This window comes from Pseudonaja textilis, chromosome 5, assembly GCF_049901715.1.
Source record: "Pseudonaja textilis isolate UNSWEBS1 chromosome 5, rPseTex1.2, whole genome shotgun sequence".
Taxonomy (NCBI): Eukaryota; Metazoa; Chordata; class Lepidosauria; order Squamata; family Elapidae; genus Pseudonaja; species Pseudonaja textilis.
The window spans coordinates 34,532,808-34,604,896 of NC_141994.1; the positions used below are offsets into that span (position 1 = coordinate 34,532,808).

At 38.1% G+C, this 72,089-nt stretch overlaps 2 protein-coding genes across 9 annotated transcripts; both read right to left on the reverse strand.

The window, feature by feature from the left end:
- Nucleotides 1-1,943: 1,943 nt before the first annotated feature.
- On the reverse strand, nucleotides 1,944-4,897 carry PHLDA1 (pleckstrin homology like domain family A member 1). 3 transcript variants are annotated; one of them, XR_015743824.1, is made up of 3 exons: nucleotides 4,129-4,897; nucleotides 3,825-3,924; nucleotides 1,944-2,561 (listed from the first exon to the last, which is right to left on the reverse strand). XR_015743824.1 is itself a non-coding variant. In XM_026699349.2 (2 exons), the coding sequence occupies exon 1, from the start codon at nucleotides 4,617-4,619 to the stop codon at nucleotides 4,146-4,148; it is 474 nt and encodes a 157-aa protein (XP_026555134.1). In that variant the 5' UTR covers nucleotides 4,620-4,896; the 3' UTR covers nucleotides 1,944-2,561; nucleotides 4,129-4,145. The 3 variants fall into 3 exon arrangements, 1 of the variants encoding a protein (XP_026555134.1); XR_015743825.1 differs by having other exon boundaries at nucleotides 3,777-3,924; XM_026699349.2 differs by lacking the exon at nucleotides 3,825-3,924 and having other exon boundaries at nucleotides 4,129-4,896.
- Nucleotides 4,898-10,653: 5,756 nt separating this feature from the next.
- NAP1L1 (nucleosome assembly protein 1 like 1) lies at nucleotides 10,654-51,406 on the reverse strand. 6 transcript variants are annotated; one of them, XM_026699338.2, is made up of 15 exons: nucleotides 51,178-51,406; nucleotides 36,712-36,748; nucleotides 34,165-34,253; nucleotides 29,706-29,808; nucleotides 23,621-23,762; nucleotides 23,370-23,450; nucleotides 22,751-22,876; nucleotides 21,977-22,048; nucleotides 20,736-20,875; nucleotides 17,461-17,606; nucleotides 16,488-16,507; nucleotides 13,320-13,442; nucleotides 11,900-11,932; nucleotides 11,711-11,761; nucleotides 10,654-11,352 (listed from the first exon to the last, which is right to left on the reverse strand). In XM_026699338.2, the coding sequence occupies exons 2-15, from the start codon at nucleotides 36,726-36,728 to the stop codon at nucleotides 11,317-11,319; spliced, it is 1,179 nt and encodes a 392-aa protein (XP_026555123.1). In that variant the 5' UTR covers nucleotides 36,729-36,748; nucleotides 51,178-51,406; the 3' UTR covers nucleotides 10,654-11,316. The 6 variants fall into 6 exon arrangements, with proteins under 6 accessions (XP_026555123.1, XP_026555114.1, XP_087790598.1 ...); XM_026699329.2 differs by having other exon boundaries at nucleotides 22,751-22,879; nucleotides 51,178-51,392; XM_087934472.1 differs by lacking the exon at nucleotides 51,178-51,406 and adding an exon at nucleotides 50,743-51,070 and having other exon boundaries at nucleotides 22,751-22,879.
- Between the last annotated feature and the right edge of the window lie 20,683 nt (nucleotides 51,407-72,089).

Below are 72,089 nucleotides of genomic sequence, written 5' to 3' on the forward strand. Positions count from 1 at the left end.
GTACTTTTGAACAAAATTGATAATGAAGTATCCTATGTTGGAGGAGATAAAGGAAGCTATTTTATGTACTTTATTCTTAGAATCCCGTAAGATTGAAAAAAAGCAAAGAAGTACCTCAAAAAACAGGAAACAGGATGTCTCGCTTAATGACCATCACTTTGTCAGACAGCAACTGTAATGGGCAGTCTCTGTTATGGCTGTAAGTCAAAGACTAACTCTATTTTAGATATACAGAAACAGATACACACACAGGCCTACAAAATGATGATAAATTCTTCTCAGTCCCTTAATTACTTTTTAAGTTCAGCTGCACCTTTTATCTCAGGTGCCATGATTATAAAATAACTAAGTAGTAATTTCTACTACACTCAATTGAAAGATATCACCTAGACTAGATTCCAATTAAGAAAACTAAGGATAATTTTTCTTACTACTGTGGCCATTTCAGTCTGAAAAATAAAACACTGCAGATTTGCGGAGCATTATGTGATATGTTGTTATCACTTCAGTAGATATCCCCATTATCAAATATGACTTGATATAGAGTTTTTCCTCTGGACTGTAATAAACTAAGAAGTTGGAGATAAACTCTTATTTTTGTATACTTAAATATTGAAGTGCAAGTGCTTAAACCAATCACAATACACTCAATATATATTTAATACTTTAGTCCAAAACCTTCTAAAACATACTCAGGGATGGAAAAGATATTCTTTCATTGATAAGACAGAAGGAAGCCAGAAATACTATTGTCCTTCCCATCTATGTTAATTTCAAATCTTAAATATAAGTATTGAAATATCTACTTATGATAGCCCGCTTGTCATAATTTGGTCACATTTTCCCCAAATATAAGATTGCACCTATCAGAATGACTATAGTTGCAATTCTTATACCTGGTATTTTTGTACAAGTGAGCTTTTTGAATTGCCCATTAGCTACATTCTCAACTGGAGAAGTGTAGAAGCTAATACTTTGTCATTTCTGTAGGGCTAGAGTAAGAACTGAAACTTTATAGAGACCTTCCATAGTTTATCAGGATAAGAATGTATAGAACTGCACACAAATGTTTAATATTTCAATATTTAGACACCGTGCTGTGTCTAATTTGACTTTAAGTAGATCATATAGAATTTTATTTCATGAAAAACAAAATAGATCTGGAAGATTACACATCCTTCAAAACAGAACATCCAGATTGAAAAGCATAGCATATATTACTTTAGTAATTAGTAATTAGGAAATATTATATTGTAAATGAATAGCTCAAGGGCTTTGATTCTTAAAAGGGTTTTAGAACTCTTCTGTTATATTAAGATTCCAAATATCCCAGGACAACCAGAATATTCAATTAAGCTGACAAAAATAAATGTAACATAGTTTAAATATTCAATTGGACATTATTATGTATGGGTTTATTTAAATATCTGTTCAAAGAAAAATAATTTTGATTATAAGTGGTATGAAAAATATTGCGTAAGACATGACCCCTCCAAAAAATGATAGGAAATATTGGTAAAATTATCTAATTAAGTACTTTAAGAAATTATATATAAAACAATGTGATAAGGAGTTTGCAAACAGAAAAACATAAATCAAGTAAAACCACAGTAAGAAATATTATAGGCTAGGGACAAATTTAAATGAAGAAGTGCAATGAGTTGTCTTTAGTATGCTTCTTCCAACAAATTTCATATAAAAAAGAACATAACTTTTTAATAATATTATTCTGGTAAGTCACTCAATTATGATTTTCTGCTTGTGAAGTAAGGATATGAAAACTGGTATAACTCAGGGGTGTGTCACATGCTGGCCACGCCCACACCCGGTTTAATGAAGAGGAAAAAGTCCCAATATGTCAGTGACGACAAGTTTGACACTCCTGGTATAACTGATTACTACTGATTACAATGTAAAATACCACAAGTTAGATGACTGTTGAATAAACAAAACAATCCAGAACTTTAATTCAAAGCCACTGCTTTCTTTGGAGTGGGTTATTCTCATTATTTAGAATATTAGTACAATGCTTCAATATAGCAAGATACATTTCATACATTCATTTCATAACAGCCTTCCACGTTTTGAGATGAAAACTGTTGCAAAGCAGTATGTAAAAGCTATATGAAAAGTTTGTATCTTGGTAAATTCTTCATCATTCTGTTTTCTTCTTGCTTCAGTTTCTTCCTCCCTCTACAGCAGCATATACAATTCACCAAAGCAAGTATTTTCTACACTCATTATCACTTGGATGATCTACATTCAGAAGTAACCTGAAAACTTAATATCCCCACTAATAAATATACATACAAATAAAATGTAGTGGAATTTTAAAACTGACAGTGCGAGATATGTCTTTTGAGGTCAAATATGCCTTTCCTAAGTTTAAGCAGTAGCCCAAACCCAGAACAGCTGAAGTACTTCTCTAAAGCAACCACAGATGATGTCAAAACTGGACAAAATCCAGGGGCTGAACTGATGCTCTTGTACTCGTCCTCCTCTACTTGGCCAGCCTTTGATCACTGTTCCTCTTACTTCCAGAAGCGCCTCTTGAATTTGATCTATAACAACACACACAAAATATGATCTGAGTAACACAGCAGCATTCTGTGCTTGCAAATTACAAACAAACCTATTGCTTGTTCTTTTAAATGCAATACTGCTGACGAAATGAAAAGTTTCTCCTTCACAATATTTTCAAAAAAAAAAGAGCATGTTAGCAAACATCTTGCAACAAATTGCATAAGTCGTCTTAAACTTTAGTTAAGACTCTCACTGCTCTCAACACATCCCTATTACAATACTGTAAAGCACACAATCACCAACTGGTTTGGGTCTCATTGCTGGGAAGTCACAGATGATTACGTGCCAGTCACCAGAAAACTCTAATTTACAGAGAACATATTCGTAATTGCTGCTTTACATGAACAGGTTGCCATCCCAGATGAGAGACCATTCATGTAACATACTGAATTAATTAATCTCTCATTCTTTCTACTCATTTTTCAACCCTAAGGTTTCGGGGGGAATTATTTGTAGGTGAAAAAAAAATCCAAGTAAAGATTTGGTATTGTATGAAGCAGGGGAGAGGGGAATCAAGGAATCACAAACAGGACCCCTCTCTTTCCTTACCCCAGTGCCTGAATTCAACAGTATCCATAGTACATACAGACCATAATGGAGCCTGCCAATCATAGCTATAAATCATAAATTGGATCACCCTCTGACTGACCTGATTTTGCTACCTTTTTTGAAGTGGTTAACAGAACACCATGGTTACAAAGCAAACATTGTGGTCATTAAGTGAATCCATTGTTTGCTATGGAACACTTTTGCCAAAAACTGAAAATGCTGTTTTTCAGCATGAACATCACAAACCATGGTCACATGACCGCAAGACACAGCAAATGGCCATAAATGTAGGCCAGTTGCCAAGCACCATGTGACTATGTGGAGAGGGGGGAACCAATGGAACTTTGGAACCAGGTTGTAAATACCATTTGGGTGCTTTGGCGTAACTTTGACTGGTTGTTAAACACCAGGTTATAAGTCAAGGACTACCTGTATACTGCAAGAGGATCACAAGAAGCTGATTAAGAATTGAATTATTCAGTTTAGTTTTAAACACAAGAATCTGCAAAAGACAGTTATCCAATTTTCCAGCAAATGCAGTCCTTGTAACTCCTTACTTTTTGCAGGATACCAAACCAGGGCTTGTAGGAAAAGATATAAAGTCCATGCAGGGCCATTTTCCCCCCACGTGCTCTTATTATTACCCCACATGCCTCTGCATATGTACGGAGTATATGTAAGAAAGCTCCTACACGTGAAGATCAGGGACAAAATGGTCTCGGGTGAGTGGAGTCTCTCCTTCCCCAGGTGTCGGTCGGAAAAGCAGCAGCTGCACAGCAAAGGTGGGCGCTCCTGCGGAACAAAAGAGGCTTCGAGCTGCTGCCGCGCTTCGCTTGTTTGTTTTGTGAGAAGCTCCCCTCCGAGGGAGCGGGGAGAGCTGGAAGGGGGAGAGGCGGGGTGGGGGAGAGAAGCTCCCCCACCCCAGCGCCCTTAAGTGGCCGAGGCCAAGTGCGGCGACTGCGGGCACAAGGCGGGAAGCGGGCAAAGCGAGTATACCTGTCGGGGCGGCCCGTCTAAGCGGAGTTGGAGGCGCTCCGGAGGCGGGGTCCGAGCTGCTGGACGAGGAGGTGTTGCTGCTTCTGCCGGGTCGACCTGACCGCCAGGATGGCCTGCCGGTTTTTGTACTGCACGAGTTGCAGCGTGATCTCGGCGTTCCAGCCTTGATCCTGCGGGCACCGAAAGTCGATCTCCTTCCCCTCGGCCATCACTACCGTGAAATACATGTACTTGCCCTTCCGTTCCACGCAGTCCACCGTCTTCATGGTGGAGAAGGGCAACTGCTTGATCTTGGCGGCGGCCACCGCCCTCTCTCCGTTGGCAGGAGAAGAAGTCGCCGCCGCCACCGCCGGCGGCTCCTGCTTGGGCGGGATAAGCAGAAGCCCTTCCTCGGTGAGGATGCAACGCTTCTTCTTCCAGAGCTGCAGCAAGCCGTCGCTGCGTTTCTCCAGCACGCCCTCTTTCACCGGCTTGCCGCCGCTCTCCAGCATCCTCCCGCCGCCGCCGCCGCCGCCGCCAAAAACTTCCGAAAGGAGTGAAAAGAAAACGCGCTCCTGACAAGCGGCGCACAGATGAGCGGGATTTCCCGGGACGCGCCGGAAAGGCTTCGCCTTCTGCCGAACGACGGCCAGCGTTAGCCGCGCGGCTTCTGGTCCCGCCGCCGGTCTTTCCTCAGAACCGCTGGAGGAAGCGCCTTCCGTCCCCCTCCTGTTGTTTTTGAAAGCGGCTTTCTCATCTCAGCGGCACAAGGTTTTGGGGAGGGGGGGCGGGGCGAAGGAAAGGCGGGGCGGGGCCTGCCGAGGAGGTTGGCCGAGGAAAGCCCGGCCGTTTCGTCCCCGCCTACCCGGCTCGTGGCTCCTTTCTCCTTTCTCCTTCTGCCCTCGGAAGGAGGTTCCCAGTCTCAACAGCGCCAAAGAACAAAGCCTTCCTCCGGTGGAAGCCGTGCCGTTCTCACTCCTGGAACTCAGGAGGCCCCTCCGGCCAACTTGAGGCTGGAGAAAGGCCACTTTTGAGCTATCACTGACAGCGGCAGGGTGGCGTCTTCAGGGATGCCTGAACCCAACACGGAAAACCTTCTTCCCCGTTTATTGGTTTGTGTTTGTGTTGTAATTATGAGAAGTGCCTAATGTGATAAAAACAAACCCAATCCTTGCCTGCTACTTGGATGTCATTCATACGAGCTAAAAAGCATCCACTATATAGGATTCAAAACCTAAAATGAACATTTACTTCCATTTCTATTATAGACTAACAGCCAAGTTATTTCACACTTGGTAATAAATTATAGCATACACACAGCAGTGCTATGCAGCATACACATAAGTTATTTAAGGGGAAAGAGACTTTACTCATTATTGTTTAGAAGTCTACAATTGCAAAATGCTCATCACTGCTACCTTTGATGCTAAAACAATTCCCATTGCTGATGAAATAGACAATCTTCCTAGTTCTATAAATATGCAATATACTTATTTTGTATTTATTTTGCCTGAACATCAAAATAAAGTCCTGAGAAACAAAACTGTATGTACCTCAGTAGGATAAGATTACATTTCAGAATGCTGATGTAAGAATCTCCAGGCTTTAAAATTTCCCTACTTGTTTCCTCACTCTCAGTAATGCCATCTTCCCCTGAAAATGGGCCCATTTTATTCACTGATGGGTTATTCGGAAAAAACTAATTAGTGTAGATTAAAAATGCCATAGCTGAGCAGCCATATTCTAGAGGACATGTATAATAAGGTCATATTAGTAGTACTTAATCTGGATGAATTATCTAGTCATTTCGCAACCTAAACAAGCTCAGAACCAGAGTATAAACCTCTTCTTTCTCTTTCCAATTACTAATTCAATATCTAAAACTTTCCTCTTATGCCAAGTATATGAAATATTTTGAGAAGAATTTTTGGAAACAGAACCTATGAAGTTACCCTTTGCCAACATCTGTTCTATAGTTGTAACAATAGCCCATGATTGAAATAGGAAAATATCCTCCTCAAATCATTTCTGCCATCTAGTTGGCCCATTACTTCAAAATTGTCTTTTAATAAAGACCTACAGTAGCTGGACACAAATCATTCATTTGCTCTGTACTACATAGAAAATAAAGATTATTAACCAATGAAATTCTTCATGGAAAAAATAGGCTTTTAACAGATTTCTAAAAACTAAAGATTCTAGAAAGAAGTGGTAGCTAAGCAGAAAAGCTGCTAAAAGAGAAATGCGGATCACAGTACTGTAATTGAGTGCATAATTCAGAGAATTTTTTTAAAATGAAGAAATATTGAGGATAAGAAATCAGTATAGTTTGAAATAGAAATCACGTGCTCCAAGTAACATGATTATTTTATAGCAGCAGAATCCAGGACAATTATAATGCTGGGTTCAGGCGGATTTTCACAGAAAAAGCCCAGAAATGGTTAAAGACATGAGATTACTGGAATTTATTTGTGAGTTTCTGCAAAATAAAGGGCTATATTTTGGCTTTGTTAACTACAGGGAGAAAAGGGAAGGGAAGAAATAAAAGATAACACATTGCTACTTACATATGGATGGAGGCATCTGAGTATTTGCTGTTTTTACCTATCATTTAACTACATAAATAGCACAGCTGAGATTTCCAAACAAATCTTGAACCCAATTCTTGTGTCTTGAAACTCTTGTGTAAATATATTTATTTAAAAATATTTTATGGTGTGTGTGAGAGAGAGAGGGGGTGGAGGGGAAGGAAACCATAAGAACATTGCTTGTTTTTATGGGAAGCTCCTAGATTTAAAAATATAGATACCCAAGCCTGCAAACAGAATTGGGTACACTTATCCAAATTTCCTTACAGATCTTATCTTTTATTATGGCATATATTTGAAAGCCTTTGGTTATTCATTTTTAATAACCTTTTTGGAAATATAAAAAAGCTTTGACTTATTTGACTTATGCTCGCTCTTAGTTCCATTTTACCATTTACTATTTTCTTGAATTTATGTGCCTATTCTTTCTGCACGCAGTCTGTCCTCTTTCCCCATGTAACTTTTTGTGTTTTGGCTTCCCATTGTGTTTTGGCTTCCCATTAAAATCAGAAACCATTATAAACCATCAAGGTCAGCAACAACAGATTTCAATAATGTGGCTAACTTGGGGTATATGTTCCATCCTGCATCTCAATATTGGGCCAATGTAAAATTCTGTTTCATGACTTCCCATTCCCGTGCTTCAACAGGCTGGAAACAGTATTAAGAATTCTTGTGGAGGTAGACAACCTTGTTTGCATCGGTTTGCGACCACATTCATTGCATACCAAAAGATCCCTGGTCTCCTCAGAGATGCTACCAGATGTTTACAAACAAATATCAAATGCTGAACTGACAATCTGGAAAACTAGATTCAAATTCACTTCCATCATGGAAATTCATTAAATGACTTGGGCCAAGACCCTATCTAGGATAACAGGATTGCAATTATTTGAGTGGAGTAGAATGAGGCAGAATGAAAAATGCCCCTAAAATTTTTATCACTTCAGAAAGCAGACCCATCTAACATTCAGAGAACTCTATTTCCATTATGTGAAGAAATGGAAAGCTGCTACTTCAGATAAATTATGTGCACAAAGTCTATGCCTGCAGTTTTATTTGTAAGATCATTAATAGTTTTGACTAATATACATGGAACAGTATTATTTTTACCAGCTTTTCAACACTACTGTATCAAGATAGTTTAATAAGACAGTGTAGAACATGTACGCCTCCTAGTGTCAAGCTTAACTGCACGCACATTTCTGATTTGCTTAATAAGATATACTGTGTTTTAATCATGCAACTAAACCATGCAAAAATTTCTTAGCAATTTTTCCTTGAACAAATAATCATTTAAGAAAACACAACCATTTAAGAAAACTTTCAATATTCTAGTCAATCTTAAATGGAATTTTAGGGTCATTTTACTTCTTCATACTCCCACAAAAAGACAAAACTGTAACTCAAGCCATTCAAATATGACATTTCAAGCTATTTAAAATATTTGAAATATTACATGATAACCAAAGGGCATAAAATCAAACTGAAAAGTGAATTACTCCCCCACCCCCGAGGTCTGGGGTGGCATCTCAGCTCTCAGATATGGCATCTTGAAACCACTTGCATACTACTGCATGGAAAACTTTATTATATTTGTATTTCAATCAATGCCTTTGGGAATGCAAGCTGAGATGATTAATACACAGTACAATGTTAAACATGACACTTCTATGAATCTGAGTGTTTATGCATAGTTAAAAAATGAATAGAGATGCAAAATTCCTATCAGTACTCCATGACACCTTGGCAGAATTATCAGCTTCCAAGCATTACTACAGGTTGCTAAATGTTCCCATTATTGCTGTCAGAATTTCTATTTACTACTTTTCTTTGCAAAAATGGTCTGACTCAAAAATATTCTTTGGGCCCCTTGCATTTATTGCTTAAAGTTCCTCAGATTTTCAACAATATTTTAATTTGGTGACTATGTCAGCCATTCAAAGCTTTTCTCTCCCTTCTGTATTTCAGTTGATTTGAAGGCTATGTTTCAGATCACTGCCTCACTGAAATATCCATTCTTTTTCAGCTTCTCTTTGATCAACAGCAGCTAGATCTTCTCATGCAAATATAGCAGTTCCAAGTGTTTTGTCAGATTCTGAGATGGTAATTGGGCAGTGTTGTTATTACTTACATTGGTAATTGAGAGTGGAACATTTGAATTTACAGAAAAACACAAGGTTGGTCAATCTTCTGTTCCCTTGAATGTGCAATGATTTGACTATGCTGAACAGAGCTATTATGCTTAGAAAACTTAAAGCTCCACTGCAGGGCGCCCAGAGCACATTTCATTTAAAAAAAAAAAAAAGACAAGCACATCTATCACAAACACACATTTTCAAGTTTATTGCCAAAGATAAAAAAGGTTGCTATTTTTTTTTATCATTCCTCCCATACATGTCAGAATGGGAAGACATTTGTTTCCTCAATAACCTTAACTGTTCCACAGATGTATTAATAAAACGTATCACATCGTAGGATCCCATTATCTGAACCTGGATCTTTTTTTAAGGCTTATGGTTTCCATAATTTCTTCCACAAGCCACGCTAACAGTTTCTAGGTGATTTCTATCAATGGCATTGCAATCAGAAGTACAAAATGGGATTTTAAAACTTCCAGAGCACTAAAATGTCACATAACTGGATGATCAGTACTTGGGTAGGATACCAATAACAGACCCAGATCCTAAGAAACTGAAAACAAAAAATCCCAAAAGATTATAAAAGTCCCTGAGAAAGGCAAGTCATAATTACTGACAATTTAGTGTTTTGACATGGAAATTCTAATTTACTGTACTTTGTTTCAACACTGTTGTAACGAAAGTCTTGTTTTTCTTACAATGTTGCCATCATTACTAAGATTTACTTTCATCAGTAACAATCTTCCTACAAAACAACCAGCTATAAGTCAAATTTGGGCCATACAGATCATCAGAGAAATAAAAATTAGTACTTTTTTTTCTATCAGATTGGGTAGATTGTGAAATTGAGTGTGTGTTTTAATAACTAATCAGATATTATTTTATGAGGAATGGCTTACCTAACCAATGCTTCTCCAGAAGCAAAGGTCCTTTCCAAATCTGTTTACATTCAAAACAGATACAGGGCAGCTAAGCTTTCTGCAGCCAGGAGCTTCATGTACATTTTATTATTTTTTAACTGAATGCCATGAATTTCAGCAATGTAAATCCTAGGTTTCTATTAGATACAAAGATACTGTCACGGAACATAATCATTGTATTTTCTGTAACAGCTCATTCTATTGTACATTACCATCAAGTTTTACAAATCATTTCAAATCCTGCCTGCCTTCAACTCTGTCATTTGAGTGCTGATTGGGGTCTAGAGAAATGTGGTTCGACTAAAGATTAGTTGTTATTTACGTCAAACAGCCAAGTACAGATCATTCTTTTTAGGAAGAAAATGGTTATCATTTGTTTCACAAATGACACATTTTTAAAATTAGAAGATCTAAAAGAACAAATTATCTTAAGAAATCAAGTTGCTTCTACATATCACTCAAGAATTAGGTTAATGTGATGCATCATTAGATTTTTCCAGCTAACATGACAATATTGATTGGAAACTGGCAGCAGCAGTTTGACATACCTAGATATAATCAGATTGCAGAAAGCAACTTTAAGGTGATGTACTGCTAGACTAATTTTTAATAGCCTAAGGCAACATATAGCTGCGAGCAATTATGAGAATGGTTGAGGGAATTCTCCACTCTTGCTATGATGAGGCATAGGTGCCAAGTGACTGAAGCAAGCTACAATATTGTCCAAACACATTTATGCAAAATGTAAGGCCTACTGAAATGAATCCATGCAGAAATACAGCATTTGACACGTTCCAGTGTTTTGAATCTATATGTAAGGACTGCTTCCAACAGTAAATGTTTCCCACAACATTGGTTGCGTATAAGGTTTTAAAATGTATGCACAAGTACAACTAGTTTCTGAAAATACTAGGTTTATTCACATCCCAGTGATAAACAACCTTAATATGATGTTTCTAGAGATTTTCTGTAGGTCACCATCACAAAATACAAAAACCTAGAGCATAAACAAGCAGACAATTATGAACATTCAATGTGGTCTTGATGGAAATTAACAGTTTATATGGAAGTTATGAAATTTGAAAATGTATGTCATTTCCTAATTAGTACAAGTCACTGCTATTTCTATGACGAAGTAATGAAGGCACAGCCAGTGCAAGCAGACTTAAACCCATTTAAACTACTGGGCCAAAAAATACTTTGGTTGGTTCTCTGGGAAAGGATCTTTTCTAAACAAATAGTGGTCTCCGTCAAGAGTTCTGATATCTTCACAGCTGCAGTCTAATAGCTACATGACAACAGACTTCACTAGAACCAAACTATATATAGCAATGAATTAACAATTCATGCTTTAGGATTTACTGCATTCTACATATTGGCAGAAAAGTACTATTAAAATGCTAGGTACAAGGAACCTACATTTTAAACTGGTTCTGTCAGTTTGTTTTAACAAAATGTTTACTTAATTCTACCAAGATACAAAACATAAGGCTGTAAGTAACTAATAGTTGTATTTAGGCTATTACAGTGCAGATAATCCTCAAGGCCACATACACAGTTTCACTGCTGCTTGCATTCTGCTGGATTTTGATCCTTCTGTTGAAGAAAGAAAAAGATAGGTCGGTGTTCAAACAGGTCTACTACAGGAATTTAAAGATTACAGGCAATAACTCTAAATGCAATAAGCAATAGCACTTAAGATTTGTAGACCACTTCACAATGCTTTACAACCCTCTCTAAGTAGTTTACAGAGTCAGCATATTGGCCCCAACAATCTGGGTCCTCATTTTACCAACCTCGGAAGGATGGAACACCGAGTCAACCTTGAGCCTGGTGGGAATCAAACTTTTGGCAGCTGACAGTCAGCAGAAGGAGCCTGCAATACACTCTAACCACTGTACCATTATGGCTCATTACTCAATACTACTCAGTAAGGTATAAACTGATCACATACCTTTGGGTCATAATCTGGATCATTTTCTTCATCTGCTTCTTCCTCCCCTTCCTAAAATACATGTATAGTATATAAGTATATTTGGCCATGTACAGCAAGACTAAAATTCCCCTCAGTTACTTTTTTTTATAACTTTAAATTGCCAAAATCAATTAATTTAATGTTTATGAAATCCACAATAATGCCTACCTCATCATCAGCTTCCTCACCTTCTTCATCATACTAGAAAGTGAAAAAAGATCAATCATAAATGCATGAGCTCCAATAAGCTGCCTATCATTATTTTTAAGTAGATTTAAAGCCTTGAAAATAAACAGTTCAAATATACAATTTAAGTTAAAACCAATGAAATGTCCTATTTTCCACATAAGCAAAATTAGCATATCTTTCATTCAGAGGGATATTGTTATTCTGAGGAAATTTCTAGTGGCTTTTGAAGTTTTTGAAGTGGCATCATAACTATTAAACAGTATAGCCCTCTTAAAACAGCACAATGTTCTTTAAGATCTCTGCTCCAAATATTTCTCCACTGTGATTCTTCAATTAGAATTGCTGCTTGTTTTAGTAGAAGTCTGTCAACGGTCCTTTTTAATGGCTGGTTAAAGTTTAGGGTATCTATCTTCATGCCAACAGGCTTGGTATCTGTCATACTGAAGAACAATTTTAAATCCTCTCAGGAAAAGGCACTGGTCATTCAAAATCCATTTTTATATTGTCATATGGTGTACGTCAGATTAAAATCTAAGCATTTCACAAATGGAACAACCTACTGCACTATGGTTTGCTTCACACGTGAAGTCAAAATCAACCAAGGGCTTGAATTTATAAAAATAGAAGTCATGCTGTGCTTCACAAGACAAAATAGCAATAACCATACACCAGCAACAATATATACAAAGCAAAAGCTCTGAGTTATCTACCTAATGGGGCTTAGATATGTCAATATTTTTCGGAGATCTCAAAATTATTTAATTGTTAATTGTCAAGTGGTCTATTTGGTTTCCATATTTATGATTAATGATACCTAAGCACCTTTGATCCCAAAAATCACTATTAAACTCTATAACAGAATACAAGTATCAAGAATGTTTGGTATACCTCAAGGTGTGCGAAATTCTGTACTGAAAGTGGGAAGCAAGTTTCATCCTGTTGTAAGATGTAGTTTTGAATTATTGGCTAAAATTAATTTAAATTGGAGCACTTTAGCTTCTATGATTCTTCAAAATGGTTTCATATCCTACTAGTCTTATGGAGTAACTGAAATTTCAGTTTTGAGGCTTATCATCACAATACTCGACAGCACACTAAGTTCAACAAAACTCAGATAAAGGCAAAATAGTGAATATTTAACACTGATCTTCAGAAATATTTTTGCTTTAATTCAAATGCATATAGTTGCAATTTTGTCACTAAATTCTCCTATTATCGGTCCTTAATTTCATTTGCTTCTATTTGCTTCTTTCCTATGTCCTGCGTACCACTGTTCAGCCTAAAAGGGAATAGTATGGTGAGTATGTATGTATGCATATTTACTTACAGGCCAACCTAGCTTTAACTCAATTTAATATTAGAATAATTTTGATGTAACTGAAATTAAAGCACAACTTACATCATCGTCATCATCTTCAATGGCTTCTCCTGTAAAATACAATACTGATCGTGGAACTATGCGCTCTCGTAGAAAATGGCCAATTTCAAAATCAGCTGCAAGAATTGCTTCAGCATCATCATCCTGCATGGGTAGATTAATAAATATAGTGCCATTATCTGCATTTACGAAATGCAAGAACAATTTCATTCAACATCTTTAGTGTTATCAACATATCCCTTCCCAATCTTGGCAACTTTAAGATGTGTCGATTGCAACTCCCAGAATTCTCCAATAGGAATTCCAGTCGAAGACTTCTGGAAATTTAAGTTCATACTTCTTAAAAGTTACAAAGGTTGAAAAATACTGGTCTAGACACTACATTGTATAATTATTTTTTAAAAATATTTATCAAATTTGATTTTGGATTCACCTGGCAGTTAATTTGCAGTAGTCTACAAAGTGTGTTAATTAAAATTTGTATTAATAAATAATGATAAAACATTAGTCAAATCCTTACAAATATTACTCTAACATGAAATTTATAGCAAAAGAGAAATGTGAGGTAATAAGTTTTATAAGTTTTCAAATTGTATATAAAAATGTTTAGAGTGGGTGAAAATTTTATATAAATGGAAGGAAATTTCAGAGTATTAAAGCCACCACAAAGAACACTTGGTTGTAGCTGATTTCACTCAGATCTCCTTAGCAGCAGCATCAGTTGATAAAAATAGATTAATTCTTACTAAAAAATAACCCTGCAATATTGCATGAATTCATAGAAGATGATTTTGATTGTATTGTTACAGTACTTTTTCCTTAAGTTATACTTTTATATTATCTTTTGGATTCTCTCACATATATATCTATAAGTTTTAACTCTTAAGTGGATAATGTGTTGCCTGCACTGGCTCCTTTCATACATACTGTCAGCTATGGAATCCTTAGTCATCGCTGCCACATAGCTTGAGAAAGTGGGAGGGGGTGATTTAATTCAGTAGCTCTTAGTAGAAAAAATAGAATTATTTTGATAGTTCAAGGTCAAAGAGTGTGGCACAGAAAGAATTGGAACTTACTTTGGGATTGCTTCATGTGATGTGATGATGAGTAAAAAGGGATGGTTTGTAAGTTGGGACATTGTGGGAAGTCCAGGAAACTTATAGTTTCTGAATTCCACAGATGTGCCAGGTGCTATTCTAATAAAAGTACTTTTGATTTTTTTTTTTTAAAAAAATCAAATTGACAATGAATGAGGGACTGGCTTGGAAAGGGACTAAACTTTATGTATCCGCAAATCCAAAACTAATGGTACTAAAGCGTAGCCACAACTCGTGGTGAGGGGAATACTTCAGTTTCTTAAAAACCCTACATTTAGTCAGAAGAGAGTTCTGGTGGCCAAAAATGAAACCTGATGTCGAGGACTATGTGAAAAGCTGCTCAATTTGTGCCACAATGAAACACAGAACTGGGAAAGCCCCTGGCCTCCTCCAACAAGTAGCTGAACCAACACAGCCGTGGGAAGAAATCGCAATGGATTTTATCGTAGAATTAGCTGAGCGTGGAGGGAATACAATCATTTGGACTGTTATTGATTTATTCTCTAAGCAAGCCCACTTTACAGTCTGTAAAGGACTTCCATCTGCAAAAAAGCTTGCAAAACCGTTTGTGAAGCATATCTATAGGCTACATGGAGTACCTTGTAGAATAATCTCAGACAGAGGGGTACAGTTTACCGCTAAGTTCTGGAGGGAGTTTTTAAGATCTATTGGGTCATCCCAAGGATTATCCCCAGTGTTCCATCCGGAATGCAACGGAACAGCAGAGAGAGTGAACGCCATGGTGGAACAATACATTAGATACTATGTAAATTATCAACAAGAAAACTGGGCAGAGTTATTACCATTTACAGACGTTGCTTATAATAATGCAGTACATAGCAGCACAGGGTTGACTTCATTCCAAATCAACACTGGCATGGAATTTGTCCCTAAGCCAGAATTACCTAGAGAACCCCCCACATCCATGTCTGTAACAGAATGGATGAATTCATTAAAAAAGGGTTGGAAGGATACGAAAAAAGCTTTGATTGAAGCTGCTAAGGATTACAAAAAGCAGGTGGACAAACACAGATCACTCCAACCACCATTTAAAGTAGGAGACAAAGTATATTTGTCAACAAAATATCTTAGATTGAAAATTCCTAGTAAGAAGTTGGGCCCTAAATTCTTAGGTCCATTCCCAATATCAAAAGTAATCAATCCAGTCACAGTCCAATTAAGTCTTCCCCAGTTATTGGGAAAAATACACCCAGTGTTCCATGGTAATTAAAACCAGCTGTTACATCAATGATAAGACCAATACCAATCGCTCTCCCTAAACCTTTAATTATACAGGGTGAGTCACATTATGACATCAAGAAAATCCTTGATCCTAGATTACACCGAGGATGATTGCAATACTTGGTAATGTGGAAGGGTTACCCTGTATCGGATGCTACTTGGGTTAAAAATTGAGATGTACATGCAGATAGGTTGGTTAACCAATTCCAGGAGGAATTCCCCAACCGAAGGGTCCTCTTGGAGCGGGGAAAGGGAGTTAAAGACATCGCAGTAACCCTGGTTGTGTTTTGTTTCTTATTTTTTTATAGGTGGTGAACTTCTCAAGGGGGGATGCCTGTCAGCTATGGAATCCTTATTCATTGCTGCCACATAGCTTGAGAAAGTGAGAGGGAGGTGATATTGAGTAGCTCTTAGAAGAAAAAATAGAATTCTTTTGACAGTTCAAGGTCAAAGAGAGTGGCGCAGAAAGAATTGGAACTTACTTTAGGATTGGTTCATGTGATGAGTAAAAAGGGGATGGTTTGTAGGTTGGGACATTGTAAGAAGTCAGAGAAACTTTTAGTTTCAGAATTCCACAGATGTGCCAGGTGCTATTCTAATAAAAGTACTTTTGAGATTATGCTTGTCTTGGAGTTACTGACCAGATGTTCCCTGGAACGCTGACACATACAATATGGCCAATGCTGTCTACATGTACTTACATAAATGGCAAGTATCCATTTACTGCCTGGATCCTTCACATGAACAATTAAATCTGTTTTTAGGACCATTTAATCTTGTTGTATTATTGGTGTGAAAAAAAATTAAAAGTTATATTTTCATTCAAAAAGAAAATCACAGTGAAACTTACCAAATCCCCACTTTCAGGAACTGAAATGAAAAAAAAGATGTAACATTATATATTTAAGAAAGCTACATTATTTAACTGCAGTAACTACCTGAAGCGCCCACTTTTTGTTTCCATGTAACAAGGTAAAAGATGTCCCAAACCATTGTTCAATTGCCATTATATAAAATATAATGTAAGCTAATTGGCTAAAGTTAGACAAAATGGAGGCACTGTTAATTTATGGGTATTAGAATACAGAGAAGTCTATTTCTGCACTCCTATTTAAAAACCAAGCACAGACAAAGAATATTTAAGTTTTGGTCTCAAATGTCTCCATTTCATGGGGATATCATTTGCATCACTTTCAGTATGTTTCTGTAAGCAGCATCTCATGATCATCTAGAAAATCTTAAAATGGTTTGGAATGAAATGCTTGAAATCCTGCTTTCCCACATAAACAGTTCCACCTTTTCAGTTATCCTTAAAGTTTTGTTCCATGATATTTGCTTTCAGAATGGTTTAAGCACAAGTCAAAAACTTCTCAAATAGATTATAGGATATTTATTTCTAGAAAGTCTTTTAAGTGTCAAAACCACCCACCAAAAACATTCTTGATTTACTAGAGGTTTTTTTTTCCATTTGGAACATTAGAGGAATTTTTCTATATCTATATATTGAATATAATATAATATAATATAATATAATATAATATAATATAATATAATATAATATAATATAATATAATATAATATAATATAATATAATATAATATAATAAATATAATATAATATAATATAATATAATATAATATAACATAACATATATATATATTTGTTTTCAAAGCTGAATACCATGCATGTGTGTGTGTGTGTGTGTGTGTGTGTGTGTGTGTGTAGTATTCAGCTTTGTTCGTAAGTACCCGCAAAAACTTAAGAAAACAAATAATGTTATATATATATATAAAAATAAAAATAAAAATAAAAGTTAAGTTTACCTTCTGGAGGACTGAAAAAGTTGAAGAAGGAATCATTGGAAACTGTTTTTGTCACTGTTCTAACTGTTCCACGGCCCTTGTGCTTTTGTTTCTTCTTTATAGTTTTCAAAGTAACATTCTTCCCCTTTTTCCAGTCTATTTGGCACCTATGGGAAAACGGTTATGAAACTAAGCACATACCTACATGTTCACTTTAACCATTATAGTGCTGGCACATAGTTATCACATAACCAATCACACAGCTAAACTGGATCCTGAATATATGAGTAATTCAACTGTATGAACAACAAAGATAATTTAGATTTCTCAGAACGTTAATTCTTTAATACTAAGGAATGAATAGTACAGTACATATTACTTTTTCTGCACACAACATAAATAGGTTTTCTCCTTCTGAAAATTTTACATATATACTAAACAATTCAGAATTCTGCAATGTATTCAATCTGCCATAAAATTAAGATGAAAACACAGATTTATACATTCCTTTATACATTTCCCATTTATTATTGCAAAATGAAAAATATACCATCCCAATCCAAAATAGATATTTGAATCCCAATGAAACTATGGCATTCAGGTAATCTGGCAAGTGGTGCTGGAAAGTTCAGCATCTAAGACAATTTAAATGGTTGCTTTAAATATATTGCACTGAACTTTATCCACTGACCCCCAAGGCAGCACAATGAAATATAAACACTTTAGCCTAGCATATCTAATAGAAAGCTAGGTTAGGAAAGGTTAGTCTAGGTATTCATCAGGGATAAACAATCATGATAATGAAATTAGAAAAGATGCTATGAGAAAACATCTCCCATTATTCTTATAAATTTAAGCGAATGTAACTGCTAGGGAAAAAAACTAAAGCAAGATTCACAGTTCTAGATGCACAGTAACCTGAAAGCATGTTTCATATTCTGGGAATGTTAATTGTATTAATTATGTAAGAATTTAGCATGCAATGTTATAATACAGAAAATGTAAGTGTCCTATTTGTTAACATTGCTATTTCCAATACTAGGAGTGCTAGGCACAGAATATGTTTATTTTATTTACAGCAAAAAGCCTATTCGTGTGCCCACTTAAAGACAACCTACTGTACTGACGTCTGTACATTTATTTTATAACATTACAGGTGAAACTCGAAAAATAGGAATATCGTGCAAAAGTTCATTTATTTCAGTAATGCAATTTAAAAAGTGAAACTAATATATGATATAGATTCATTACACACAAAGCAAGATAGTTCAAGCCATGATTTGTCGTAATTGAGATGATTATGGCTTATAGCTCATGAAAACCCCAAATCCACAATCTCAGAAAATTAGAACTGACTTTATACCCTCCCCCAAGTAGCACATAACCCTGTAATTACACCCACGCACCTCCGCCCCATGCCTAAACGCTCTAGTCAACCCCTCCTTCTGCCCTCTAGCTTCACATTAAAGAGATATATGAAATCTGTTTCCAGAACCGCCTGCAGCAGCCGGTGCAGTTGCAAATCATTGCCCCTTCCACCAGCTGACTACAGGGCAGAACACAGTGGCCGAACATGGAGCCAAAACACCGCCGCCCCTCACACAGCAAGACCCCGTCAGGAAGAGGAAACGCAGCGGCCATATGTGCAGCGAAACCACAGCCGCCACTCCACACAGCAGGACGCCGGCAGAAAGGAAAAGAGCCGGAACGGAGTGCCGTGGAAACAGAGCACCAAGCCATCGAGATGTTGTCGGGACGGGAACCTGGACCCAACAATTACACTTCACTCTAAACAACTATGGTTTCTACTTTTAATGGTTGAAATCTCCTGGTCTTAGAAAGTTTAATTATAATCCATTTGCTGATGTAGGTATTATTTGCTATCAATTGATCCTTTATGAAGCAATGGCTGCTTCAATTTCAGATGATTCTGGTGCTCTTTTAGCAGACATCTTTTTAGTGCTGCTTACAGCTTTGCATTTGGTACTCTGGTTTCTCTTGTTGTCAGCTGTTATTTGCTTAGTGCACGGTTCCTCTTTTTGCTTGGTGTTATCAGCTCCTTGTTCTATACTTTTTGCTTTTATGGGTAGTCCTTGACTTACAACTTTAACTGAGTCCAGAACTAAGATGGTAAGTTATGCCAGTGGTTAAAAGGGTCATCATGTAACCATGACAGATTTTTCATTTATTTTGGGGGTGGGGGGTGGGGATGGTTAAGCAAATAGTATTGTCATTCAAAAAATATTGTGGTAATTAAATGAATGTCATGGTCATTAAGTATGCCCAGTGGGTGTTTTTTCTGGAAACTGGAAGTTAGCTCCTGTTTCTGGCAAAACCATAAATTGTGATCAAGTCATTAAGCAACCAGTTTTAAGTTGAGGACTACTTGTATGTAAAATTGCAACCTTTGATCTGAGTTTAGCTTATATCCTTTGAACACTCACATGGTTTCTGGCTAAGATAACAGTTATGGGTGATCGATAGAAACAATGGTAAATTAATTTCAACATCATTATTTTAATTTTTCTTCTCTTCTTGTTCTCATCACCCATGCAAAGCAGAGAGATTGGGAAAGAAGGTAATACAAGAGAGTAAGCAAGCACACAACGGGGAATACACTGAGTTGGTTGTGCAGTGAGCTTCTGGTTGCCAGCACATTGTTTTCATTGTGTATTCCCTATTGTGTGTCTGCTTACTTTCTTGGAATTCCTTCCTCTCCAATCTATCTGCAAAGATGAGGGGAAAGAAAAACAATAAGGCAGTCATAGTACAATGTGTACTGATTATAATAGCAATTATGTGACTGAGAAACAGCATAAATGTACCTTTAAACAGTCATTGAATGAGGCAATTAGTAAACGGGAACTATAATTAATTTACAGTAGTCCTTGGCTTGACAGCAATCGGGTTTTACATTTTAAGCCAGGTGGTCATAAAACATAATGTCACATGACTATGTCAGTGAAGGCAGTTCTGGCAGGCCTGGTTGCCATTGTTAAGTGAGGACCACAACTTTCTAGTGGCTTCCCCACCGACTCTGTGGAAAACCAGCAAGGAATGTTGGAAATCGCAATGACATAACCTCAGCTCAACATCATTAACAGCAATCTGGGCATCAAGAACCCAGATCACAATCAAGTGACTATGGACACTGCAAAGGCTGGAGCTACAAGAACCTGTTCAACCCTATCACAATTTTGAAGTCACTGAATAAATGACCCAAGGACTGCCTGTATTTATTTAAACACTTTGAGGACATTGGTTCTTGACCACTTATTATACAAAATTACACTTACCCTGTGCAGCCCATAATTTCTGGTCCATCGAAGGAGAAAGGATCAGAATCATCAGGTTCTGACCTCATTCTGTATGTTTTTGTTACTACTTCATTTGTGAAAAATTCATTAGGTTCAAAGTGGAATTCTAAAGTAAAAGTCTTTGAAAAAGTACAAATATAAGTATACATAATTATAATCTGACTCACAAAGCAAAACTCCATTACATTCTCTATTAATTTTATTCTTTTATCTAAGGGATCAATAATTCTGCCTTTGACGTTATCAGTTCTTAATGCTGTTGAACTGTAATTTCAATGAATCCGAGCAAATATAACCAAGAGCCATATATTAAGGGAGACTGACAACTTTTATATTATTTTGTATAATATACTGCATTTCTTTAAGAAACAAAGTCCATTCTCCTCTCCATTTCTCCAAACGCTACAACAGGCTGAAAATTATGCCTGAATATGAATTCTGTATCTATTAAAGAACTAGTTGTCCCTGTGTGTTACCTCAAAAGAAATACTAGTATTTTATATGCCATTAACTCATTCCTTTTAGAGAACTTGCTCTGAAAAATTCCCCACAGTGTAACTTCAATAGAACTCTCATCAAAATAAATTATCTGTATATGCTTAACTAGGCAGTGAACTTATAAATTCTTTAAAATTTTCCTTTTCAGGCATCCTTATGGGCTGAAGATTAAAAAGTTTCAGAATTAGGGAACCTTGGTAAAAACAGTCCTTTGCTTTAAACGGATATAATGCTAATCATAATTAATGGGCTGGTCATTAGAGATAGCCATTTCTGATTACTTAACACTTTAGTTTAGGTGTTAGTTTTTACTATTATGAAATATCAAATTGTTACACATATCTTCAGTGTTTAATTTTGCTATGAAGCCACACAGGCCATGTGCAATCTATTGTGACTGAAGAAACACATATTCTCTATAACAGCACCTACCCTCTGGAAATGAGTTCCTCCCCAAGATGCAAATGGCCCCAGCTTGTTAGTATTTTGGAGGGCTGTAAAGACTTGGTTCTTCACCCAATCTTGCTGGCAAGGATTAATGTGTTCTCCTAGAAGGTGTGGCATGTTTCTTTTTCATTCCTGTCTCTTTCTTTTCTTCTTTTTAATATTTTTACTTAGGAGCCACCCAAAGTCATTGGGAGTCGATTAGCATACAGATTTAATAATAATCTACAGAGAATATTTTAGCTGCCTTATTATTATTTTTAACAATACAAGCTTACCATGGGTTCTCCAGCTTCTGAAAACTTCACTTTAATATCTTTTAAATGTTTCAGGATGGGCTCATCATGTTCCTATACATGTAAAGTAAAATTGCAATACATTAGGCAATGCTTTTTACACTTTTAATGCAATTACAAAGTAGGAAATAATATAATACAAAAGAGGAAAATCAAGAGCAGATTACATTTAACAAACAATTTTACTGTTAGTTTCTTTTAAAAAAATATTAAGTTTTCAAATTTTAAAAACATAAAATAAAACTTTATACATTGTTATCAACATCAAGACATTTTGCATCTCCTCACATTTTTCAGTATATGTATTTACTTATTCCTTTACCATTACATCTTACTCTTGCTATAAATCAATATCTTTTATCCTTACATATCAATCTTCTCCATGGTATATTTACATATTTACATATTCCCTCATTCTTTTCCTAATTGCCATTTTCTTTTCTTTTGATTTCTAAACCACTCATTTTACTGTTAGTTTCATAAGTACTAATATATATTTACCATGGAACATTTTCATAGATCAAAAACACTTGTGCAGAAATAAAGAATTTATCATATACTTAGTGCTATATTTCTACCAAACATGAGACTTTCAATCTGAAGAATCCCAGAAAGGATTAATGATGGAACATTACACAAAATAAAACTACAGAAATATTTTAATAATGTCTATGCTACCTAGTTCTGAATAAGATATTCTAATTCTTAAAATTTAGTTTGATCAACATTTCAAATAATTAAGTTTTATTCTCTTACCTGAACCATATCACTGAGTAAATCAACATTCTTGAATACTGTCAGCCAAAATTCAGGAATTCCTTTAGGATCATCTTTTTCTTGATCTTTTTTCTCCTCTTCAAGCTTGGCCTTCTCTTTCATTTCCTCCTTGTTAAAATTAATAAGTTAATCTTTCTAATATTTGAGTGCTAAATACTTATCAAATTTAGTGGTATACAGCCAGCTACAAATATTGGGTGAACATTGTTTTACTTATTTAAAATATTTATATACTGTTTCCCATTAAGAAAAATCTCAAAGCAGTTTACAAAGTATATTTACATACCGGACAAGGAGCTACAATGTCCTTACTTTTAGGCTACATGATTTTCTACAGCTCTTGAAACTAATTTTGCTATCAGATGTAATTTTCAATTGGTTTTAATCTAATCTAATTCACTTCTCTCCTATTAGTTTCAATGGGAGGGAATTTGAACAAGGAAGTGAACAATATCAAAAGAAACAAAAAACATTCTTCCATCCCTTCTGGTTCATAATACAAACACAAAAAGGCTTTAGACTACCTTCCTACTAGCAACCCATGAAATAAGGCAGGACTGTCCTTTAAATCTACTTCCAATAAAACACAGGTACTCACTGAAATTTCTTCTTCTGCGTCTGTTTTCCACTCACATTCTTCTTCAGTAGGTTCATAAACAGCATTGATTATTTCACTTCTCTGGAAGATCAAACCATCATTCTTTCAGATTACCATGTTAATATGACTCAATACTTTTATAAGGTGGTAAAGCACAGTTCGTTTTGGAAATAAAAACTGCAAAATTAGAAAACCTACATGAATTTCAGGTCACTTTCAAGATTGTATAGTAGTAAAAGCATACAGATTACCTTGTCAAATAAGGGCTGATAAAGGGTAGCATATTTTCTTTCCAATTCATGAACTTCTTCATAAAACTTTGCTTCTATCTGTGCACATTTAACTTGAAGGTTCTTGAGTGCATTTACTCGTCTCTTAACTACTTTAGGCAAGCTGTGGGAAGTAGAAGTGTATTGTATGGTTACACTAACAATAATTCATTTAAAAATAAAAAATGTCAATAAATATGTTGGTTGAAATGTATAATTTCTAGCACATGCAAAACTAGATCTATTGATATTACATAAAAATATTATAGTGACATATTCCTTCTCACAATTTCAGGAAAAAAAATAGAAACGTATGTTTTATATTATGTACTACAGGACTTGAAAATTGAGATTAAGCAGTTATCTATTATCTTTACATAGTTTTAGTAAATACAACTTAACCGTATTATTATATTAACACATTATTGCTTTGTCTCACTTATTATTTCACTCACTGCCTAGAGTAGATTTGAAACAAAGTGACAAATTCAAAAGTTTAATCTCTAGAAAATTTATTCTCACAATGTTTAAATTTTAAAGTTATATGAATTTAAAATTGACATCAACTAATATATTTTATCATAAAAGATTATCAGCCCTAGATAGGATGCTGTTAATACTACAGAAGTGCTTTTTGTGATCAACATTATTACTAATCCTATAATAATCAGTTAAAAATATTTACTTAATGGATACATATACTGATTACATGCTTGAAAGCTATAGTTTCTTCTACTTTTCAATTATTAGTTAATAATTATACTTTTTTCTACTTTGCAATATAATTGCCAAGATTACTTCTCTTAAAATCCACAAACAGGGAAACTCAGATAGTAATGGTTTGTAGTGAGTAACATTTTAAAATACAATTCCCTTTCAAAAAAAATGTAAAAAAAATGTAACAGAGGCACATTAGCAAAAACTGGAAGTGAGAATGTTTTGCTCTTAAAGAGTATTTAAAAGAGGAAAGAGCAGTGCTCCCCCACAGATAGTCCTCCACTTACAATCACATTCATTTAATGATTGTTTGAAGTTACAAATGCACCGAAAAAAGCAACTGATGATCCATTTTCATAGCTATAACTCTTGCAACATCCCCAAGGTCTGTGATCCAAATTTGGATGCTTGGCATGTATTTATGGCAGTTGCGTTGTCCTGGGATCACCTTTTGTGATGTTCTGACAAGCAAAGTCAAAATGGAAGCCACTTTCACTTAACCATTGCAATGATTCACTTAACAACAGTGGCAAGTTGATTTGTTAAGGTTGTAAAATGGAGCAAAAATCACTTAACTGTCTTGCTTAGCAATGGAAATTTTGGACTCAATTGTGGTCATCTCTGTAGTCTGTATGACGTTCATGGAGCAATCCTAAACATCAAAGCTGGTAACAAAATTTGGTTCATGGATCCATGCTTCTGTACTCAGTAACTAATGCAAGAAGCAAACTAATAAGCACTGATTTGTGAGTCACTGATCAAAATTCCTTTCTGTAACTGTTTTATTTATTTATATTTCAAATTTCTGAACCTTTTTTTAGATCTTTCTGCCCTAGATCCCTAGTAATAACACGTGTTCATTACTGTGGAATTCATGTAATATTTTTCTCTTAGCCATCTACATTATTTATGGCTTTGGGGCTCGGTAGAACAATTTTTCACCAGTAATTCATAATCCCAAAAGGTAGGGGCATGTATGCCAGTGGGCATCTCACAAAATGATTTAACTCGAGAAAAAAGGAGTATACCACATTTGTCTTCATATTTATTATATAACATATAATTTGTTTATTCATATCAAATATATATTAATACCTATATTAAACATATTTGTTAGTAAAACAAATGCAAAGTATAAAATTAAAAAATATTTTTAACAAAATCCTTCATGAAACAATTGAATTTCTCTAATATTGTTTAAATATTGTATAAGCTGGATCAAACTGGAAGAAATATTTCCAATAATACAATATACTCAGATTGTTTTTTTCACATTGCATTTATCAACAGCAGTTTAAAATGGGCTAAAAAATTGGGGATACTGCTCTTCATGCTAAAACATGCCTATCTTCATTTTACTAATAAACATATGCAGCAATACTATTCTTTCATGATAAAAAGCTGCCAATTTCTAGAGCTTCAAAGAGAACAGAGAAATTTAAGACACATCAGCAGACACTGGGATGGTGGGATATTTTTTGGTTTGTTTAATTAATAACCAAAGGGAACAATTTCTAGAATTAATAGCTTAAGAATTGATAAAATTGCAAATATTACAGACAAAGGCATTATGTGATGACCTGGGGCATGACACAAAAATAACAGTCACAAAAGTAGAATAAATTCCCTTTAATGCCTCCAACTTGGCCCCAATGTCCAATTATCCTCAGCTGGATAACAAACTCTTCAAAAAACAGTCTATGAAGAGCAGAAATGCAGTCCGAACCCAAAGTAATTAGAAATAAAAAAAACCAACACAAACCACACTGAAGTAATTAACACGACAGGCCAGGATGATAAACTGCTTTCAAAGACTTTCAAAGGATAATGCAGCACCCACAATTGGGAGGATGCCAAAACTCAGATAAGCCTTGACCAAGATAATGCATGCTTTGCTTCCAGCAAGGAGCCATGTACAAACACCCCACTTATATCTTTTTCTCAGCGGCAACTAATGAAAGGGATCAGGGACTTTTTCTCTCCTGTAAGCCACGTTGCTCCCTTCTCCATTCCTCCCTGCGTGCCCTAGGATGAAGAGGGGGCGGCCCTGGGTCTTCTTCTGAATGCCCAGCCGGGCTGTGCCCTTCCCCCATTTCTTCCACTCCCACTCCCTGTCAGCTGCTCAGTCTCCCCCTCAAAATCAGACTCCAACAAGGGCATGACACAATATTGGGATATGAATATAGAAATGAAACAAGAATTTTAAATAATACTGTAAAATAAGATATGAGAATATTTTAAGAAAAATGATAATATGAACTGTGATGTGATATGAAACTGAGTAAGTAACTATGGTCATGTTGTGTTGAGATGTGAAACCTGGAACCACACTGCTTGCCAAATGAGAACTTTTATTTAAAAAAATGAAAAATAGGAGAGGAAATTGAATAGTGAAATTACTAGATATGTTTCAGTGATATGGTGACTGGCACTAGGAGTATGGAAATGTTGAAAAATTATAATTTAATGCAAATATGTATATTTAGAGATATGGTTAGCTTAATTAATTTTGTTTGTACTATGTATGAGGTATTGGTGCCACACTGTCTATGTATTGATGTGAATGTGTAGATTGAAATAAAAAACTTGATTACAAAAAAAAATGTATCTCCTACATGTAAACAATTACATCAGATCTGTTCAGTTAAGACATGCAAGCTATACCTGCAAAATCTTTTACTGTCAAGTAAACATGCAAAATATTAAACACAGTTCTATGTGTTAGTTAATTTAACTATCTTCAAACTGGCATAGCTGACACGCTACATAATTTTTAGTAGAGAGTTACTTGTAATAAAAAGCAAGCTTCTGTAACTTCTCAAAAAGTGTAATATTCATTGAAAGCAGCATCATTAAACCCAGGAAGAACTTACTGATCTTGGGTCAAGGACTTTTCAGTTTAGCAGAGGTTACTTAAATGTGCTGTGAGAAAGAAAGAAAGCAAGATCACAGCACATCTGAGATCAATTATGGCCAGCAAAGTAATCTGTAAAGATCAAAATATGTCACGCACAAATGGATGTGTTCTGATAAACAGTTTCAGATTCCGTGACCATACCAAACAATTGGAGGAAGACATGATTATTTCTGTTGATTCTATATTTTGTCATTTCACCTCAGCTATTTCTCGTGCTAGGATTCTATAGTTTCTATGAGATAGATTGAGCTGAGAGAGAATGGTTGACTCAAATTGTTGTCAGCAAAAAAGGAGCAGGGAAGAGTATTGGTTTGTTTGCCACCTTGAGCTGCCATGAAAAAAAGTTGGGATAAAAACATCTAAAAAGCGGGGAGGGAGACTATTTGCAGTAAGGGAAAAAATGGGAAAAAGATGTATTTTAACACACACAACCTAGAACAGCCTATTTAAGCTAATATGTCTTAGTCCAATCTTCCAGACATTGTTTCTAGACCTCTCAGATAAGGTCAAGTGTAGTATAACAATTTTGTATGATAACATAATTGTCACACTTATGAAAGGTTTCCAGAACAACTTTATCTGCAATTGAATTTATCTGAGGGCAGGGAATATCTATTCTAAAAGACCCCTATTATGGTATTTATGAGTAAATTGTCCAGCACAATAACAAATCATAGGAATACCCATCCATGATCTAAATCAGGACAAATCTAGAGCTACCTTACTCTGACCAATAGCCTTATAGCTTAGTGCTGCTCTGTCATCTTTAATTCTGATAGGCAGTTCCACAACTATATTTTCCTTACTATTCTATTAATATATTACTAGCCTTGCATATCTTGAAATAGCTATTCTCCTCAGTTGATTCTCATTACAAAAGGGAAGCAGATGATGAAAACAGAGTAAAAAGAGACAACTTTGTGATGTAAGAATGAATCAAAAGTTTGGGGAAATGTTTTATTATCACTTAACACATTTAAGATTTTGGAGTTAGAGTGAAGGAAGAAGGGATAAAATAAGGAAGACCTGGACAGCCTAGAACTGTGATGGCAAATCTAGGCACGCGCGCCACAGGTGGCATGCAGAGCCATTTCTGCGGGCACGTGAGCCCCAGCCAAGCTTACCTGCACTGCGCACGTGTGCGCCTCCCAGCTGATTTTTGGCCTGTTTGAGGCCATTTTCGTCCTCCCAGAAGCTTGAGGGAAACCTCTGTAGCTTCAGGAGGCCAAAAAACAGACCTTCCAGAAATACCGGAAGTGCCAAAACGGACCTGTTTTCAGCCTCCCAGGGCTGCAGAGAAGGAGGGCAAAAACGGCCTCACATGGACCAAAAATCAGCTGGGAGGCGCACATATGCACAGTGCAGGTAAGGGAGCAGGACAGTCATGTTGCGCGTGCATATGCAGGCGCACTGCACTGAGGCTGCTGTCGCACACGCGTGCTTTTGGCACACCACAACAAAAAAGTTCGCCATCACTGGCTTAGAAGTACTCTTAACACTCAATCCTCAATTCCACAAAGTATTATGGAATATCTGCATTTTAGAAACACTGATACTATTTCTCATATTATCATATATATTTATATTATCAAAATGAATAACATTTGTCTATTTCAAGTAAAGCTACAAAAGCAGCAAAGCAGAATAAAAATTTCAAAGAAAGCATTATGTTCTAAAAAAGTCAAACAGGAAGCAGTTATGCAATTGTAATGTATTTAATTAGATTATATAAACTTACAATTGTCTTATCTCTATATGCTCCCCACTATCTTTCATAAGAAAATACTTTTCTACTCACATACTTTTCTTCTCAACATTGTTAGTGGAATCCTATATAGATAACTAAGGAAATTTGAATAGGACTGCAGACTGTTCTTTTCTAAACCATCAATTATGAAAGCTTCTCTGAAACAGATTGCAGGTAGTCCTCAATCTACAACCATTCATTTAGTGGCTGTTTGTAGTTATAATTGCACTAAAAAACGTGATTTATAACCAGTCCTCAACCAACACATTGTTCCCATGGTTATGGGATCAAAATTTGGTTGTTTGACATCCAGTACATATTTAAGTAGCTGTAGCAGTTCTAGGGTCATGTGATTGTCACTTACAACCTTCCCAGCAGGCTTCTGGAAAACAAAGTCAATGGGAAAGCCAGATTCTGTTAAAGACCACATGAATCATAACTGTAGAGATTCACTTAACAACCATGACAAAAACGGTCATTGTGTGTGACCCACTTAACAACTGTTTTCCTTAACTAATCATAGTCTCATTTTTTCTCGTAACCAAATTTTTGTTGTCAGTTGCACAATTTAACTACACAAATAAGACCCATTCCTTTCATTATTTTTCCAAATAAGTATGTGATATCACACCCCAAAAAATAACTGATCAAGGAATAAGATGGTAAAATAATGGACTGTAATGTACCTTTCTATATATCCTGTGGGTGTTCCAACCAAACCATCAAGCCTTTCCTGGAGGGCTGCAAGAATCTGAGGATTCTGCATCATTTGAACAGTTAGTTGGCGTGCTGAATAAAACAAAACAGATTTTTAAAAAATCTATTACAAAATACTGTTATCTTTGTATTTGTTTTAATAAACAACACAACATAAATCATGGTCCCCTCTATCTGCTCATTGATTTAAGCTAATTAGATAAGATGTATCAGCTATATTCATTGCTAGACAATAACACAAAATAAATTACTTGTGTAAAGTCTCTTAAACTTTGCAGGCGAGTTGAAAAAATACGCATGTATAAATATTATCACAATATTCATTTTCAAGTGTATAAATCAGGGAAACCCAACTTGTAGGCTGCAGCCCGCTACTTACATTCTCTTTATATGACCCAAACACTTCAAAGTATTTTGGTATTAGTCACACATTTCTAAATTCAATCAATATTCATATTGGATTCACCAATTCATTCATATTGGATGCAATTCTCCTTTCTAATACATTAATTTCTTGAATAACTAAAGAAATTCTCACCTCATCAACTTGTTTTTATATTTTTACCAGCATATGCAGATCTTACCAAAAGAAGGTAGGCAGAAGCAAGACCTCATGAAAACGTTTTTGCTTCTTTCATTAAATTCATTAATCATAGCAGATTACATACATCCAAAACCTTTTACAGCATTTGCACAACTTGAAACTTCTCCATTCATTTTCCACCATGCTTAAATAAATATTTTACCAAGGTACACTAATACATCTATACACTTTTCAACCTTCTAAAACCTAAACAGTTTTCAACATTTTTATATAACTTGGAATTATTTAGTCCATTTCTGTTAAACATCAACTACAGGGTCTTTGATATATTATATTTTACAACTATATTCCTTGCTGCATCATACAACTGAAGATTTGCTGCAATTCATTTAGATTTTCTGCCAACCATATTGCTTTATCTACAAATTCATATCCTCTATCAATTCATTCATATCCTCTACCAATTCCACAAGCATTCCTTATATATTTGTGCATAAATACATAAATAATCAGGGAGCATCACATTTTCTTTTGTTACTCCCTCTATTGTTAATTTGCTAAGCACTCCATTTATTGTCCCACATACTTCATTTCTTCCATAAACATTTTTACAGCAACTGGACCTACATATCTGTACAAAGCACTGCACAATTCGACTTGTCATTATTGTACACTATCTCTGAATCAACATCCATACAATAAAACCCCCATCCTATAATCATACATTTCTTAATGATTTGCTGCAGAATACAAATCTGATCCTTATTACTTTTGTCCGCAGAGCATACTGTACTTTCAAAATTTTGCTGTCAACTTCTATATTTCAATCAGAAATCTGGAAAACATGTTCCCAGCCACGATCTACCTTCTATAGTTTTTAAGCATTTAAGGTTGCTTCTTTTTTTGTCAAGGAAAGCATAAAACAAACTAGAGTCACTGCAAAAGGAAACCAAGTTAACAAAGTACGGTATGTTTATGAGAATAGGCATTGGCTTACCTGAACGCAGTTTCTCGGCATGCCTTGGGATAAGCCACACATGTGGGTTGAATCTGCCTTTCTGCCCAGAGACTGAGTCATCAATCTTTGCCACGCCTCTTCCTATCGGGCCAGGAAGCCCCCAAGCCCCAGTCATAATGAAGGCGCAGCCACTAATGTTCTTCCTGTGATGTTGGCTCTGCCTCCCACCTGGACACTGGACCAGATGGTTGCCAGGATGGGAGTGGATTATCCCAAAGCATGCTGAGAAACTGCGTTCAGGTAAGCCAATGCCTATTCTCCAGCATGCCTTTGGGATAATCCACACATATGGGACACACCAAAGCTAGCAGTCCCTATGGGCAGGAAAAAAATCTGGTCCTGTGCACTCCTATCTGTTTGCACTCGCTGTAGTTCTCTTCTGCTGAAAACCCCTGTTCTCTCTGAACCTCCTCCTCCATCCCAGATGCCCTGCTTCTGAAGGGAGTGGGCTGGAGAGGCCTCTCTCTGGTGCCTAGATCTAGATAATTCAGAACTTGGGGAAGAAGACTGGCTCCTCCCCCTCAGGGAGGAGGCTACCCCATGGGAAATGGCCTGAGCAATAAGGGCCTTAAGATCCTCTGATAATTCTGGAGCCACTCTTTCTGCTGAGCGCATTCCCGCTGCCGTTGGAGTAAAGGAGGCCTCAGGTGATCCAGTCCTGTCTCTGGTCTGCAATTCTGCAGGACGAGGAAGCATGCAATCAAAAGGTAATCTCTGAGTTTGAATTTCCTCAGTAGGAGGGATAAATTCCTGCTTCCTATCTCCCTCTGGTGACCAAGTCCCTGAAACTGCAGGCAACTCCTGTGCTAATGGCTGCTGAGGGGTGGGACTAACAGGCCTTGGGCTGGGGGAGGGGGAATACCTCTTCTGGTCAGCTTGCTTCTGAGCTCTGGAGAACTGCTTTTCCAATGCTCTTTGCCTCCTTTCTTCTGCTCTTGTGGACTTTCTGGAATAAAGAGCCTTTGCCTTTAATCTTGTTAGCAGCCTCTTTACTTGCAGATCTGGCCTTCCTGGGACTCTGCTTGGATCGTTTAGCACTCTCCATACTGCAATTGCCCAGATTGCTGGGAGGAGAGCTCTCTCGATCCTCCAATCCTACTGCTCCAAAGGGAATTGAGGCCTGGAAGCCTTCCCTGGGCTGTGACAGTGGTGGACTACCAGTCTCCTGAATAGCCTGCACAACTCACCACATGGCCAAAATGGCCACTGCCGGCCCCCAAAATCAGCTGGCGATCACAAAAACGAAAGCGGCTGCTCTGGAGCTACCCGGTTAAGCCTGGGATCAAAACGACATGCTTCAGCACCCCCTCCCCCGGGGTTGGGGGGTTGTTGGGGGTTCCCCCTTGACTGCCTGGGCTGTTAGGCCTTCAATTGATAGTTCAGGGGCCTGCAAAAAAAATGGTGCAGGCAGGATTTCCAATTGCTGCCTGTTTACAATGTTTTGGATGCTTTTTGCAAACCTTTGGGAAAATCCACACTATAAACTGCTGCTTCTGCTGAAATTGTTGGAGCCAACCTCTGCCATGTCTATAGGGCCAAGACTGAGTTGTGACTGGGGCTAGGAAGCTTCCTGTCCCAACAGGAAGAGGCATGACAAAGATTGATCACTCAGTCTCTGGGCAGAAAGGCAGATTCAACCCATATGTGTGCTGATACAGTTCTACAGAAGAATTATTGAGTCTATCATCTGCACCTCTATAACTGTCTGGTTTGGTTCTGCAACCCAACAGGACAGACACAGACTTCAGAGGATAATTAGGACTGCAGAAATAACAATTACTACCAACCTGCCTTCAATCGAGGACCTGTATACTGCACCAGTCAAAAAGAGGGCTGTGAAAATATTTAGACCCCCTCACATCCCAGACATAAACTATTTTAACTCCTTCCCTCAAAACAATGCTATAGAACACTGCACACCAGAACAACTAGACAGAAGAACAGGTTTTTCCAAAAGCCATCACTTTGCAAAACAAGCAATTCCCTCCACACTGTTCAACTATTACAAAGTCTGCACTACTATTACTGTTAATCTTCTCATCATTCCTTATCACCCATCCCCTCCCACTTGTGACTGTATGACTGTAACTTTGTCACTTGTTTCCTTACGATTTATATTGACTGTTTCCTAGTATGATTTGATTGTATTATACTCTATGGCTATCATTAAGTGTTGTACCTATGCTTCTTGACTCTTGACAAATGTATCTTTTATGTATACAGAGAGTATTTGCACCAAGACAAATTCCTTGTGTGTCCAATCATGCTTGACCAATAAAGAATTCAATTCAATTCCAATTCCAATTCCATTCCTATTCCAATTCCAATTCTATTCTATTCTCCCAAAGGCATGCTGGAGAAATTTTGCATTTAAATTTAGCGTGTGTTCGTTTTGAAGACTGAAATCCTGTGTGTATTGACACTAAAATAAAGTTCATTCTATTCAGTGGAAGTCTAATGATATGTGGGAATGACCTTGGGAGACAGGGCAAGAGAATGGTCAGATACGACAACTCTGCCCACAGCATAAATATGGGCTGGGCAAGAGGCTAAAAAGAAATCTCCCCTAGTTCTTTGGGAAGTAAAGGAAAGAAATACTTTCAGACTTGCAAGATGTTAAAACAACAATAAAATAAAATTAGCTTATCTAGTCATACTTCCTGTCTGGTCTACCTCATAATGCTGACAGCAGCTTATTTAGAAGTACTTTTCACAAATATTAAAATATTTGACTGTAACCTACAAGGCAAATACTGCATTTACCAAGGTGTTGTTTCCCCCACATCACTAATAGAAGTTTGTTTTATTAGGCTTCATATTACATTTGAAAATGTGCATTTATAGTAGTAACTGTTTCTGTCTTTACCTTTACTGTTAGCATCCTCACCAGATTCTTCCTCTTCTACTTCTTCAACATCTTCCATATCTTGCTGGTCAAGTTCAGCCTGTTCTTTGCTATTCAAAGCAAGAATTTTCAATTTGTTATCAGATTTTTAATTTTTCTTAAAAATTAACACTTCAAATACATTGTGTTATCAACATTCTGATCAAAATATGTACAGAAGTTAAGGTCTTTCAAATCAATTTACTTAATGCAAAAATCATCAGATTCTCTTATTTAAGCATCCTGCTTCAACATTAAAAACCAACTTTAGCAAAAGTGGAAAATATTCTTGTTCCGCTTATGCAACCCTTGGATAATTTGCAATTAAATGTGTTTCAGTTTAAGATACTGGAAATATTTCAAGGGCAGTGTGCAGTATATCTTGCTTTGTGATAAGCTTCTGCAATTAAAAACACCTAAATAATATGTATGTGAGCATTTATGAAGCATTACAAAAATAAAAATGTATAAATATTAATAAAAAAGACACTCCTCAAGCTCTTTGGTGCTAGATGAATCAATGTATCTTCCCTGCAAAAAGATCATATGATGCAAATTTACATTATGTTGAATACACATGAAGATCAAAATTCTCAGCATTATAGTTACATAAAGAATCTAAGTGCCAAAAATGATAGATGTTACTGGAATTTGGTTTTGTAAGGCTTCACATTGATTTTTACTGTTCTGATGGATTATACAAAAGAATATAGCTTGAATACACTGCTTGCAATACAATGCTCATTTAAATATTTATGCATCATTTCCAGTTATTCTAACTGCACTTTACCCCTTTCCATTTATATTCTCCAAATGTATATTGCCTTACCTTTGGCACACAAAACACTGTAACTGACATTTTTAAGAAAAAGTAAGACAACATTGTCATTCCAATTTAGCATTATTGATCAGAATGAAGAGCAAACTGTCAGGTCAAGCATAAAGCTACTGGTTTCGGAATTTTTTTAAAAAAAAATTATATAACAACATGAATCTCACAATCAGTTCTCACTGGAACAGAACTTAAGACATGTCATATTCACTACTTTGCAAATGGCATTTATAAGTCAACACAACAAAACACTGATGTTTTATTGTATCCATATGTAACCTGAATTCTATTCTTCTATTCACTTGTTCCTTCCATATTTATGTTGAATTCTTAAAGGGCAACAATCTTATCTTGTATGTTATTATCATTACTTAAATAAGGTAAGCCCAAAAGAATCCTTGGGATAAATCATTATTTTAAGCAAGTTTAACATTGTTACATGTAGATATTCTCAGGCATCCTAAAATTAAATCATTGTTATGGTACCATTATTGAAGGAAATATAGAAAAAGCTGTTTAAAAAAATGTACAGTAGAGCTTTGGGTCATGACCATAATCTGTTCCAGGATTTCGGACACAACCCAATTTGGTTTTGACCAAAAGTACCACCATCTGCGCAATTATGGATTTAAATCAAGGACTACCTGTATATATGTCCAACAATAAAATCTCATTATTAATACTTAAATAACTTTGTGCAGTAATACAGAAGTGGTGATGAACAATCATTATACTATACATAGCGTAGTATTGTAATACATATTAGTTTTTAACAAGCAAATCTGATTTTAACTGAAATAACATTGAGTAAGATTATAAGAAGTATGCTGGTTATAAATATCTTGAAAATGATTAGGCTGCTTATAAAAACTAGGCCTGTGTGTTACTCTGACTTTTAGTCTGAAAAAGGTGCTTTAAAGCAGGGACAATGTACCCCCAAAACATCTCAAAGCAATCACACAATCCTAAAGAAATAAAAGCTTCTTTAGGAAGAGATATGCAAGATTTGTGTGCTCCAAAGCGACCTTTTCACAACTGAATGAAAAGCATGACACAATCTTAAAAAAATATGTCATACTTCTGCTTCTTTACAAGTCTGAGGCTTCTATGTTTATCTTCAGAGTTATGCGCTTGAAACCTAAGCTGAGGACAACCTACATTCTCTAGCAAATTTATCAAATTATTTTTGCAGTTTATTCATTTTAAGGAGTAGCTATTAAGTGAGCAAATACTAAAGGCATTTTTGATCATTAAATATTATTCTACCACAATAAATGCTTCAAATATATATATTTAATAGAAAAGCATTTTATTTATATTGTGGTGGAAGAGGAACGTACTGTTCCTTTGTACTTTATGAATTGAGTTATGATACAGATATTTGATGATCATATTTCTATCTCTTTTAATTTCAAAAGTTTGTCAAAGGTCAACTGTATAAAATATCTTTGTTCATCCTTTTACAATATGAAACAAACCACCATGACACATTTGAATCAACTTTTTGAATTTAAAATACATTTACTTGCAAACATAAAAGCATTGCTATCTAATATTTAAAGCAAATATGCATAACTGCTCTGAATCTGGCATTAAATGTGACAGATAGTAAGTTGAAAGTTAAGGATGAATTTTGCAGTTCTAAGCGCTTTCAAAAATTAACATCAGTCAAAATGGGGAAAAAGTTGTATGCTTACTTGTCAATGTCTGCCATATTTTCAGATCGCAACAAACCTTTAAGAAAAGGAAAGTAATAATTTAAAATTGCTTTAAACAGAAATTATACTAATGTTCAACTACTGTGTTCCACAGAATATAAGGCCAGGCCTTATTTTCTTTTGACCCCCCCCCCCCAAAAAAACAGCTAGGCCGTCTTTTCAGGGGTGACTTAATCCCCCCCGTGCACCCTTGCCTAGAGTGCCCTGTGGGCAGCCACGCTTCGCCACCAGCCACTCCTAAAGGCTGACCATGGTGGAGCATGAAGAGCTCCCACCCCCGCCAAGCGCTTTTGCTGCAGATCCGGGTATGGTGCTGGCTGCAGGCTGGGTCAGTGGGCGGGCGGCGGCAGCGTGGTTGTCGGCCTTGGCAGCAGCAGGGCACTTTGCGTCATAGGACCTTTGGCAGCTGCTGCTGCCACTTCCTCCGCCACCGCTTTCCCTTCTGCCCTCACCGTGGCTTATGCTGCATTCGGAGTGCTGCCATTGGGCAAGACGCAGAGGCCGGAGTCCCTGCTGGACATCGCAGCAATAGCAGAGAAGTGGCCCTTCCAGTGGGTGGAGGAATGGTTCGAGCACATTCTTCCACCAGCAGCGTTCCAGCTGCTTCTCAGGCAGGGAAGCAGCCTCCATAACTTCCACGGTTTCCACTGGCAGTGGCAACTCTCTTTCCAGCGCTTTCCCCAACAACAGCGGCAGCAGTGGCAGGACAGACCCGGCTGCCAACGAGAACCACCTGCCCTCCCGCAGGGACATTGCTTTGCTTGATGGTGGCTGCATCGGCAACGTCCTGCAAGTCGGTGAGTCATTTGGGCTTCAGTGGGTGGAAGTAGCAGCAGGAGGGTGATGCCATTGTTTCTCCCCCTGCCTCACTTTGCTTCCCGTCCCAGAGCTTCAGGTCACAGTCTCGTCTCCTGTATGGTCGGGCACTCTCCTCTTGCTCCAGCCACCTGAAACGCCCGTGGATCTTTTCCCCCTCTTTAAGTTGGGCATTGGTAGAAGTTACCGTGAACGCCCTTTCTATCTATGCTGCGAGAGAGCCCAGGATGGTTGACTCCTTCCTATGATGTCATAGCTGAGTCTGTACTAAGATATAAAAGCCAGCCCCCGGGAGAGACCCCAGCTTTGGCGAAGATACTTGACAGATTGAAAGGTGTCTCTGAAAGCCCAAAATAAATAAATAAATATGTCTTACCCTCTCTGGACGAATCAAGGGAGGGGCTGGGCTCTCTCGCAGCATAGATAGAAAGGGCGTTCATGGTAACTTCTACCAATGCCCATTCTCCTCCGTGCTGCATTGAGAGCCCAGGATGGACATACCAAAGCTTGCATGTCCACGGGTGGGTCCTTGTCTGGCTCATCACACTGACTGTGGAACCACTCGTTGAAGCACCCATTTGCCGAAGGCTGCAGTCGCTGAGGCAAAAGCATCCAACGGTAGTGTCTGATGAAAGGAGACGGGGATGTCCACGTGGCCGCACGACAAATCTCCTCCAAGGATGCTTGTGTCGCCCAGGCAGCAGAAGTGGCTGCTTCTGGTAGAGTGTGCCGTCAGACCTCGGGGAACCGGAAATGCCGCAGCTTTGTAGGCCTGCTCAATGCAATACCTGACCCACCTGTTAATAGTAGAAGAGGCCTTGTGTTCCAAGTGAGAAGGGAAAAAGGAAACAAACATGGCTTCCAACTTCCTGAAGGAGGAAGTGCGCTTAATGTATATTCTAAGAGCCCTTCTTACATTTAGCGTGTGCCACTGCCGCTCTAAGTCATGGTGCAGGAGAGGACAGAAGTCAGGCAAAACAATGTCCTGGGACCTGTGAAACCAGGTGTTAACCTTCAGAATAAATGAGGGGTCCAGACGAACAACAACCCTATCATCGTGAAAGGAACAAAGGTCCTGTCTGATGGAAAGAGCACCAAGCTCGGAAACCCTCCTGGCAGAAGTGATGGCAACAAGGAACACTACCTTCAGAGTCAGGAAACAGTGAGACACTGTTCTAAGGGGTTCAAAGGGGGGGGGGGGCTTTGTAAGGGCATTAAGGACCAAATGAAGTTCCCAGGAAGGATACCTGTGAACCACCGGAGGGTGCAGGTTGGAAGCCCCTTTCAAAAACCTCCTGACTGAAGTGTGATGGGATAAGGAAGGAAGCGAACCCCATGAAAAGACTGAGGAGAGGGCTGCAACCTGCTTGCGTAAGGTGTTGGGGGCCACACCTTTCTCCAGCCCATGCTGAAGGAAGCTAAGAACTTCTGCCAACTGGGCTGAAGCAGGAGAAAGACCCTCCCTAAGGCACCATCGGGAAAAAGCCTTCCAGGCAGCATCATATATGCGCCTTGTAGAAGAAGCCAGAATAGTGAGGATGACCCCTTCTGGAAGATCAGCCTCCTCTAGCCGCTGCCGCTCAAGTGCCACACAGTCAGCTTGAACCACTGGGGCTCTGGGTGGAGCAGGGCCCCCTGGTGAAGGGAGATTAGATGGGCAGGGATCCTCCAAGGAAAAGCTACCGATAGGTTGACCAGGTCCGCAAACCAGGGCCTCCTTGGTCAACAGGGTGACAGGAGGAGGAACTCCGCATGTTCCTCCAACATCTTCCGAATTACTGCCGGAATGATGGGAAGCGGGGGAAAGGTGTAGAGAAGACCCTTGGGCCATCTGCACCAAAGAGCATTGGTCCCCTCCGCTCCCTGGCAAGGAAACCTGGTGAAGAATCTGGTGACTTGGGCGTTTTGAGGAGTGGAGAAAAGATCCACCTCCGGTGTTCCGAATCTGAGGGAAAGATCCCTGAATAGAGACGGAGGAATGGACCATTCTGCCTGGTCGACTAGGCTCCTGCTGAGCCAGTCAGCCTGGGAGTTGTTGACCCCGGAGATGTGGTCTGCCGAGATTGATAACAGGCCCATAACCCCAGCCGTAGAGCCTCTCTCATGCGGGCTTTGGACCTCATCCCCCCTTGCCGGTTGACATGAGCCTTTACGGCCATGATGTCCATAGGGACTAGAACATGAGAGCCGGTCACTGATTGCCTGAAATGCTTGAGAGCCAGAAAAATAGCTCTGAGCTCTAGCCAATTTATGGGAAGGGTCTGTCCCGATCTGGACCAAACGCCCTGAGCTATCTGGCCCTGCATATGGGAACCCCAACCCAGGAGGCTGGCATCGGTGGTTATCACTAGCCTGTCTGGGTCCCTGAACAAAAGTCCCCTCCAGACAGATGGGGAATGCCACCAACTGAGAGATCTCCGGATTTGTGGCGGGAGTGGCACCTTGATGGATGACTGGCTGGTTCCTGCTCATTGGTAGGGAAGCAGGAACCATTGGAGGGCTCGGGAGTGGAGCCGAGCCCATGGGACGATGCCAATACAGGAAACCATCTTCCCCAGAAGTTTGAACAGCAGCAACAGGGGGACAATTTGATGTTGCTGGATGTGGCTGATGATCTCTGCAAGGCTCTTTCCACGAGCTGGGGACAGGAAAACCTGGCACGACCTGGTATCGATGACTGCTCCCAAGTGCTGCAATTTGGTTGTAGGAGAGAACTGGCTCTTTTTGGTGTTGATGGAAAATCCATGGCTCTGGAGACATGACAGGGTAATTTGCAGATCCCATGGGCCGCAAGGATGGAAGAGGAAAGAATCAAAATGTCATCCAAGTAGCATTGGATCCTCACTGGAATAGAACGCAGAGATGCCACCAATGCTGCCAGAACCTTTGTGAAGACCCTTGGAGCCGATGAGAGGCCGAAGGGAAGTGCTCGATACTGGTAATAGGTATTCTGATCACACAAACGGAGAAACTGGCGATGATGAGGACAAACTGGGATGTGGAGGTAAGCCTCAGTGAGATCAGTGGAAGAGAGGAGGTCACCCTCCTGAACGCTCTCTAAAATAGAATGTAGAGTCTGCATTTTAAATTGCCTGTATTTTACAAATTAGATCAAGGATGGCTCGCCACCCCCGAGGCTTTGGGAACGAGGAAAAGGCAAGAGTAAAGCCCACGTCCCAGTTAAGATGGGCGAACAGGTTGAATAGCCCTGATTTCAAAAAGGTGCTGAATGGCCTGATTCATGAAGGCTTGCCTGGAAATGTCCCGAGATACAGGACAGATCAAAAAATTTGGGGTGGGCTGGGGGTTAGGAAGTCCAATTGTAACCCTGATCTAATAGTGCTGAGCACCCAGGCGTCCGTCATTGACTCCTCCCATTTGGAGGCAAAGAAGGCTAGGCGACCTCCGATGGGTAGGGAGAACGAGGGATTACTTAAGAGTGATGGAAGGAACGACCCCCTCCCCCCGAAAGGGCCATTTACCAGCAGAAGGTTGTTGCCTGCCCGTTGGTCTTGGCGTTGGGAGTATGGCCTGTGAGAGCGGGGGAAGCGAGATGAGGTCTCCCCTCAGAAGGTAGGAGGGTGATAAGGAGCAGGGAGATAGTGGGCCTTCTTCCCAGAGGAAGAGAGAATTTTACATTTATCTCTGGTTTCGATGAGATAAGGTTCCAGAGCATCGCCAAAAAGCTTATCGCCTGCGAAAGGAACTGAAGCCAGCTTTCATTTTCAGTGTGACTCCGCCTGCCAATTTCGGAGCCATAAAAATCTTCTTGCTGCTACAGAAAATGCCATGGCCTTGGATGCAAATTTGGCGGAATTGAGAGTAGCATCCGCAATGAATTCCGCCAATCGTGTTTATGATCGCTCCAAACTGCAGGCGTGGGGGAGGTCTGCAGACACTGCCCAGCTTGCCTGCACAGAGCTCTGTGACGTTGCAGGGCTCTCCTGAAAGACTAGCTGCCCAGATCCCTGGGAGCTGCTTGAAGAGAGGAAAAAAGTACTGAAGATCGCTGGTGATTGCTATCTAACAGAACACTTTAAGAGACACAGCTACTGACTGAAAGGAGCAAAGTCAAAAGCTGGGGTCTCTCCTGGGGGCTGGCTTTTATATCTTAGTACAGACTCAGTTATGATGTCATAGGAAGGAGTCAACCCATCCTGGGCTCTCGATGCAACATGGAGGAGAATTGCTTTATTCTCATTGCCTCTGTCAGTTCCCTAGGAATACAGTCTGGCTGGGCAGCTTCCTCCCCTCGCCTCCTGGTAGTTTTAAAAAGGGAACCATCTATCTGTTTTTCCCTTCAAGCAGAGGCAAACCTTCCAATCCAAACATAGGAGAAAGGGAATCATCCTACAGACCTCCGTAGAAGTATGAATGAAGTGGCTGAAACGCTGCTGGTGGAGAAATGCACTTGAACCATTCCTCCACCTGCTGGAAGGGCCATTTCTCCGCTACCACGATGACCAGCAAGGACTCCAGCCTCTGTGTCTTGCCCAATGGCAGCACTCCAAACACAGCATAAGCCGTGGCAAGGGCAGAAAGGAAAGCGACGGCGGAGGAAGCGGTGGCCAGCAAAGATCCCGTGATGCAAAGTGCCCCACCACCGCCGAAGCCATCATCCACACTGCTGCCGCCCACCGCCCCGGCCTGCAGCCAACACCATACCCGGGTCTGCAGCAAAGGTGCTTGATGGGGGTAGAGAGTTCTCCGCGCTCCATGATCAGCCATTAGGAGCGGCTGGTGTTGAGGCATAGCTGCCCGTGGGGTGCTCCAAACAACAAGTTCTCCCTGCCCTTCCCCCCATTTTGCATGTTTTAAAATAGGCCTAAATTTTGGGGGAGGGGCTTAATTTCACCTTATGCCTAGAAAACACGCTGGGCCTTCCTATTGTGGGGGCCGTGTTGTTGGAGAAACACAGTATCTTGCAATGGATCTGGAAGAGATATGGTATTGTAACCATTTTTAAGCCTATCAGAACCATGGTCTTCCTCTTTTTGTATGATCACAACCAATGTATTAGGTTGAAAAGTCTTTAAGTAATATTCCTAAACTACACTGTGAATGGTAGAAGAATCCAATGTTATCTTGGTACAGAAAAAAGACACTTATGACTTGATCATCTCCTAACAACTATAGGGAGTGCTATACTACAGAAGTAATTTGGATGTTTCAAACCAGTTTGCACTCTGAAAAGAAAGTTGTCTGTGTATTATTCAAAATTGTTCTGCAATACTAAGGTAAACCTATCCACAAAGATTAGCAGAAGCAAACACTGGAAATGCAACTGATCTGCAACTGATTTCAAAATAGATAATTTTAATTGATATTGCTGCAACCAATTATATTTATGTTAGTCATCACAATTAATTCCCTCTTATCTTTATTAACAAAGAGTATGTGTGATTATGGCATGTAAAATTTATTAACTTCTTTCTGTGCAAATTGTAACATTGTGTCCTGAAACATTGTTCTTACTTGAAGGATCTTATTCATCCTAGCACTTGCTTCTCCAATATTGTTATTCATTTGCAGAGATATCCGTGACAGACAGACTCACATAACTGGTCATTGTTAACTGAGCAGGGTTGCTTCTTGTACATAAGCTGCATACTCAAGAATGCCAGACTATATTAGATAACAATTTAAAGTATTTGTATTATTGAATTCTGATATATTGTATTTTTTCCCACCAGAAGAACAGATATACAAAATTGTTATTAGAACTTTGGGTACATTTAGTTAAAACAATATCTTCAGTTAAAAGCAATTAGATATTACTAGTAAAGGCCAATTTTTCCATTAAGTTATCAAATAGCAGGTTTCTTCAATGGCTTGTCTGGAGTCTATCTGATGGCTTTAGTGGAAGACCATTTTTAAAAAGATATTGATAAGATTGAGGAAGTCCAGAGATGAGTAATAAAAATGGTGCAAGGTCTTAGGGACAAAACATATCAGGAGAGATTGGAGGAACTGAATATGTACAGCCAGGAGAACAGATGGGGGAAAGGGGTGACAAGGTTGAACATTTAAATATATTAAGGGTGTGAATAAGTTTCTAGAAGGCAGCATTTTCAGTATTAAGCAAAAATCAAGAATACAGGGACATAATGCCAAACTGATAGGATGGAAATTTAAAAGTAATGTTAGAAAATAGTATATCAGGTAAAAAATAATGAGTCAATTATCAGTAACTGAGTTTAAATATGCTTGGGATAAACATATGTCCATTATCCAACAAAAATTTAAAAAATAAAATAAAAATAAATTTATAAAATAATTAAAAATAAGAAAAAAAATCTTCAAAGGGCAGACTCAATGGACCGCTAAATCTTTTTCTGTCATCAGTTTTCTATGTTTCTATATTTTGACTGATAATCAAATTGATTTAGCAAATCATCAAAGTTTTCATACTTCCAGCCTTATTGAGTGATGTATCTTCCATCTGTATAATAGTTTCCAGCTATTTTGGGTAAGATACGTGTCAATACACTGACTGCCTTTTCAAGGGTTCCTCAAACATAGCCTTTCTACATAAAACTATTACATGCAAGGTACTGATAAACTTGCATCAATTTTTAGAACTATATTTCATTAGATTCAAACACCTTCAAATTTTGTTTCAAACACAGATGTATCTGCACACACAATACAAATCCTCTTGTATAGCATTTCATTTCACTTCAATGAATTATGTAAGATCATTGTGATGTCTCTAACAATTCGAATTTTCATTATGAAATATCTACAAAAATATTTTTAAAGTTTAATAGCATTATTTACAAAGTGTTCTTCTATTCATTAAATTTGGAACCATAAACAATAACTAAATATACTGAAATGTCCTCTTTTTTCTATAAAATATAAATTTTATATTAAATTTGCATCAATGCAGAAATGCTAATGTGATCTGATTAAAAGTGGAATGGTCAAAAATTCAGTTGAACATCTTTGGAACCAATGACACTTTCAGCCTATCTCTCTAAACTGTTAACACCAGTTGCTGCTATGGTAACAATCTTTACAAACCAATCTTGCATTTTGTTATTATAGACTGAATACTGTAACAGAAACTGTTGACAACATAAAAAATACTCATATAATTTTATTTTCCTAAATGACATTGCTAGATTTTCTATAAATGGAATTCAAAAAAGAGATCCAAATCATATGCTTCTTGAAAAACATGACTTATTAATCTGAAGCAGAGATGTCAAACACAAGGCCTGCTGGCTAGATCTAGCCTGGGATGTGGTTAGATGCAGCTCACAGGGTCATCCTATAAAATTTAAGGGGCCGGCCAGCATGGATTAAGCCCAGTTTATTCAATGCAAAGAGAAAACATTTGGTGAGTGGCGTAAACCTGGCCATGCCCAGTGGGTGTTGGCAAGCTGGCCACACCCACCCAGTTGGCCACACCCATCTCCCCCGAAGGTCAACCACAGTCCTGATGTTGCCCTCAATGAAATTGAGTTTGACACCCTCATCTAAAGGAAGTAACATGGCATTAAAACCAGACTGCCTGAACAGTCTACCACTTGTAGGATTCATTTTTAAGAAATGCTCTGCACCCCCAGAATGGTCAAATGTGTATACTTTGGAAGAAAAATATGCATTTAAAAAAAAAGTGGAAGATTTCAGGATCAGAACATGAAATTTTGCACATAGTTGGGAATTGATTAACATAACAAAAGAGAAGGACAAGAAATTCAAGAAAAAATTAAATATTGATGGTAGGTGGGGAGGTGTTTCTTCAAGTTTGCTTTATCAATGATGTACCTTGATTTCACAGTGGATGATTATGGCAAAAAAAAAAAAAACCCTGCTGCTTTAGTTCAGTTTATGCATCCTATCCACTCTTATCTTTCTGCATTGCAGAGGAAGCCATTTAATCTTTCATTGAATTCTCCACTAGAAAGAATAGCAAAGAGAGTCAAGAGACCTTAATTTAAGAAACTAGAACCACAAAGTCTTGCCAGACTAAGCAACAGTACACGGGAACAATATCAGACCTTAAACTCAAGGACTTTTTGTCTACGTCATCAGGCTTTATCTGGATATTTAAAGTAACATAAAGGTCAATCTTGCTCTGTATTATGGTCTAAAATGTTGTCAGCAGATTCATGAATACATCATGGATATTATCCAATCTGTACTGCCTATGTAGTAATAACTACTTGTTTACTGACATCTTGTATCTTTTCTCCTACCATTCTTAAGATAAAAAGGGAAGAGAAGAGAGAAAAGAGACTGATTGAAATATCAAAAGTCCTTTGAAAGCAATTCCATTAAAAAAAAAAACCTATGGTACGCATGTCTTCATGTCAAATCTTTTGCAATTCTTAACATTATTAAATAATTGGTCTTCCATATTAAAAATAATAATTTTGATGAAAGTTTAAAAATAAATGTGATCTATTTGAACAATGAAATTCAGAACATGTCATAACTTCTACTTAAGTATTATTTATGCACAATCCCTATTCTTAGCTCTATCTGTACATTTTCTTGTGCAAAGAACATCAGAAAAAAATTCTAAGTACTGTATACTTTAGACTTCACAATCATGATGAATAAAACTAGCAGAATACATGACTACATATTTCTTCTGCTCATTCCAATTCATTAAAGTTTGAAGAGAATATTAATGAAAATTATAATGCTGAAATACATCATCTCACCATCAAGTAATCATTCATATAGTAACACATGACAATCCAAACTATTAGTTGTCCTTAGGTTTTATGCCACAGAAAATCTTTAAGAGTAAGATTTTGTATTCTGAAGTCCTCCTAAGCCTGCGTAAAGAAATCCACATGCTAGAATTCCACCCCTAGCAGATATATCAATGTAAATATAATTATTCTATTTTTGGATAAGAATAAATGTTGGTTTATTAATAGATCATTAACATAACATCAATCCCAACATTTCACAATATTCTTTATTAAATATTAAAGAGAACACTATTTCCAGAAAAAGGCCCCAAATACGTAAGTAGCCCTCAACTTAAAACAGTTCATTTAGTGACTGTTCAAAGTTACAACAGCACTGAAAAAAATAACTTATGACTGCTTTTCACATCCTCATGGTCACGAGATCAAAATCCAGAAGTTTGGCACCTGGTTCATATTAATGATGGTTGCTGTGTCCCAGGGTCATGTAATCTTCTGCGAGCAAAGTCAATTGGGAAGCCAGATTCATTTAACAATCAGGTTACTAACTTAACTACTGCAGTGATTCACTTAACTATGATAAGAAATATCACAAATGTCTCACTTAACAACAGAAATTTTGGGGTCAATGGTAGCCATAAGTCAAGGACTACCTATACTCCTTTCTCTAGAAAAATATTCCACAAAAATCATATTATTCTCAACCAATCCCAGTGATCCAATTTCTAAATGTTTTGCTTAAGTTGTTAAAAAGATTATGGTACAATTAGTCCTCGATTTATGACCAATTGCTTAGCAACCATTCAAAATTCCAGCAGGCCTACCTGGGAGATACTTAAACCCAGATTCAAAGTTTCCACAGTGCCTCCCAGGGTCACATGATTGCACTTCGGGCATTTGGACACATAACTATGTTTTTTGATGGCTTTGCCAAAAACTGACATTTACTTCTAGTTTTCGGCAAAACCACATCCTTATGTTTATTTAATGAACACAATATTAACAACTATAGTCATTTGCTTAATGACTGCCATAACAAAAGGCTGTAAATTAGGGTCAGTCACATGGTGGATACATTTTATGACTATCATGAATTATGACCATAATGAAGCTTATTTATCATGATCATATCTTAAAAATTACTTGTAGTCTGTAAATGGGAAATATCTGCCCAATCCGTGCAGCTTTAGGAGTTGAAATCCAAGCATCTCAAAAGTTTCCTAGGTTGTGAAACAGTGCTAAAATGAATCTTTAGAGTTTAAATAGAGGAGCACTGCATAAATACAAAGAGACTGTAGCAACTCTGTCCATAGTTAGAATTGAAAATTTGATTGTTCTATTTTCCAACACATTTTGAACATGATGTACAATATTATAAGAACCAGAACTTCAGTGAGGCAAGATTCCCCTTTCAGCAAGTTTATTTTTAAGAAAACATTTCCATGCAATTTAACTTTTTTGTAAGGACTCAATTCTGCAAATCTCATGAAAATTTTGGAAAGTCATAATACTGAGGAAAAGATCCTATCCCCCTATAGTACTTACTTTATACTATGAAATCTAAACTAAAGGTGATTGAGAAAAGTGCACCAGAACAGGACAGATGCCAAAAATAGAAAAAAATGATACATTAACCTAATTTGCAGCTACTGAGAATGAAATCCCTATTAGGAATTCTTGAGAAAGCAATCAAAAATAAAAATGTCAATATTGCTACACTGGCATATATCTATGAGTACTACAATGCTTGGGATAATACTGTGTGCAATAATGGCTCACAGGCCTTGAAATAGGGTGCTAGAGTTGGAAAAAGTATGATTATCTATTCCATAACATCAGTTATTAAGAGGAAAAAAACAGAAAGGGGGTACCAAAGGTGCTTTTTTCCTGAAAAAACATCTGTCTAATAATGGAACAGAATACTGAATTTACAGTGGATTATTATTCAACAAAATTCTTATATTCATCACTGTCACAAAATCCAAATGTTTTCTGTTTAATGTAGCAAAGCCCATTTCAACATCTGTATCACAATAATATTGGGAAAGGAGGTCTATGAATAATAGACATTCCAGATAGTAGCTCTATTTAATACTCCACAAGAAAGGATTAGGTTCTAATTTCCTATCCGTGTTTGAAACATAACTGGATGTTTTTAAACAGCAATTCATGATCTCAGAGAGTAATGTCTACATTAATTACCACATGGGTATTCCAGTTATGTTTTGCTGATCATTAGGGCAATACAGATCAATTAAGCAAATATTACTAAATTACCTTTATGCTAGGTGCTGCCATACAGTTAATATAAATACTGCATGATAAATACACAATATTGAAAACATGGAAACTCGGCAGTATACAAACACATGAAAAACTACTTTCTCAGCTCTGGTTTTACTTCGGCCGTAATTAATATTTGTATATAAATGTTGCTGAACATAAACTGATTTGCAGTGTTACTTTAAAAGGTGGTTGGGACATTTGGCAGCAGCAAATTGAGTATTTTAAAAAATGCCAGTGGGCTACATAAGACTGTTTGGCAGGTCACACTCAGTCCACAGGCCAATGTTGTATAGGCATAACCTATGCACATACTGTACTATTATGTTGTGTACATTAGGTGTTGAACCGGTCAATTTGTTTATTTACTATTTGAATTGCAATCCATGTGTAATATCAAGTTTATAAAGGTATTTCTCACAGTTTCAACATCCTAGTTATCATTGTTAGGCGAATCCTACCTAAGTGTCCCATGGTTACATGATTGCCACTTGCAATCTCCTGCCAGCTTCCTTAATGACTTTGTCTGAAGCTGGCAGTAAAGGCAGCAAATGGCAACTTTATGACCATGGGACACTGCAATGTCATTATTGTGAGCCAATTGCCAAATGCCTCAGTTGTGATCATGTGATCTCAGGAATGCTCCAACTTCAGAAATTACAATGTAACTCATCCATTGTCAGTCACCCCCCATACAACACAACTCTGAATAACTGCTAAACAAGTGTTTGTTCAATGAGATGTATCTGTATTACGAAACACAACTAAACCAACCTCAGTTAAGGAACTCTAACACATGACCAGATTGTAAAGTGCAGGACCAGTTTTCTGATTCAACACAACTGACTGTGCTTTCCTGGAAAAATGCATCTGAACATTTATTTTATTTATCTGAAAAGCTTCAGTTTAATAAAGTAGATTAAATAATGCTTATATTTACATGTGGCAGAATATCCTCCTGAGCCAAAACTCTTAGTATTCATTACTTTGCTAGACCCAATCCATTTTTATAATTTTGGACATGCATCTTCAGATATATTAATCACTTCCATTTTACAGAAGGGTAATCAAAAGAAAGTAACTTGCCAAGAGCTGCCAACCATTTAAAATAAATATTGCTACAGATTGTGTAACAATTAGGGTTTTATGTCTCTAAATTTAGCACTATTAATAGACAACACCTAGATGTGCAAGAAAACTATTTTTGCTATTTAAAATATCAATTTGTGAAAATGTTTCTATACAACACATTGGCCAACAAAAAATATATTTGAATTGGAAAGTCATGAAAAATTTCAAGCCAATTTTTTAAAAGACAAATTCACTTGCCACATCAGAGAATGCAAAAAATCCAGAATTTAAGGTCATGCCAACTGTCATTTGCACCCTTTCTAGATATTAAATCGTACATTAAAAAAAGTACACATCAAGTCTTGTGTATATGCATTCTTTGGATACCTTTCTTATATTTTATCGTCTTAGGTCCTTCACTAATTTATATTCAAAACCCACCATTACCCAATTTCTGAAACAGACTTATCTTTTAATCTTCTACTGAAATGGTACTTCTCATTTTACACATCTCCTTTTTGTTGCCACATCAAAAAGAAAATAGTGGTAGTACGCTATTGTATATCCCACCCTTCTAATCAAATGCAACCACCTATCTACTGAAAAACAATGAAGCAAGGAATAGTATTTCAAGACACTTTAATCTTGCTTTTATAGTGTCCTGTCCTTAAAACCATATGGTCTATCATAAAGCCTGTTCTGCAGATTAAAGTGCAGCCACCCTAACAGTTAATGTGATGCTGTCTAAAACCATAGTCCTGGCACTATCTCAAAAGTTATAAAGTACATTTAGAATAGCTATTAAAACAACCAACTGAGTCAACAAAATTGATCTACAAATACAACACTCTCTCTGTGCAAAAAGAGGGAAAGTGAAAAAAGGACTTTTTATTAGTACATATGGGAACTGCTTTTAAATCGCGGGGGGGGGGTGTTATAAAACAGCGTAAAGTTATCTCTAAACCGATTGTTTCCTCAGGGAGCAGGAGTGATAGACTCCCCGCCGCAACGCGCACCCTCCCCAAAATCCCACACCTAGCCTCTCCCGGGGACCCACTATTAAAACCGACTGCCTATTTCGATCCCCTTTTCCCTACCCCTTCGCGGCAAAATCCTATTAACGTCTCAGCCCTGGTAAGAGGTTTTTAATCCACGCAGCGCCACTTACAGGTCACCGACTCCAGGGGGAAAGGCGCCGGAGGCGGCCCAGACCTGCCTGTTTTCCACGTGTTTGCTAGTGCTTCAGCCGGCCAGACTAGGCCCGGCCAAGCCAAGCCAGATCTAGCCGCCCGGCCAAAGGCCTCACCCTAAGGCGAAAGTGATGAGGGCGGAATTAGAAAAAAATGGCCTTGCCCCCCCGCCCTTCCGCGCGCGACTAGTCTCCCACTCGAGCAACCACCACCGCTGAGAAGTGAGGCACAATCCCCCACAAGAAGACCAACGGCCAAGAAGGGCACCGCCTCAGCTCGCTTTCTCCCCCTTCCTCTGTGCCGACTGGACGCGAGGAACCCTGCAACTGGTGGGCCGAGATCGATATCTAGCCGGCGGGCGGTCCGGCTGTGATCTTCACGATCCCACCCTCGAAGACACGCGTCTCGGTTACCTGCGCGAGGCCGGGTCTCGCAGTGACTCAGGACTGAGGAAGAAGCCTCTCGCAGCCGGCGGTAAAAAGACCCAAGCTCCCGCCGCTCGCGCTCATATAGAATTAACGTCACTACGTAACACCCCCCCCCCTCCACCGCCTCTCTTTCCCGCGCGCCTCGGTCTCCAGGCAACCTCGGGCGCGCGCCTGCCGGGGAATGGCTAAATTGCTGCCTAGTGACAAATAAGGAATCCTCTCTCTCTCTCGCTCTCGCTCTCCCTCTCTCCCGCCAATCAACCCGCCAACCCTCAAGCTAGGCGGCTGCATTGGCGCTCCGCGGTTAGGCCACGTGCTCCCGGATTCTCTGTGATAAACAACGCGCGGAGCGAAAGGGAAGGAAGGATGCTCGTGCTGGGAGTGCAAATTTTCCCTTTTCTGAGGCAGACATTTCCAAATTAACCATCTTCTGTTTCTCCATAACTGAGTGTTGAGTGCTATTATTATCACTACATTAATGCTCTAAACTGACACTATTATTAACTCAGTGTATAAATTGTGGTTGCAGTTGTCTTAATTTTTTATTATATTTAACTCAGATATATTTAGTTACTGTATTTTATTGTCTCAATATACATCCATGCGGGTCTTACATTATGTGGAACCCCGCTGAATGCACTGGACTACAACATGAGTTCAAATGATGCCGTGCCACCAGTCCAGCTAGTGGGCAATGATGCAGGCTGTAATCCAAAACTTCTGGAAAGGGCTGGATCTTCACAAGTTCTATAATCTGATGTTGGTACTGTATAAGATTATAGAGATTATAGAGAATTTCTAATTTGACACGAGAAACAATAGGAAAAAAAGAAATAGGAGCATTCATGTTAGCAGTTTAACTACAGTTAACAGTGGATTATGTGAAAGTCACTTTGATGTCAGATCACTAACGTTTAGATAGCTGTGCTGAGCACAAAAGGGAAAGGACTGACTCATTTGAGAGAGAAGAGACCTTTGGATTATTTAGGGTGATGGAACTGCAGGAACAAAACTGAAATTGGGATACAGAATGGTATAAGGGTCAAGAAGAAATGAGATATAAAGGTTTGAAGAGCTTTGAAAAGAAAGCTTGGAATAGACAGGAAGATAGTGGAGGGTGTTATGACATGTTACATGATGAAAGCCATAAGAAATATGAGTAATTGTGCTGGCAGCAGAATACTCTACGAGATAGATGTAATGGGATCAAGATGACACAGTAGCAGTTGATAAATATATGACAAAGATTTTATCGGTGATGCAAAAGGCAATGATGTCAAAACAAAGAGTGCAGAGTGATATCATCAAATTTAGCAATTATGTATTTGTATTCCAACTTCTAAAATAATTATGTAACTTGTCATTAGCCTCTCTCTGCGTGCTCATGTTTCATATCTTCAGTTACTATTATAAATGACATCTATATATACAATAAATATTTGAAGTAAAATTAGTCTTTCTAATCTTTTACATACCCATGACCAGGAAACTTTCCCAGGCATGACTCAGAATATAGATTTCTCCATATTTAATCCACTCTTCATGACGTTTTATTAAATCAAAATCAGGAATTATGTGATCTGGTCTTCTCAGATTCCTAATTGATCAGTTTGTCAGTCCTCACCCATTCCACCTTAAAAATCTTCCTTTGTAAAGACTGGATTTTGCCCTGCTGGAAAATTCCAAGTTTCCTTTGAAGCAGTTCAATTGAGTAATTCTTTATTGTCAGAATTCATGTTAAGTAAATTTTAGTTAGCAAACTCAGTGTTTCATTCATGTAAAAACTTTTTATATAGTTAACTACAGTGCAATAATTTAACTTAAAATAATTAAATTATCATTAAATATGAAATGAATTAATGCAAACTAAAACATAAAAAAAGTACAGAAAGGGAAAAAAAGAATTAGAATATAGTAAAGAAAAAATATATGAAGAAATGATTTTCCACCTTAATCATAGAAAGTATAAACAAATTTATCACTTTCTCTTAAAATACAACAAATGAACTCATCTTCCTATATCTCATCTCTTATCTATGAAAACATCTTTAAAACTTTGTCATTTCAGTCCCAGTGTCAGCAAAAGTCTATTAAGAGTTACCAGAGAAAACAACTCTGAATCTTGGTCAAATAAACCAACTTTATATTTCTTTCTTTTACTTCTAACAAACTTGATTTTAGTTTCATTTTTTTAAAAAACAATAAATCCCAGATGTATACCTTCTTTTTTGATAAATGTTCTCCGTCGAAGACTGGAACAGACTTTGATTTTTGTCTAATCTCATGGTATCACTCATGGTATATATTGTTTGGTATACACATTTTCCTGGCTTTCACAAAGATCAAAATAGTGGTATCCTTCTTCAGAAGAATAATAGACCTAATAGATTAGCAAAGATTGTTCTTGGTCAAGCTATCTATTCTAACAATTATATGAATGATAGCAGTGAAGGCACCTAAATGTTATTTTCATATTGTTCTATGTCATAGGACTAGAAGAACAAGTACTTAAGTAAGATAATGAGCTAGATTTTTGTAATAAATATCTCTTGTAAATGTTCCCCAAACCTCAAAATCTTCAATATTAGACTGTCTACTATTGACCTCACCCCTTTCCTAAGAGGTCTGTAGGGGGTGTGCATAAGTGCACCAAAACGTGCCTACCATCCCTGTCCTATTGTTTCTTTTTTTTTTCTTATTTGTATCCATTTCATGTATTTATAACCTTGTTTATACTTATACCTGTTATCTAATAATTGTTTGACAAAATAAATAAATAAATAAATAAAAATATATTTTACCCATTTCAAATTCCCATTACTAAGTGCGTAATGAAAATGCAGAACACTATCCTTCATATTATTACAACCAGCGTCTCTTTTGGTGAATTAGAAGTGTTAGAACTAGCTAATATCTTGCTTTTAAAGAAAGCTTGAAAGCCACTGTTCATTGTTAATGCAATTAAGAAGTGAAAATACCTATTGATCTATTATATCAACTCTTAGTTTGTGGGAGGTTATATCAAATATAGTGGATTTAGATATGGTTTTCCACTCTAAAAGCCTCCTGCTTTGTAGGATGCTTCAGGGCTCTATAATCTCCCTTTTCCAATTTAACATCTACATAAAGCTGCTGGGTGAGGTCATTCAGTAGCATGGGGCATGCTGATGTTCACCTGTGCATTTCTGTTCCAGGCCAATCAAGTAGTATTGGAGAACTTTTATCCTTATGTCCGGGAGATGTGAAAATGTGTGTATAGGGAAGATCTAACTTCAATTCAGCTCAGAGAAGATTAAATAACTTTAATGATTCTTGGACTTGGTGATTTTCCATACTAGCTTTGGGTGGGTTTGCCAATAGATTCTGGGAATCCTCCTGGTGTCATAGCTTTTGTTAGAGAAGTATATGATTGCCATAGCTGGGGAGGCTTTTGCGCAACCATGTTGGATGAGAATTTTAGTTCCCTGGACCAGCTCTGTGCACGGTCCTTCATGTTTTAGTTACTGCCCAAATAGATTATTGCAATGTGTTCTCCATGGGGCTGCCTTAAAGATTATCCAAAAACTACTAATGATCCAGAAAACAGTGGTGCAGGCTATTATGCATGTGCCTTACGTCATCCATGTTATGTCCTAGCTTTGTGAGTTACATGGTCTCCCATTAGATCTCCACATGCATTCAACATACTGGTTGAACCCTGAATGACATGGAACTAAAATACTAGAGGGACCATATCTCTTTGACGGTTTCTTCCCACCTCATTAGATCCAGCAATGGGCATGCTCTGGGTCCTGTCCATTAAAGAATGCAATCTAATAGGATGCGAGGTGTTTCCCTTTCTGTCATGGCATCTGTACTTTGAAATACCATAACACAGGAGACTCTGACTTTGCTGGCCTTCCAGAAAGATCTGGCTATCTTCCCAGGAATGGAAATTGGTGGAATTTTGTTAATTGCAATTGAGGAATTATACTAGGCTACCATTTTTTCCCCTTTATTACATGATTTAGATGTACGTTGTTTTTATTAATAGTTGTTTATATTGTCATTTTAAAATTATATTTGCTGTTTAGAGTTGCCTTGACAAGATAAATGATTGTATAAATCAATTAGATAAATAAATGACACAATATTGGTTAAAAGAAACAAATTTTGTTTTCTCAATATGCAGAATTTTATTCATCCTGAATAAATTGAGCTCAACTAATTGAGTGCCAGTTTGGTATGGTGGTTAAGGCCTCATGCTACAAACTGAGAGACCCTGAGTTCTTGTCCTGCCTCAGGCATAAAGCCAGTTGGGTGACCTTGGGCAAGTCACATCCTCTCAGCCCCAGGAAGAACACAGTGATAAACCACTTCCAAACTCTTTGCAAGAACTTTGCAGCAATAGTTTTGTTCCATCCAACATTGACTTGTGGGCACAAAAATGTATAAAGTAAGACATTTTTATTTGATAGTGGGAACCATAATTGTACTATACAAATGCTATCCAATTTATTCTCCTTAAAGTTGCAATTAAAGTTATTATATCACTATTTCATTGAAAACAATTTATATAAAGTCAGTGTGTTGCTGAAGTATAAAAAACAGCTCGGTGCTGAGACAATTTAAATTATAACAAACACATGGCAGGGTCACCTTGCATTTTATTGCCACTTATTAGACAGTTGATGGAATTAAGAACTGATGTAATATGACATTTCACAACAGCAATAGTTTCTCATATTTATGTGAAAAGTTGTCAGTCATTACTTGTAATGGTTACATGAAAAATATTATATATTAATTTGTATTATATTTTATACAGAGATCAGATTTTTATGGGAGAAAAATATGGTGCCGAGCAGGATGCAACATGTAATATTTATTTAAGGTACATGGCAATTAAAGTTTATAGAATATAAAAGTAAATTAATTGCTTTCAAATGGGAATAAAAGGTTTGTTTAAGATTATGAGCACCCTCTATATTTATATGGACCATGAAATTCTTTAAATATTCTTTCAGAATATTTAAACGTGTTTTATAATGTCCCACCAGTTTTTTACCTTTCAGGTGAACTTTTACTCTCGTCATGATTGGAAATTATTAGAGTTACAGCCCAACATTTTGGGAGAATTCTCCTTTTCAGAATCTCTATTAGATAGACTTCTGAGGCAAAATAAATTCTCTCCTTATTACAGTACTCTTATTTTATCACAATGAGGGTTGAAAGACACTATAATTTGAACTGTATGATAGTTGTGATACAGTATTCTAATAGTCAAATAATTATTGTTAGACTTATTAAATTCACAAATTTTATCATAAAACTAAGCCTTCCTTCAGAGAGCAGGAGTGGGAGGAGAAGGCACGTAAAGGCTAGAGAACATAGATAGCCACAAGCTCACTCCCATCCCTTGAGCAAAGTGCTCAAATCTCATAATTAGCTAAATTTATATATCCCACAAAACACGATTTACAAACTCTAGTAGCTAGATTTGCAGAATGAACAGATCCAAAACAAAAATAACAATAAATTAGATTCATATATTTTCCTGAACATGGTTTTTCTTTCAGCATTTGTGTTTTATTCAACACTTGATTAGATTCAAATATGCTAAGCTAAGCAGCAAATTTAGCCTGAAATTTTTTAGCAACAATGCAGTGACACCCACGTTTGTGTGGCTGAACAGGAACTCTTTTCTTTCTCTCTCTCACTCTTTCTTTCCTATACCCAATAAATTCTCCCTCACAGTGACATTTTTTTATGATTATTATCTTTGAATTATATTGATGCAACATCAAATCCCCCTACTCACTTATTTTGTTAGAACTTATAAAGAGATAATAATAAAGCCACTAGACATCTCACAGTAACCCTATCCACTGTGCCAAAATGTCAAATGAATAATTTCTTTTTGATTGCAGTGACTATCAGATGTTTCTGTTGATAGAAAATAACCTGCAGAATTGTATTTTATATGGCAACAGGAAGAATCAAAATAAGCTGGAAGCGAACAGCCAAATTGGTAAACATCACAGAGTTATGATTTATCATTATTAAGAGGTATTTTTTAATAATAGATTTAAATCAATAATTGCCTTCTGCCTTTTGAAATCATATAAAATATGTTGAAGAATTTATACATCCATATACAAAATTAGTCCACTTGAAATTAAGCTTGATTTCAATAACTATTTTCCTTATTCCCAATAGTTTTTGTGTTTGTGTATGTATATGTGTCTATCTGTCTGTGCCTTGGATTCAGCTTTGTGATAACTGGTGACTGCCTGGACAACTTGCAGGCTTTTTGGCAAAATTTTGGAAGTGGTACCCATCTAGTTTTGTGCTTAATGTGGGACTAAAATTCGTAGTCTCCTGGTTTTTAACTTTAGAACCTGCTTTAACCACTACATCCAACTGGCTCTTCCCTTTAGCACACACATAGGACATATTTTTTTAAAAGGCAAGAATAGTATGCTATTCACACTGTGGATTGATATTGAAATTCTGTTATTGTCATCTGATGCAATCCTTATGCCATTGCTCCAAGTAATTGAAAGCAGAACTCCAAGGCAGGTCAATTCCTCAAAGAACAATTTATCAACATATTGGCACAACTGGTGAAAACCAACTCTGAAAGTTCCTGAAGTTTTCACCTGATTAAAAAATGAAAGTTTTCCCTCCCCCCATGTCATCAGCCATGTTTTCCAATAGAGATGCTGGCCAGTTGCTTGGTTATTTCACTTCTCTCCCAGCCACCTGTTGAAATGACCTTGGTTCCTACAGGAAAAACTTTTTGTTTTGACTTCAAAACCCCAGTTAACTATTCCCCCCTCCCGTCCCCTCTTCTGTCTTGTAGCAACCCTGAAGCCACAAAGATGGCCCCAGCCAGGTCTGCTTCAGGGTTGACACCTTAGGCAGCAATTTAAAGTTCTGTATAATTCCGCATGTAGAGAGAGGGTATGACTTAAAAGAACTTCCTAAAAATTGGTTCAGCGGAGCTGAAGCAGCAATATAATACTTAGTCTACCCAAAAAGAAGTAAACACATAGATAACGTAATAGAAACTACCAGATTTTTATTATGAATGATTCAGCTAAACACTTGAGAAATTAACATACATGGTATTTATAATAAAATTTATGGGGAAACCAAATTCACATTTACTCTTAGAATTATTCTGCTAAATTTCCAAACAATCCTTAGGCATAGGAAATTGCAAGATGGAAGTTATTTTTCATTGTTGAAATTATGCAAAATTATTAGACATTAATCTTACTTTTATCTCTTCGAAAACACATTTACTATGGAAGTCAGCAGCTGACAATTCCATTTGTAAATGTTGAGGCTGAAAGATCTTGATAGACGATTGTTGTGGATGTAATTCCGCCTGCAGCATTTTTCAGCAGCCACATCCTCTGTGGAACTTTTGTTCTAAATTTGGAAAAGCTTTTATGGTAGAGAAAAACTAGTGTTGCTCTACAAATACTGGTACTATTTTTATATTTGATGGCAAGCAATAAGGTGGACTGATGGTTCTCTGCATTTAAAAAAGCAGATCTTATTCCTTCTTTATTTTTTGCTCAAATGTAAATTCATAATCCATCTGTACAAGCACATTCTCTGCTGAATTTGTGTGTCCATCCATGTGTGTGTCAGTTTCAATCCGTTTTGTGTTTATGTGCTTTTCTGCAGTGAATCAATAGTTTACTCTTGACATTCACTAAAGTAAAGCTATGATGAGAATTTCCTCAACCTGTTCTTTTCTACTTTTGTTTTATCATAGCAATAGAAAGGAATTATTACAGAAATGCTACTTTTTTCCATGTATTTATTTATTTTGAGTGTCAGCAATTTCAGCAGTGCAATGTTTTTATTAATTGTTTTAAAAAGTATAAAGACCATCAAAAGGGTGATTGTTTCTTAAAAGATGGGCCGTAACCATTTTTGGAGAGCAAGAACAAACAGCTTTCCCTGTACAGTATTCTCCCTGCAGTTACCCAAATGCAAGCCACCAGACTTAGTTCTATCTTCAAAGTAGTAATTTTGCACTGATTCATGTATTATCTTATTTTTGTTTAAGCCAATCCCTGCAATCTGGCTATTCTGCAGAGATAGGAATGGCTTTCCACTGTACATTCTCTGCTTTTTCTGAATAACATCTGCTTTAAACTTTGCTATAGGACAACAGAGTTTCCTTATTAGCACAATGGTTACAACCCTTGCTACACATGCAGAATGTCCCTGACTCAAAATGCAGCAGGATTTCTTTTTCAATTATTATTTTTCTTTTCCCAAAAGAAAAGTTTACTCTTTTCCAGAGCATTTTGTTTGGTTTTGTATTAGAGAAGCCTCCTGAGGACAGCCAAGAAAACAAAAACTAGATCTTTGAATAAATCAACTCAGAGATCTCACTTGAGGTGCAAATATCTAGGCTCAAATTATCTGACTTCAGACATATTATGCAAAGACCCAATCCTCTGGAGAAGGCTCTAATACTGGGAAAGGTGGAAGGAAAGAGAAGAGGATGACCAGCAGCAAGGTAGATGAAATTGGTTACACTGGTAATAGGCATACTACTAGAAGACTCAAATTCTGATGCTTTAGTATCTTTGGATATTGACCCTTGCTTCCTTGCAGGAAATTAGACTACATAAGTTTACATTATGTCAGATTCAGGGCGTGTCACATTGCTAAATTGGCTCTTGGCTACAGATCCTACACAGGAATCATTTTTCTGCTAGGTCAGACAAGTGAGGCTAATCCAATTTCATTTATCTTGCTGAAATTTTTTCTTCATTCTCAGGATCAACAAGGTGACAAGATAGTATACCTTGACATAAAATCATAGGTATATGACACATTAATTTACACTGCTTGATAGTTGAAGAAATGCAGTACATTCAAAATTGCTGTCAGAATAATGCACAATCGATGCAAACATTCAAATAAATTAATTCTGGTGAGATGATGAAAAATATCTTTGTCAGCAAATCTGTTAGCAGCATCTGTTCACTGAGCATTCAGAAATGTTCACAGCTCTTGAGTCTCAAATACAGGCTTGCTCCTGCCCAGTGTTCTAGCCACTCAAGCCACTGTGCTCCTATAATGAAGCCATAATTAACTATTTAGAGAAGCATAATGTTACACTGGTTTCATTCTTTTCTGAAAGTTTACACGAATCAAGTAACATTAGGTGGCCACTGGAGTAACTCAGAGTTCCATGGTTCTCCTCAAGATTTTTAATATTTATATGCAATGCATGGAGATGAGTTGATACATCAGTGACAAACAGAAGGTACACAGTTCTAGCAATCCTATCAATTACAAGTAATGGAGAGACTATGGAAGACTTTAATAGATGTTACAAAGCAGTTTGGGTATGGATGAGAGGGACCAGGCTAAAAATAAAGGTTGAGATAAATAACTATAAGTACAATGATCTGCAAACCTGAACGGAAGTTATTCATAAGATCTGAGTGTGCAGTTGGATGTGCAGTGTGTGCATAGTAGGAGGTAGTAGTTTCAAGAACTGATTGCAGGAAGTACCCTGCTGATGACTACAGATCACACTTAATACAGAGAGAGGAAATTAACAGTCATAGCCTGTGGATTTAGATTGCAAACTGAGCAAGACCCAAATGTTTCATGCTTCGCTAAGTCAAAATTACCTATTATTTTCTCCTGTTGGAGGAGAAGTTAAAATATATATTTTCTAATAAGTATATTTTCTGGGTTAGAACATACAGCTCCTGTTTGAAAATGGAAGAAAGTATACCTCTGGGAAGTTAGGAAATGTGAAGAATAAATAAGTAATAAATAAATAAACACACACACAACACACATACGTACATAACTCTGATTATCTACAATAGTGACTCATGTGGACTTTGGAAGTCCTAGAAGGGGGTTCAGCTATATTCCCAAGCCTTGCTCTAACTAAAATCTAGTGAAATAATATTGCATATTAACACATAAGAATAATGCAAAATGGAAGGAAACCTTACCACTGAGCTTAGCTTTTTGCAGTTGAAGGAAATATGGAACTATAAAAACAGTTCAAATAGCCTGGGAACTACATTGTCCACAAAAAGTCTACTGTCATCACTTTATATGAGACCACTTTTGAATTATTTTTGGAAGCTTCAAGTGAGGTAAATAATAAGTGCCCTGTTTCCCTGAAAATAAGAACTATCCCAAAAATAAGATCTAGCATGTACTTAATATAAGCCCTCCCCACAAAAAATCACCGCTACTTAAGAGCCTGCATAGCTGACCACCCGCCCATTCCATCTGGTTGCTTGTGGTGCCAAGGTCACAAGGCAAGGATGGTGGTGCCCCATGCGCCTACACTGGCTTACCTCAGAGCCCACGCAACCAGGCCATCCACACCCCAAAACCTACCTTGTGGTGGAAGCACCAACAGTCGTGTAGCAGCCCACATGGCCACTGGCTCACTTCTGCTTGCCCATGGCCTCAATAGAGCAGGAGGTAGAGCAGTGTGCTGGTGCCACAGCCACAATTCAACGTGGGTGCTGGGGCATGGATGGGCTGGCTGTGGGGACCCTGAGGTAAGCCAGTGCAGGGTGCATAGGGCAGCTCCACAGGGGTGGGATTCAAATTTCTTAACAACCGGTTCTGTGGGTGTGGTTTAATTTGTGGGTGTGGCTTGGTGGTCATGTGACTGGCTGGACATGGCTTGGTGGTCGTGATCGGGGGACAACACTTCTTTGCCATAATGACTGTTTTAAGTATAAAAAAGATATACAAAAACAAAAGGTAGTTTATTATTTCATACCTTTAATGCTTAAATAATAAAAAAGGTACACAAGATGGAGACAAGCTGAAAGTGGATTTGAAAATGACAGTCTATAAAAGAGATGTTATACTGTGTATATAAAAGAATGGCTGATATTTTCATAATAACAATTAATTAATTGAAAAATAAACACTTAAAATGGAACAATAATTACCAAACCAAGGGAGTTTGTTACTTTGTGCCAGTATTGCCACAAAAATCTTTCCAAGCTAACACTACCTTACATTAGCTCAGGGCTTACCTAGACCAACAGTCCCTAATGGAATGAGAGCTGTAGCAGAGCGAGAAGCCAGGGGATTGAGGGAAAGCCATGTTTAGACACCTAAGCTTTTTAGATTTTCATCTTAAAAATGTACTGAAGCTTTTTTCAGCATTCCAGCCAGGCAGCACTGTTCTGTAGGAACTTGAAAGGACAGTGCCAGAATCCTCACAGCACCAGAAACCTCAGAAAACAGTGCCAAGAAACTCAAGCCAGCCCTTTCCCCTTTAGGAAAACCAAGAATCACCAGCTGAAAGAGAAAACTCAGAGCAGACAGAGCTGACAATAGAAACAGTTAAGTGGACCCATCAAGATAAGGAAATTCAGGCTAAAAATAACTCCATTAACCCATTAAGGCAGGAAGACAGGATCCAGGGCAATCACTTTAACTAGAGGCACACAAATAAACCCATCAAGCTGCAGGAGCTGCAAAGGAGAATTAAGCCTAAAAGGCTCAGATTCACACTTCCAATCTGCTTGCAACCCAAGATTTTGTCACACCAGCTTTTGGCCTTCCTAAAGAATCCCACTGGTCTGGTAAATTTTTAAGAGAGGGGGAATGGGGTCCACTGTCCAACAAAATGGGGATTGGGGACAAACCCCCCCCCCCAAATCTCACTTGTTCCAAAATATAAAAGCAACATTATAAAATTTGCTTGCAAGCAAAGCAAACTCACAAAATTACACAACACCATCAACGTATGAAAACAATCACAGAAGTACATCTGCCACAAGTTTCAAAATATAAAAGCATAATGTAACATAAAATTTGCTTGCAAGCAAACACACAAAATTAACTCATAACACACCATGTATGTAAATATTGATTTTTCTATTAAAAAAGAGCAACTTTTACCCAAAATCAGGCAAAGCAGGCAGACAGATTAAGTTGCTCGCAGAATCACAGAGTCACTCACAGATCTACCTTTCTGCAATTTGCTTCCTGAGTCTGCACTGAAAAATAGAAGCTTCAGTCCTCAGAGTCTGGAAAGGAAGGCAACTTTCCAACATACCAGCTGTTCAGCTCTGCTCTCAGGCCACTTCTTTCTCCCAACCCCTGAATACCACTCCTGACTGGGCCTCAGGGAAGTCTCCTGGGTGAAGACAAAGCAGTACAACAGCGATTTAGATTAGCTAGAAAGTACGAAATCTGACAATTTCCTGCTTTCTAGCTAATCTAAACCATGTGGCACAGCTGATAGTCGGAACAGCTGATCATCGGGGGGAAGGAAAAATAGCAACTTACCAAAAAGTAGATGAAGATACAATACACGCAAGTTGAATGGCGCACATGAGAGATAAGGAGTGACTGGGCAGGGTGGGCGGGGCAAGCCAGTGGCGCAATTTGCCATTCTCTGAACTGCACAGAATCATAACAACTGGTTCAGAACCAGTAGAATGCCACCCCTGCAGCTCCACCCATCTTGCCCTGTGGCTGCAGCACCGGCACCAATGTGTTGCTCGTCCATTGCAACAATGAGCAAGCAGAAGAAGTGGGCCAGCAGCCACACGGAGTTTTGCTGGACAGGGCTGCTGGTGTGGTGGTCACAAGGTGAGGCAGGTGTTGGGGCATGAATGGACTGGCTGCGGGGGCCCTGAGGTAAGCCAGTGCAGGGTGCATAGGGCATCTCCACCCCCCTGCCTTGCAGCAGTGGCACTGGCAAGCTGCATGGCTTCCTCCCCCCCACAAGCAAGCAGAAGAAGTGGGTCTCCCATACATGGAAAAAATAAGACACCACAATAAGTTTTGGAGAAAACACAGATTTGGAGGTTAATGCTGAGAAAATATGATATCTAATCTGCATCAAGTACATTGGTTGGGTTGTGACTATGCCGTTCCAATTCAAAGTGCAGTATCCTCATTTAAAGGCTTAAATGCTTATTGCTTATATTGCTAGAAATCACTTTTCATAAATGAATCTCTTGGAGATGTATGATTATGAAAGCCTTACTCACAGTTTTGAATAAAATCTGTTAGGATATAAACATGAGAGACAGGTTGTCATTTGTGAGAGTTAAACTGAGAGTCAGTGATTCCCAAGACAGAGAATAAGTTACATAAACAGTCAGCAAATCACTCACTCAACTTCAGGGCCATGAAATATACAACAAAGTGTCTGTTGAAGTGTGTCAAAAAGGAGGGGTAGATTTGAATGGTTGTGGGTATCAGAGGGAATGTGTAACCTCACTCAAATGGAAGACAACCGACTCTTTATCTGGCTTTCTTCAAGTGGGCAGTGAAGATTCTTACCTTCTGTGCCACGTTGTGTATCTAAGAGATCTAGCTGAGTTTAAGCCGAGCGGTCAAACCAAGCTGTGCCAAATGTCTTGAAATTTCTACAAAGGCTTGCCAAGAAGCCTTAGTTATACCTTCCTCAGCTGCTATATATGTTAGTTTTTGTATTGTTGATTGTGATTGCTTCAATTTTATTTTAATATTTGTTGCCATCCATAGTTATTTGTATTTTGTTGAGATGGACAGTCATACAAATTGATTGATTAAATAAATATATGTTAAACAAAGCTGTGGGTTTTTACAGCTTTTGCTAATATTCTGATCATATATCTTTGTAATTGTTTAGGGTTTTTTTTTATCACCTTCGCTGCCGGTTAAGGATATATATGAATAAGGGCTACACAAATTATTGAAAAGTATACTGAGTAGAGTGCTGAAGTGACTGCATATTCAGCCATATCTTCATCAAAGATTTTAGGGTGAGATGTGTAAAATGCCAGTATCCAATAGAGAACATCATACTGTCTCTGAAACAAAAATGGAACTATATTAATTAAAAGTATACAGCAATTTCTCACAGTATTGCTCAAAATTCACTCCTTTTGGCCACCTGTACAAAGTATTTTCCATTTTATTTCTTTAATTTTATTTCTATTCAAGCAGCCTATGGTCCACCAGCCATCATTGATCAACTTCATAACAAGTGGCCTATGACTCAGCTTTGTCTAGTTTTAATCACAGATGCTGAAAATCAGTTGTGATTTCTATCACCTTGAGGTAAACAATTTTTTAAAATTGTGACAAAGATTCCTAATTTACAGTTAAGAAACAATCCAAAGAATTAAACATTCCAGATTGCCCTATCACCTTGCCCATTACAGTCTACAGCCCTTTCCTCATTAAGTACTAACAAAAACTTTAGTAGACGTTGTCTACTTAGACTTCCTATCACCTCGAAGTACAGTATTGGCTCTTTGCTTGAGTCTGTTGGGAATTGGAGTCTACTGATTTTGTCAACACCACATTCACTATCCACCGTTTTTGTCTTTCTTATCAACAATTGTTACTGGAGTAACATGTGGCAGGTATCTATGTGTCTGAATTCTAAAGTACCAGAGCACTTTAGCATCTTCATTTTCTATAACTTTCTCTATTTTATGGTCCAACTCATTCTTGCTAGACAAATGATATTTCTTACAGATCTTCCAATGCACCATTGTTATTGCTTTATCATGCCATGTTTGTAGTCAGTCTGTGCAGTGTTCTTGCAATAGCTAACCAGTTTGTCTACTGGTTTCTTCAGCTTCTTTGCAGAAGTGGCACTTGTGTCTATCTGTCTTCTCCTTTCTGCCTTTGTATGCATTTGTTCATAAGGTTTAGTCTTATGCAGTCAGAATTAGTTGTCTCTTCAACTTTCCATGGCAATGAAACATCATGGTCTAGTTCAGGGGCCTGCAACCTTAAACACTCAAAGAGCCATTTGGCCGCATTTCTCACAAAAAAATAAAACATCAGGAGTTACAAAACCTGGGTGGCATAGCCAACTCAATGTCAGTCACTCCCACTCAGTTACATGACCGCCCCGCAGCCATGCCTACCCAGGTTTTGTGGCTCCTGGTATTTTTTCTCTGGGAAACAGGTGTGTGTGTGTATATATTTATATTTAAATTTATATATATTTAAAAGCACAGCTACAATGACGTGGGAAAATACCCGAACAAAGCTGAATGCCATACATGTAAGTACCCGCGAAAACTTAAGAAAACAAATTATATATATATATATATATATATATGGATCTTTGGTTGTTCGGGTTTTCTCCCGCGTAAGATTCGAAGTATCTAGGCAACGTTTCGATGAAGTCTCATTCATCATCTTCAGGCTTCTGTCTTCGGCTCTTGCTTCTCAGAACACAGCCACAACCACAGCCACTTGCCCAATCAGAACACAGCCAAGCCCCCACCCAATCAAGTCCCACCCCCACTAGCAGTTAAAAGGAAGAAGCAGCTGCAATCTCACACCACTCTGAGAAGCAAGAGCCGAAGACAGAAGCCTGAAGATGATGAATGAGACTTCATCGAAACGTTGCCTAGATACTTCGAATCTTACGCGGGAGAAAACCTGAACAACCAAAGATCCACATACAAATACCTGCGAGAACCTCAGAAAACAAATATTGCACCTCTACGGGGAGGAAACCCACCATCTGATCAGGACTTATGAAAAACTTGAAGTCTAAAGAGCTTCCATTTTATGTGACCTTGCATTCCTATGCAACTGCCGAGATCAAAATTTAATTCCAACAAGCTTCCAATTGAAATTCCACACCAACACAGCAGCCACCAAACGCATCCTAAAAAGAACAGAATTGGCCCTAATTAGAAATGAACTTCACACAAAAAGGTTTCTCCTAGACCAAATCAACAAAGATCTCCTCACACTCCACCTCAAACTCAGCAACAAGATTCACCCCCTACTTTGGGACAAATCCAAACAACTCGCTGTCTGGAGAGCCGAAACACAGACCACCCTCAAGACAGACACACACACCAACAAACTCAGGAAACTACAACAACGCCAGAAACCAACTCCTCCCCCACAGCCACACATGAAACAAACAGTGCACAACATCTCAGACAAGATCCTCACTGAAGCTGAAACCAAGGTCCTTTCAAAAGGATTCAACTTTGCTGTCGCTCCCAAACACATCCCCACAGAAACCATCATATGCGGAGTTGAAACCAGCCTGACCAAAACCAACCCTGACGATGCTAGCAAAATCAGACTCGAAATCACCAACATCCTCTGCACTAGCAAACCACCCAAAAGCAACTTATCCAAAGAAGAACAAACTGCACTACTTAACCTGAAAGAAGACACCAGCATAATAATCCTACCAGCAGACAAGGGCAACGCGACAGTGGTTATGAACACATCCGACTACCAAACCAAGTTAACCAACCTACTCCAAGACCCCACATACAAACCCCTAAAGACAGACCCCACCACCTACCTAGAAAAAACTACCAAATCCAAAATAAAAGCCTCCCCCATCAGTGAAGAAATCCAGCAAAGAATCATACCCAGAGAGAAATCATCCAGATGCCCTAAGCTTTATGGTCTCCCCAAGATACACAAAGAAAGAACCCCACTCAGACCAATAGTCAGCTCCATAGGCTCACCTCTACAAAACCTGGCCAAATTTCTCGCCAAACAACTACAACCCTATGCAGAATCCATCAACTCACACGTAAGAAACTCATTCCAGTTCATCGAGATCATAAAGAAACAAAACTTACAACCCAGCGACCTACTAGTAAGCTTCGATGTCATATCCCTCTTCACCCAAGTGCCAATAAAAGAAGCCCTGACAGCCATCCAAAACAAATACAACCCCCCCAAGCACATCTTAGATCTGACCAACCACTGCCTATCCAATACATACTTCACCTACAATGGACAAAAATACAAACAAATAGAAGGAGCACCCATGGGATCACCCCTCTCATCTGTCATCGCAAACCTCTACATGAAACACTTTGAAACACAAGCTCTAGAAAAATACGACCACAAACCCAAACTCTGGCTCAGATACGTAGATGACACCTTCATAATCTGGCCACACGGGAAAGAAAAACTGAACAACTTCCTCACACACCTCAACAGCCTACACCCCAAAATACAATTCACCATGGAAACAGAAGCCAACAATCAACTTCCCTTCCTAGATGTCTTGGTATACAAAAGATCCAATGGCTCCCTAGGACACACCATCTACCAGAAGAAAACACATACAAACCGCTATCTACATGCACTCTCACACCACCATCCAGCACAGATCAATTCCGTAGCCAAGACACTCATCTCCAGAACAAAATGCTTAGCCGATGAACAACACCAAAAAACCGAACTACACACTCTCACCAACGTACTTACAGCCAATGGATTCCAAAGAAAGAAGATTACCCACCTAATCCAAAAAGAAACTCCAACCAAAATCTAAGACAGAGAACAAGAAAACGGCAAAGCCCTCCTCCCATATATAAAAGGCACTACAGACAAAATCAGCAAGATCCTCCAAAAACACAACATTAAAACAGCATTCTGCACAAACAGAAAAATATCCACCATCCTAAGAAACCCCAAAGACAAAATCGAATTAGAAAACCAAGGAGTATACGAAATCCCTGCACTGCCTGCCCTACCACATACATTGGACAAACTAACAGAAGAATAAGTGCACGCATAGAAGAACATAAGAACTCAATAAAAAAAAAGAAACGATCTCTTCCCTGGTCCAACACCTCAAAGCCACAGGACATGAAATTGACTTTAAAAATACCAGAACTATCGCCAAAACCGAACACTTCAACAGCAGAATAATCAGAGAAGCCATAGAGATAGAAAAACGCCCACACAGCATGAACAAACGAGATGACACCTCCCGCCTTCCAGCCATTTGGAAACCCGCCCTCATGAACAGACGAGTACCTAACATGAAGAATGACACCAGACCCACACCTATGAGAGCCACACAAGATGCCACCACCACACTTCCATGTAGAAAACAGACTCACACCGACTCAGAAGATGAGACACGACCATGGACCAGAAGCTGCACTGCAGCTGCATCACTACCCACTTCAAACCCCTCCGAGCCATACATGAATCAAACCAACACCCACTATGAAGATGCAGCACGACCACGAACTCGAAGCCAAACAGCAAGATCACAGCTCACCAACTCAAATCCCCAGCAACTAAGACTAACCTGAGCACAACCAAGCCCCCACCTGAACAGAACACGCCTCCAACCAATCAGAACACGGCCAACCCCCAACCAATCAGAACACAGCCAAACCCCCTACCAATGAGAACACACCCCCACCCAATCAGAACACAGCCAAGCCCCCACCCAATCAAGTCCCACCCCCACTAGCAGTTAAAAGGAAGAAGCAGTTGCAATCTCACACCACTCTGAGAAGCAAGAGCCGAAGACAGAAGCCTGAAGATGATGAATGAGACTTCATCGAAACGTTGCCTAGATACTTGAATCTTACGGGAGAAAACCCGAACAACCAAAGATCCACATACAAATACCCGAGAACCTCAGAAAACCCGAACAACCAAAGATCCATATATATATATATATATATATATATATATATATATATATATATATATATATATATATATATATGGATCTTTGGTTGTTCGGTTTTCTCCGGATAGTATCTAGCACCGATGAAGTCTCATTCATCATCTTCAGGCTTCTGTCTCTCTGTGCTTTCAGTAATGGTGCAGCTGCTCTCCTACTGCCAGTGGTGGACTTGAAGGGCGTGATCTGGTGGTGTGATCTTGCATATATATATATATATATATATATATATATATATATATATATATATATATATATATATATATATATATATATATAGTCTCTCTTTCTCTCTCCCCCTCTCATCTTTTTCTCCCTCTTTCTCTCATCTCTCTCACCTTTCTCTTTCTCCCTTTCTCTCTCATCTTTTTCTCATCTCTCATCTCTCTCATACCTCTTTATCTCTTTCTTCTTTTGTCCCTCCCTCCCTGCTCTCCCCTCATCTCTCTCTCAACTTTCTCACTCTCTCTCATCTCTTTCTCCATCTCTGCCTCTCATCTTTCTCTCTTTCTCATCTCTCTCTCATTTTTCTCTCTCATCTCTTTCTCCATCTCTGCCTCTCATCTTTCTCTCTTTCTCATCTCTCTCTCATTTTTCTCTCTCACCTCTCTCTCTCATCTCTCTCTCATCTCTCTCTCTCGTGTGTGTGTTCCCTCTTGAATCGTTCCCCAAAACAGGTGAGGGTTGTGTTTTTGTTGTTTTTGCTGACATTGTTCTTGCTTCTTCTTTGGGTGCTTTTTACCATGATTTAAATCAAGAGTCATTTCAGGTTCCCAGATAAATGAAGCTCTTTACATAATGAACTAGAGTGGTTGTCGGCAACCTGCAGCTCCAGAGCTGCATGCAGCTCTTTGGGCCCCCTGCTGTGGCTTCCTGTTGGCTGAACCCACCACTGGTGGCCCACCCCTCACCCTCCCCTCTCAGTCATTCCTCGCCTGGCCTGAGAAGATAAGGACGATGGCGGCTGTTGGAGACTCGCTCCATATTCCAGAATGAGAGCAAAGCGCCCCTCAACTTGTCTCTTCTTCTGGTCCTTGTTGGTGCTGCTCACACCTTGGTCACTCAGGAAGACATGAGACTTTCCCTCTGTCCCAAAACACTGGTCTGGCCTGGCTGTGGCTGACACTGCTGCTCTCACCACCTCCATGGCCTGCTCACTTCTCTTACAGTGCCTTGTGCAGTACACTTATATTTAGCGTGCTTCACAATGGAGATGGCATCCACTCCTCTTCTTGGAGCCCATTATGACATGGAGCATTGGCTGCAGCCGGTCTGGTCCAGTGTCTTGGGGTGGAGAGAAAGTCGCATGTCTCCCTGAGCTGCCGAGGTGTGTGCAGCACCAGCAAGGGCCAGAGATGAGGCAAGTAGAAGGGGCTTCGCTCCCACTCTGGAATATGGAGAGAATCTCCATCTATCGCTGTCACCCATACCTTCTTAGGTGAGGAGTGACTGGGAAGGGAGGGTGAGGGGTGGAGCCAGCCAGTGATGCATTCATCTGACAGGGAGCCAAAGAGCCGCATGCAGCTCTGGAGCTGCAGGTTGCCGATACCTGATCTAGTTCATTACTTAAAGTCCATCAATGAGGTGCATCTGTAACATTAAGAAGCAAGCATTCCATGAAGGAAATTTAAATCAAAGCATTTTTGTTAAAAGAAAATTGATAAATAAATAAGTCTCTCACCTTATCTATTTTAAAACTTTCTTAAATCTTCTTTCTTAAAAAGTTTCTTGAATCTTTAAGTCAGAGTTTGACTTTTTGTTTATTTGTTTTTTTTTAAATTCTCTGCAAGGAATACTGTGTTTGTTGCAAAGGAAATCTCTCTATATCTGTAAATTAATTACTTTCCAAAGTGATTAAAATAGGAAAATGGGAGGCTTAATGTCTATATATAAGACCACTGGCAGCTCAACTCCTGAATTGACTGCAAAACTCCTGTTTTTGCAGTTTATTACAAGGCACCACTGTCTGGAGTGCAAGTAGTTTATCTTATTATTTCCCTTTGATCCAGGAAGTTATGTCTGCCTGAATTTGCCTTTCAGCCGTCTTCTCCTTTGGAAACAACACCCTGCTAGAACTCCCAATTGAAAGCTCATTTTGGGGGAGATTTAGAAATATATTTTGCACAAAATTAATGTTTATTTTTCTAAGTATGTTATTTAGGTTTATTGTTCAGAATATAATAATGGGCAGGGAAAACACAGAATTCAGTATTTCAATTCACTATATTGTATTGTATTATCTCTACCAGGCAGCATTTTTTCTTTCTGTGATTTAATGCAATAATGTTTAGCTAAATGCTGCCTCATACATTAATTAAGCAATATAAAATCAGATGAGGCTGGATGATTTTACAGAAGCATTCCCCTGGAATTTGTTTTACTGATCCAATTATTAACATTTCAAAGCTCCTGATTTGCTTTTCGCTCCATAGGAATTTTC

What these genes read in the sequence shown, in the direction of transcription:
- PHLDA1 (XM_026699349.2), bottom strand. Translation starts at nt 4,619, where the DNA reads ATGCTGGAGAGCGGCGGCAAGCCGGTGAAAGAGGGCGTGCTGGAGAAA.
- NAP1L1 (XM_026699329.2), bottom strand. An exon ending in TGAGGATGCTAACAGTAAAG is followed by an intron (nt 29,809 to 34,164) that starts GTAAAGACAGAA and finishes TGTTTTATTCAG; the next exon opens with CACGCCAACTAACTGTTCAA. An exon ending in TTCCTGAAAGTGGGGATTTG is followed by an intron (nt 13,443 to 16,487) that starts GTAAGTTTCACT and finishes CTACCCATGCAG; the next exon opens with GATGATGATGCTGAAGCAAT.